Source organism: Lactuca serriola, chromosome 2 (assembly GCF_051521515.1).
Source record: "Lactuca serriola cultivar US96UC23 chromosome 2, Lser_US96UC23_V15, whole genome shotgun sequence".
NCBI classification, from domain to species: domain Eukaryota; kingdom Viridiplantae; phylum Streptophyta; class Magnoliopsida; order Asterales; family Asteraceae; genus Lactuca; species Lactuca serriola.
Genome location: NC_136409.1, coordinates 208,106,363 through 208,178,451, shown reverse-complemented (window position 1 = coordinate 208,178,451; position 72,089 = coordinate 208,106,363). Strand labels below are relative to the sequence as shown.

At 31.7% G+C, this 72,089-nt stretch overlaps 3 protein-coding genes, 2 long non-coding RNA genes and 1 other non-coding gene across 14 annotated transcripts; 3 read left to right on the top strand and 3 right to left on the bottom strand.

Moving 5' to 3' along the window:
- Window positions 1-17,712: 17,712 nt before the first annotated feature.
- Window positions 17,713-19,098, bottom strand: LOC145090768 (uncharacterized). 2 transcript variants are annotated; one of them, XR_013701752.1, is made up of 3 exons: window positions 18,892-19,098; window positions 18,224-18,803; window positions 17,713-17,976 (listed from the first exon to the last, which is right to left on the bottom strand). It is a non-coding gene; the product is annotated as an uncharacterized LOC145090768 (long non-coding RNA). The 2 variants fall into 2 exon arrangements; XR_013701753.1 differs by having other exon boundaries at window positions 17,713-17,940.
- A 4,908-nt stretch (window positions 19,099-24,006) lies between these two features.
- Window positions 24,007-24,092, top strand: TRNAY-GUA (transfer RNA tyrosine (anticodon GUA)). Its single transcript is given in 2 exon segments — window positions 24,007-24,043; window positions 24,057-24,092. It is a non-coding gene; the product is annotated as a tRNA-Tyr (tRNA).
- A 669-nt stretch (window positions 24,093-24,761) lies between these two features.
- On the bottom strand, window positions 24,762-27,312 carry LOC145088304 (uncharacterized). Of its 2 annotated transcripts, none has more exons than XR_013701052.1 (4): window positions 26,424-27,312; window positions 26,012-26,111; window positions 25,536-25,934; window positions 24,762-25,377 (listed from the first exon to the last, which is right to left on the bottom strand). It is a non-coding gene; the product is annotated as an uncharacterized LOC145088304 (long non-coding RNA). The 2 variants fall into 2 exon arrangements; XR_013701053.1 differs by having other exon boundaries at window positions 25,536-25,764; window positions 26,424-27,311.
- An 8,260-nt stretch (window positions 27,313-35,572) lies between these two features.
- On the bottom strand, window positions 35,573-38,663 carry LOC145088303 (ACT domain-containing protein ACR6-like). Of its 4 annotated transcripts, none has more exons than XM_079026568.1 (7): window positions 37,225-38,663; window positions 36,934-37,001; window positions 36,656-36,818; window positions 36,454-36,521; window positions 36,107-36,372; window positions 35,921-36,032; window positions 35,573-35,754 (listed from the first exon to the last, which is right to left on the bottom strand). In XM_079026568.1, exons 3-7 carry the CDS (start codon window positions 36,801-36,803, stop codon window positions 35,752-35,754), a joined length of 597 nt encoding a protein of 198 aa, XP_078882694.1. In that variant the 5' UTR covers window positions 36,804-36,818; window positions 36,934-37,001; window positions 37,225-38,663; the 3' UTR covers window positions 35,573-35,751. The 4 variants fall into 4 exon arrangements, with proteins under 4 accessions (XP_078882694.1, XP_078882692.1, XP_078882695.1 ...); XM_079026566.1 differs by having other exon boundaries at window positions 36,656-37,001; window positions 37,225-37,436; window positions 37,529-38,663; XM_079026569.1 differs by lacking the exon at window positions 37,225-38,663 and having other exon boundaries at window positions 36,934-37,195.
- A 9,368-nt stretch (window positions 38,664-48,031) lies between these two features.
- On the top strand, window positions 48,032-51,995 carry ATRZ-1C (RNA-binding (RRM/RBD/RNP motifs) family protein with retrovirus zinc finger-like domain-containing protein). 3 transcript variants are annotated; one of them, XM_079026563.1, is made up of 4 exons: window positions 48,032-48,180; window positions 48,336-48,470; window positions 50,972-51,456; window positions 51,551-51,995. In XM_079026563.1, the coding sequence occupies exons 2-4, from the start codon at window positions 48,357-48,359 to the stop codon at window positions 51,819-51,821; spliced, it is 870 nt and encodes a 289-aa protein (XP_078882689.1). In that variant the 5' UTR covers window positions 48,032-48,180; window positions 48,336-48,356; the 3' UTR covers window positions 51,822-51,995. The 3 variants fall into 3 exon arrangements, with proteins under 3 accessions (XP_078882689.1, XP_078882691.1, XP_078882690.1); XM_079026565.1 differs by lacking the exon at window positions 48,032-48,180 and adding an exon at window positions 49,091-50,751 and having other exon boundaries at window positions 48,338-48,470; XM_079026564.1 differs by lacking the exon at window positions 48,032-48,180 and adding an exon at window positions 49,007-50,751 and having other exon boundaries at window positions 48,338-48,470.
- A 3,385-nt stretch (window positions 51,996-55,380) lies between these two features.
- Window positions 55,381-57,774, top strand: LOC145088300 (uncharacterized). 2 transcript variants are annotated; one of them, XM_079026562.1, is made up of 7 exons: window positions 55,381-55,647; window positions 55,891-56,028; window positions 56,165-56,244; window positions 56,432-56,515; window positions 56,667-56,734; window positions 56,828-57,115; window positions 57,206-57,774. In XM_079026562.1, the coding sequence occupies exons 1-7, from the start codon at window positions 55,515-55,517 to the stop codon at window positions 57,540-57,542; spliced, it is 1,128 nt and encodes a 375-aa protein (XP_078882688.1). In that variant the 5' UTR covers window positions 55,381-55,514; the 3' UTR covers window positions 57,543-57,774. The 2 variants fall into 2 exon arrangements, with proteins under 2 accessions (XP_078882688.1, XP_078882687.1); XM_079026561.1 differs by having other exon boundaries at window positions 55,383-55,647; window positions 56,819-57,115.
- The last annotated feature ends 14,315 nt before the right edge of the window (window positions 57,775-72,089 follow it).

Below are 72,089 nucleotides of genomic sequence, written 5' to 3'. Positions count from 1 at the left end.
CATGGATTGAAGCATCTACCCAACAAAAAGCAATGTCATCCAAGTACAAACTAATTTTAAACATATTGTATGAATGACATAACGAAGCATATAAACAAAAGATGTCAATCTGATTCATTATGGGACCAAATTAAAATACAAACAATGTGCACCTATTATAAAAGTAACTGCATCAACTCAAAAAGTTTCAGTAACATAATAAGAATAAAAACAACATGAACTTTTAAAGCTTTTTGAGCTTAAAGAGAAACAATGCCCTTATTAAAAGGTAATCGTGGAGAGCAATGAATTTTTAAGGGCTTCAGATAAACACATCCAAGAAAACCCTTAGAAATTGACTTTTTTGCTCTTTATGAGCTTTTTCATCATCTCCATCTTCACATCGGATCAATGATATATTAATACCAACTTATCAGCCTTTCAATCATTATGTCCCTTCATCTTATTTTGCCTGTTTGAAGAGTATACACACGAAGTCATATCAGATCTACATTTAAACAAAACATATGACATATCATCAGATCTACAATCCAATGTACACACACTTAGTCATTTTATATCAGATCTACAAACAATTAAACATCCTAAGTTAAACTAGTAATTTAAATCAAAATTAAAAATAATAAAATTGGGTGTTAGATAATACAATCGGGACGAGTAGGCTTTTTCTAGAAGAGGTGAGTAAGAAAACATAGGGTCTTTCATTATTTTGGCTTGGGTTGCGCCTTTCTATATATAACAATGATTTTTAATTTATACTAAGGGTTTCTTTTATAGTTGTTGAGTGACTCTAACTGGGTTAGAAGTCTAAATGACTCTTATTAAACCATATTGTTTGATTACGTCTCTGAGTGATTGTGTTAAATGTTGAACTAGGTTATAACCCGTGGAAAACCACAGGTAAAGGATTTATAATAGAAACGTAACAAAAATAAATGAACACAAGACAATAAATTAAATTACAACGGTTAAGATTAGTTAGTAGTTAAGTTAGATGTTCGAGTTGACACAAGCAGCTGTATTGTTCGTGTATGTATCTATATAAGTCAAACTCATGTCTATGTATAATGTATGATTTTATGTGAAAAGTTAATAAAATTTGAAGTATATGCTTTTGATTATCCCTACACTTAATTCTTCATTACTATCCTTCTATGATTACCCCATACCAAACAGGCAAATATTTGTGTATTTTTGTATTTTGCCATGCCATAGAATCCAATAATCAAGAAAGATGTTTTATTCAAGAGATCAAAATAGTATAATTCTTTAATCACTACAGAAAAAAGTTAAGTGTAAATTTTTAATAAAATGGTGAAAACACAAATACATATATATATATATATATATATATATATATATATATATATATATATCTATATATATATATATATTGCCCCTTTCACTAGGGAAAAACCTTCTTTTTCCCCAAATGGCAAACTATGATATAAAAAATATAGTAAAAGATTAAATAACATCAATCATGGATTGAAGCATCTACCCAACAAAAAGCAATGTCATCCAAGTACAAACTAATTTTAAACATATTGTATGAATGACATAACGAAGCATATAAACAAAAGATGTCAATCTGATTCATTATGGGACCAAATTAAAATACAAACAATATGCACCTATTATAAAAGTAACTGCATCAACTCAAAAAGTTTCAGTAACATAATAAGAATAAAAACAACATGAACTTTTAAAGCTTTTTGAGCTTAAAGAGAAACAATGCCCTTATTAAAAGGTAATCGTGGAGAGCAATGAATTTTTAAGGGCTTCAGATAAACACATCCAAGAAAACCCTTAGAAATTGACTTTTTTGCTCTTTATGAGCTTTTTCATCATCTCCATCTTCACATCGGATCAATGATATATTAATACCAACTTATCAGCCTTTCAATCATTATGTCCCTTCATCTTATTTTGCCTGTTTGAAGAGTATACACACGAAGTCATATCAGATCTACATTTAAACAAAACATATGACATATCATCAGATCTACAATCCAATGTACACACACTTAGTCATTTTATATCAGATCTACAAACAATTAAACATCCTAAGTTAAACTAGTAATTTAAATCAAAATTAAAAATAATAAAATTGGGTGTTAGATAATACAATCGGGACGAGTAGGCTTTTTCTAGAAGAGGTGAGTAAGAAAACATAGGGTCTTTCATTATTTTGGCTTGGGTTGCGCCTTTCTATATATAACAATGATTTTTAATTTATACTAAGGGTTTCTTTTATAGTTGTTGAGTGACTCTAACTGGGTTAGAAGTCTAAATGACTCTTATTAAACCATATTGTTTGATTACGTCTCTGAGTGATTGTGTTAAATGTTGAACTAGGTTATAACCCGTGGAAAACCACAGGTAAAGGATTTATAATAGAAACGTAACAAAAATAAATGAACACAAGACAATAAATTAAATTACAACGGTTAAGATTAGTTAGTAGTTAAGTTAGATGTTCGAGTTGACACAAGCAGCTGTATTGTTCGTGTATGTATCTATATAAGTCAAACTCATGTCTATGTATAATGTATGATTTTATGTGAAAAGTTAATAAAATTTGAAGTATATGCTTTTGATTATCCCTACACTTAATTCTTCATTACTTTCCTTCTATGATTACCCCATACCAAACAGGCAAATATTTGTGTATTTTTGTATTTTGCCCTGCCATAGAATCCAATAATCAAGAAAGATGTTTTATTCAAGAGATCAAAATAGTATAATTCTTTAATCACTACAGAAAAAAGTTAAGTGTAAATTTTTAATAAAATGGTGAAAACACAAATACATATATATATATATATTGCCCCTTTCGCTAGGGAAAAACCTTCTTTTTCCCCAAATAGCAAACTATGATATAAAAAATATAGTAAAATATTAAATAACATCAATCATGGATTGAAGCATCTACCCAACAAAAAGCAATGTCATCCAAGTACAAACTAATTTTAAACATATTGTATGAATGACATAACGAAGCATATAAACAAAAGATGTCAATCTGATTCATTATGGGACCAAATTAAAATACAAACAATATGCACCTATTATAAAAGTAACTGCATCAACTCAAAAAGTTTCAGTAACATAATAAGAATAAAAACAACATGAACTTTTAAAGCTTTTTGAGCTTAAAGAGAAACAATGCCCTTATTAAAAGGTAATCGTGGAGAGCAATGAATTTTTAAGGGCTTCAGATAAACACATCCAAGAAAACCCTTAGAAATTGACTTTTTTGCTCTTTAAGAGCTTTTTCATCATCTCCATCTTCACATCGGATCAATGATATATTAATACCAACTTATCAGCCTTTCAATCATTATGTCCCTTCATCTTATTTTGCCTGTTTGAAGAGTATACACACGAAGTCATATCAGATCTACATTTAAACAAAACATATGACATATCATCAGATCTACAATCCAATGTACACACACTTAGTCATTTTATATCAGATCTACAAACAATTAAACATCCTAAGTTAAACTAGTAATTTAAATCAAAATTAAAAATAATAAAATTGGGTGTTAGATAATACAATCGGGACGAGTAGGCTTTTTCTAGAAGAGGTGAGTAAGAAAACATAGGGTCTTTCATTATTTTGGCTTGGGTTGCGCCTTTCTATATATAACAATGATTTTTAATTTATACTAAGGGTTTCTTTTATAGTTGTTGAGTGACTCTAACTGGGTTAGAGGTCTAAATGACTCTTATTAAACCATATTGTTTGATTACGTCTCTGACTGATTGTGTTAAATGTTGAACTAGGTTATAACCCGTGGAAAACCACAGGTAAAAGACTTATAACAGAAACGTAACAAAAATAAATGAACACAAGACAATAAATTAAATTACAACGGTTAAGATTAGTTAGTAGTTAAGTTAGATGTTCCAGTTGACACAAGCAGCTGTATTGTTCGTGTATGTATCTATATAAGTCAAACTCATGTCTATGTATAATGTATGATTTTATGTGAAAAGTTAATAAAATTTGAAGTATATGCTTTTGATTATCCCTACACTTAATTCTTCATTACTTTCCTTCTATGATTACCCCATACCAAACAGGCAAATATTTGTGTATTTTTGTATTTTGCCATGCCATAGAATCCAATAATCAAGAAAGATGTTTTATTCAAGAGATCAAAATAGTATAATTCTTTAATCACTACAGAAAAAAGTTAAGTGTAAATTTTTAATAAAATGGTGAAAACACAAATACATATATATATATATATATATATATATATATATATATATATATATATATATATATATATATTGCCCCTTTCACTAGGGAAAAACCTTCTTTTTCCCCAAATGGCAAACTATGATATAAAAAATATAGTAAAAGATTAAATAACATCAGTCATGGATTGAAGCATCTACCCAACAAAAAGCAATGTCATCCAAGTACAAACTAATTTTAAACATATTGTATGAATGACATAACGAAGCATATAAACAAAAGATGTCAATCTGATTCATTATGGGACCAAATTAAAATACAAACAATATGCACCTATTATAAAAGTAACTTCATCAACTCAAAAAGTTTCAGTAACATAATAAGAATAAAAACAACATGAACTTTTAAAGCTTTTTGAGCTTAAAGAGAAACAATGCCCTTATTAAAAGGTAATCGTGGAGAGCAATGAATTTTTAAGGGCTTCAGATAAACACATCCAAGAAAACCCTTAGAAATTGACTTTTTTGCTCTTTATGAGATTTTTCATCATCTCCATCTTCACATCGGATCAATGATATATTAATACCAACTTATCAGCCTTTCAATCATTATGTCCCTTCATCTTATTTTGCCTGTTTGAAGAGTATACACACGAAGTCATATCAGATCTACATTTAAACAAAACATATGACATATCATCAGATCTACAATCCAATGTACACACACTTAGTCATTTTATATCAGATCTACAAACAATTAAACATCCTAAGTTAAACTAGTAATTTAAATCAAAATTAAAAATAATAAAATTGGGTGTTAGATAATACAATCGGGACGAGTAGGCTTTTTCTAGAAGAGGTGAGTAAGAAAACATAGGGTCTTTCATTATTTTGGCTTGGGTTGCGCCTTTCTATATATAACAATGATTTTTAATTTATACTAAGGGTTTCTTTTATAGTTGTTGAGTGACTCTAACTGGGTTAGAAGTCTAAATGACTCTTATTAAACCATATTGTTTGATTACGTCTCTGACTGATTGTGTTAAATGTTGAACTAGGTTATAACCCGTGGAAAACCACAGGTAAAAGACTTAAACAGAAACGTTACAAAAATAAATGAACACAAGACAATAAATTAAATTACAACGGTTAAGATTAGTTAGTAGTTAAGTTAGATGTTCCAGTTGACACAAGCAGCTGTATTGTTCGTGTATGTATCTATATAAGTCAAACTCATGTCTATGTATAATGTATGATTTTATGTGAAAAGTTAATAAAATTTGAAGTATATGCTTTTGATTATCCCTACACTTAATTCTTCATTACTTTCCTTCTATGATTACCCCATACCAAACAGGCAAATATTTGTGTATTTTTGTATTTTGCCATGCCATAGAATCCAATAATCAAGAAAGATGTTTTATTCAAGAGATCAAAATAGTATAATTCTTTAATCACTACAGAAAAAAGTTAAGTGTAAATTTTTAATAAAATGGTGAAAACACAAATACATATATATATATATATATATATATATATATATATATATTGCCCCTTTCACTAGGGAAAAACCTTCTTTTTCCCCAAATGGCAAACTATGATATAAAAAATATAGTAAAAGATTAAATAACATCAATCATGGATTGAAGCATCTACCCAACAAAAAGCAATGTCATCCAAGTACAAACTAATTTTAAACATATTGTATGAATGACATAACGAAGCATATAAACAAAAGATGTCAATCTGATTCATTATGGGACCAAATTAAAATACAAACAATATGCACCTATTATAAAAGTAACTGCATCAACTCAAAAAGTTTCAGTAACATAATAAGAATAAAAACAACATGAACTTTTAAAGCTTTTTGAGCTTAAAGAGAAACAATTCCCTTATTAAAAGGTAATCGTGGAGAGCAATGAATTTTTAAGGGCTTCAGATAAACACATCCAAGAAAACCCTTAGAAATTGACTTTTTTGCTCTTTAAGAGCTTTTTCATCATCTCCATCTTCACATCGGATCAATGATATATTAATACCAACTTATCAGCCTTTCAATCATTATGTCCCTTCATCTTATTTTGCCTGTTTGAAGAGTATACACACGAAGTCATATCAGATCTACATTTAAACAAAACATATGACATATCATCAGATCTACAATCCAATGTACACACACTTAGTCATTTTATATCAGATCTACAAACAATTAAACATCCTAAGTTAAACTAGTAATTTAAATCAAAATTAAAAATAATAAAATTGGGTGTTAGATAATACAATCGGGACGAGTAGGCTTTTTCTAGAAGAGGTGAGTAAGAAAACATAGGGTCTTTCATTATTTTGGCTTGGGTTGCGCCTTTCTATATATAACAATGATTTTTAATTTATACTAAGGGTTTCTTTTATAGTTGTTGAGTGACTCTAACTGGGTTAGAAGTCTAAATGACTCTTATTAAACCATATTGTTTGATTACGTCTCTGAGTGATTGTGTTAAATGTTGAACTAGGTTATAACCCGTGGAAAACAACAGGTAAAGGATTTATAATAGAAACGTAACAAAAATAAATGAACACAAGACAATAAATTAAATTACAACGGTTAAGATTAGTTAGTAGTTAAGTTAGATGTTCGAGTTGACACAAGCAGCTGTATTGTTCGTGTATGTATCTATATAAGTCAAACTCATGTCTATGTATAATGTATGATTTTATGTGAAAAGTTAATAAAATTTGAAGTATATGCTTTTGATTATCCCTACACTTAATTCTTCATTACTTTCCTTCTATGATTACCCCATACCAAACAGGCAAATATTTGTGTATTTTTGTATTTTGCCCTGCCATAGAATCCAATAATCAAGAAAGATGTTTTATTCAAGAGATCAAAATAGTATAATTCTTTAATCACTACAGAAAAAAGTTAAGTGTAAATTTTTAATAAAATGGTGAAAACACAAATACATATATATATATATATATATATATATATATATATATATATATATATATATATATATATATATATATATATATTGCCCCTTTCGCTAGGGAAAAACCTTCTTTTTCCCCAAATGGCAAACTATGATATAAAAAATATAGTAAAATATTAAATAACATCAATCATGGATTGAAGCATCTACCCAACAAAAAGCAATGTCATCCAAGTACAAACTAATTTTAAACATATTGTATGAATGACATAACGAAGCATATAAACAAAAGATGTCAATCTGATTCATTATGGGACCAAATTAAAATACAAACAATATGCACCTATTATAAAAGTAACTTCATCAACTCAAAAAGTTTCAGTAACATAATAAGAATAAAAACAACATGAACTTTTAAAGCTTTTTGAGCTTAAAGAGAAACAATGCCCTTATTAAAAGGTAATCGTGGAGAGCAATGAATTTTTAAGGGCTTCAGATAAACACATCCAAGAAAACCCTTAGAAATTGACTTTTTTGCTCTTTAAGAGCTTTTTCATCATCTCCATCTTCACATCGGATCAATGATATATTAATACCAACTTATCAGCCTTTCAATCATTATGTCCCTTCATCTTATTTTGCCTGTTTGAAGAGTATACACACGAAGTCATATCAGATCTACATTTAAACAAAACATATGACATATCATCAGATCTACAATCCAATGTACACACACTTAGTCATTTTATATCACATCTACAAACAATTAAACATCCTAAGTTAAACTAGTAATTTAAATCAAAATTAAAAATAATAAAATTGGGTGTTAGATAATACAATCGGGACGAGTAGGCTTTTTCTAGAAGAGGTGAGTAAGAAAACATAGGGTCTTTCATTATTTTGGCTTGGGTTGCGCCTTTCTATATATAACAATGATTTTTAATTTATACTAAGGGTTTCTTTTATAGTTGTTGAGTGACTCTAACTGGGTTAGAGGTCTAAATGACTCTTATTAAACCATATTTTTTGATTACGTCTCTGACTGATTGTGTTAAATGTTGAACTAGGTTATAACCCGTGGAAAACCACAGGTAAAAGATCTATAATAGAAACGTAACAAAAATAAATGAACACAAGACAATAAATTAAATTACAACGGTTAAGATTAGTTAGTAGTTAAGTTAGATGTTCCAGTTGACACAAGCAGCTGTATTGTTCGTGTATGTATCTATATAAGTCAAACTCATGTCTATGTATAATGTATGATTTTATGTGAAAAGTTAATAAAATTTGAAGTATATGCTTTTGATTATCCCTACACTTAATTCTTCATTACTTTCCTTCTATGATTACCCCATACCAAACAGGCAAATATTTGTGTATTTTTGTATTTTGCCCTGCCATAGAATCCAATAATCAAGAAAGATGTTTTATTCAAGAGATCAAAATAGTATAATTCTTTAATCACTACAGAAAAAAGTTAAGTGTAAATTTTTAATAAAATGGTGAAAACACAAATACATATATATATATATATATATATATATATATATATATATATATATATTTATTTTGCCCCTTTCGCTAGAGAAAAACCTTCTTTTTCCCCAAATGGCAAACTATGATATAAAAAATATAGTAAAAGATTAAATAACATCAATCATGGATTGAAGCATCTACCCAACAAAAAGCAATGTCATCCAAGTACAAACTAATTTTAAACATATTGTATGAATGACATAACGAAGCATATAAACCAAAGATGTCAATCTGATTCATTATGGGACCAAATTAAAATACAAACAATATGCACCTATTATAAAAGTAACTGCATCAACTCAAAAAGTTTCAGTAACATAATAAGAATAAAAACAACATGAACTTTTAAAGCTTTTTGAGCTTAAAGAGAAACAATGCCCTTATTAAAAGGTAATCGTGGAGAGCAATGAATTTTTAAGGGCTTCAGATAAACACATCCAAGAAAACCCTTAGAAATTGACTTTTTTGCGCTTTAAGAGCTTTTTCATCATCTCCATCTTCACATCGGATCAATGATATATTAATACCAACTTATCATCCTTTCAATCATTATGTCCCTTCATCTTTTTTTGCCTGTTTGAAGAGTATACACACGAAGTCATATCAGATCTACATTTAAACAAAACATATGATATATCATCAGATCTACAATCCATTGTACACACACTTAGTCATTTTATATCAGATCTACAAACAATTAAACATCCTAAGTTAAACTAGTAATTTAAATCAAAATTAAAAATAATAAAATTGGGTGTTAGATAATACAATCGGGACGAGTAGGCTTTTTCTAGAAGAGGTGAGTAAGAAAACATAGGGTCTTTCATTATTTTGGCTTGGGTTGCGCCTTTCTATATATAACAATGATTTTTAATTTATACTAAGGGTTTCTTTTATAGTTGTTGAGTGACTCTAACTGGGTTAGAGGTCTAAATGACTCTTATTAAACCATGTTGTTTGATTACGTCTCTGACTGATTGTGTTAAATGTTGAACTAGGTTATAACCCGTGGAAAACCACGGGTAAAAGATTTATAATAGAAACGTAACAAAAATAAATGAACACAAGACAATAAATTAAATTACAACGGTTAAGATTAGTTAGTAGTTAAGTTAGATGTTCTAGTTGACACAAGCAGCTATATTGTTCGTGTATGTATCTATATAAGTCAAACTCATGTCTATGTATAATGTATGATTTTATGTGAAAAGTTAATAAAATTTGAAGTATATGCTTTTGATTATCCCTACACTTAATTCTTCATTCCTTTCCTTCTATGATTACCCCATACCAAACAGGCAAATATGTGTGTATTTTTGTATTTTCGCCTGCCATAGAATCCAATAATCAATAAAGATGTTTTATTCAAGATATCAAAATAGTATAATTCTTTAATCACTACAGAAAAAAGTTAAGTGTAAATTTTTAATAAAATGGTGAAAACACAAATACATATATATATATATATATATATATATATATATATATATATTTATTTTGCCCCTTTTGCTAGGGAAAAACCTTCTTTTTCCCCAAATGGCAAACTACGATATAAAAAATATAGTAAAAGATTAAATAACATCAATCATGGATTGAAGCATCTACCCAACAAAAAGCAATGTCATCCAAGTACAAACTAATTTTAAACATATTGTATGAATGACATAACGAAGCATATAAACCAAAGATGTCAATCTGATTCATTATGGGACCAAATTAAAATACAAACAATATGCACCTATTATAAAAGTAACTGCATCAACTCAAAACGTTTCGGTAACATAATAAGAATAAAAACAACATGAACTTTTAAAGCTTTTTGAGCTTAAAGAGAAACAATGCCCTTATTAAAAGGTAATCGTGGAGAGCAATGAATTTTTAAGGGCTTCAGATAGACACATCCTAGAAAACCCTTAGAAATTGACTTTTTTGCTCTTTAAGAGCTTTTTCATCATCTCCATCTTCACATCGGATCAATGATATATTAATACCAACTTATCAGCCTTTCAATCATTATGTACCTTCATCTTATTTTGCCTGTTTGAAGAGTATACACACGAAGTCATATCAGATCTACATTTAAACAAAACATATGACATATCATCAGATCTACAATCCATTGTACACACACTTAGTCATTTTATATCAGATCTACAAACAATTAAACATCCTAAGTTAAACTAGTAATTTAAATCAAAATTAAAAATAATAAAACTGGGTGTTAGATAATACAATCGGGACGAGTAGGCTTTTTCTAGAAGAGGTGAGTAAGAAAACATAGGGTCTTTCATTATTTTGGCTTGGGTTGCGCCTTTCTATATATAACAATGATTTTTAATTTATACTAAGGGTTTCTTTTATAGTTGTTGAGTGACTCTAACTGGGTTAGAGGTCTAAATGACTCTTATTAAACCATGTTGTTTGATTACGTCTCTCACTGATTGTGTTAAATGTTGAACTAGGTTATAACCCGTGGAAAACCACGGGTAAAAGATTTATAATAGAAACGTAACAAAAATAAATGAACACTAGACAATAAATTAAATTACAACGGTTAAGATTAGTTAGTAGTTAAGTTAGATGTTCCAGTTGACACAAGCAGCTATATTGTTCGTGTATGTATCTATATAAGTCAAACTCATGTCTATGTATAATGTATGATTTTATGTGAAAAGTTAATAAAATTTGAAGTATATGCTTTTGATTATCCCTACACTTAATTCTTCATTCCTTTCCTTCTATGATTACCCCATACCAAACAGGCAAGTATGTGTGTATTTTTGTATTTTGCCCTGCCATAGAATCCAATAATCAAGAAAGATGTTTTATTCAAGAGATCAAAATAGTATAATTCTTTAATCACTACAGAAAAAAGTTAAGTGTAAATTTTTAATAAAATGGTGAAAACACAAATACATATATACATTTATTTTGCCCCTTTCGCTAGGGAAAAACCTTCTTTTTCCCCAAATGGCAAACTACGATATAAAAAATATAGTAAAAGATTAAATAACATCAATCATGGATTGAAGCATCTACCCAACAAAAAGCAATGTCATCCAAGTACAAACTAATTTTAAACATATTGTATGAATGACATAACGAAGCATATAAACCAAAGATGTCAATCTGATTCATTATGGGACCAAATTAAAATACAAACAATATGCACCTATTATAAAAGTAACTGCATCAACTCAAAACGTTTCGGTAACATAATAAGAATAAAAACAACATGAACTTTTAAAGCTTTTTGAGCTTAAAGAGAAACAATGCCCTTATTAAAAGGTAATCGTGGAGAGCAATGAATTTTTAAGGGCTTCAGATAGACACATCCTAGAAAACCCTTAGAAATTGACTTTTTTGCTCTTTAAGAGCTTTTTCATCATCTCCATCTTCACATCGGATCAATGATATATTAATACCAACTTATCAGCCTTTCAATCATTATGTCCCTTCATCTTATTTTGCCTGTTTGAAGAGTATACACACGAAGTCATATCAGATCTACATTTAAACAAAACATATGACATATCATCAGATCTACAATCCATTGTACACACACTTAGTCATTTTATATCAGATCTACAAAAAATTAAACATCCTAAGTTAAACTAGTAATTTAAATCAAAATTAAAAATAATAAAATTGGGTGTTAGATAATACAATCGGGACGAGTAGGCTTTTTCTAGAAGAGGTGAGTAAGAAAACATAGGGTCTTTCATTATTTTGGCTTGGGTTGCGCCTTTCTATATATAACAATGATTTTTAATTTATACTAAGGGTTTCTTTTATAGTTGTTGAGTGACTCTAACTAGGTTAGAGGTCTAAATGACTCTTATTAAACCATGTTGTTTGATTACGTCTCTGACTGATTGTGTTAAATGTTGAACTAGGTTATAACCCGTGGAAAACCACGGGTAAAAGATTTATAATAGAAACGTAACAAAAATAAATGAACACAAGACAATAAATTAAATTACAACGGTTAAGATTAGTTAGTAGTTAAGTTAGATGTTCCAGTTGACACAAGCAGCTATATTGTTCGTGTATGTATCTATATAAGTCAAACTCATGTCTATGTATAATGTATGATTTTATGTGAAATGTTAATAAAATTTGAAGTATATGCTTTTGATTATCCCTACACTTAATTCTTCATTCCTTTCCTTCTATGATTACCCCATACCAAACAGGCAAATATGTGTGTATTTTTGTATTTTGCCCTGCCATAGAATCCAATAATCAAGAAAGATGTTTTATTCAAGAGATCAAAATAGTATAATTCTTTAATCACTATAGAAAAAAGTTAAGTGTAAATTTTTAATAAAATGGTGAAAACACAAATACATATATATATATTTATTTTGCCCCTTTCGCTAGGGAAAAACCTTCTTTTTCCCCAAATGGCAAACTACGATATAAAAAATATAGTAAAAGATTAAATAACATCAATCATGGATTGAAGCATCTACCCAACAAAAAGCAATGTCATCCAAGTACAAACTAATTTTAAACATATTGTATGAATGACATAACGAAGCATATAAACCAAAGATGTCAATCTGATTCATTATGGGACCAAATTAAAATACAAACAATATGCACCTATTATAAAAGTAACTGCATCAACTCAAAAAGTTTCAGTAACATAATAAGAATAAAAACAACATGAACTTTTAAAGCTTTTTGAGCTTAAAGAGAAACAATGCCCTTATTAAAAGGTAATCGTGGAGAGCAATGAATTTTTAAGGGCTTCAGATAGACACATCCAAGAAAACCCTTAGAAATTGACTTTTTTGCTCTTTAAGAGCTTTTTCATCATCTCCATCTTCACATCGGATCAATGATATATTAATACCAACTTATCAGCCTTTCAATCATTATGTCTCTTCATCTTATTTTGCCTGTTTGAAGAGTATACACACGAAGTCATATCAGATCTACATTTAAACAAAACATATGACATATCATCAGATCTACAATCCATTGTACACACACTTAGTCATTTTATATCAGATCTACAAACAATTAAACATCCTAAGTTAAACTAGTAATTTAAATCAAAATTAAAAATAATAAAATTGGGTGTTAGATAATACAATCGGGACGAGTAGGCTTTTTCTAGAAGAGGTGAGTAAGAAAACATAGGGTCTTTCATTATTTTGGCTTGGGTTGCGCCTTTCTATATATAACAATGATTTTTAATTTATACTAAGGGTTTCTTTTATAGTTGTTGAGTGACTCTAACTGGGTTAGAGGTCTAAATGACTCTTATTAAACCATGTTGTTTGATTACGTCTCTGACTGATTGTGTTAAATGTTGAACTAGGTTATAACCCATGGAAAACCACGGGTAAAAGATTTATAATAGAAACGTAACAAAAATAAATGAACACAAGACAATAAATTAAATTACAACGGTTAAGATTAGTTAGTAGTTAAGTTAGATGTTCCAGTTGACACAAGCAGCTATATTGTTCGTGTATGTATCTATATAAGTCAAACTCATGTCTATATATAATGTATGATTTTATGTGAAAAGTTAATAAAATTTGAAGTATATGCTTTTGATTATCCCTACACTTAATTCTTCATTCCTTTCCTTCTATGATTACCCCATACCAAACAGGCAAATATGTGTGTATTTTTGTATTTTGCCCTGCCATAGAATCCAATAATCAAGAAAGATGTTTTATTCAAGAGATCAAAATAGTATAATTCTTTAATCACTACAGAAAAAAGTTAAGTGTAAATTTTTAATAAAATGGTGAAAACACAAATACATATATACATTTATTTTGCCCCTTTCGCTAAGGAAAAACCTTCTTTTTCCCCAAATGGCAAACTATGATATAAAAAATATAGGAAAAGATTAAATAACATCAATCATGGATTGAAGCATCTACCCAACAAAAAGCAATGTCATCCAAGTACAAACTAATTTTAAACATATTGTATGAATGACATAACGAAGCATATAAACCAAAGATGTCAATCTGATTCATTATGGGACCAAATTAAAATACAAACAATATGCACCTATTATAAAAGTAACTGCATCAACTCAAAAAGTTTCAGTAACATAATAAGAATAAAAACAACATGAACTTTTAAAGCTTTTTGAGCTTAAAGAGAAACAATGCCCTTATTAAAAGGTAATCGTGGAGAGCAATGAATTTTTAAGGGCTTCAGATAGACACATCCAAGAAAACCCTTAGAAATTGACTTTTTTGCTCTTTAAGAGCTTTTTCATCATCTCCATCTTCACATCGGATCAATGATATATTAATACCAACTTATCAGCCTTTCAATCATTATGTCCCTTCATCTTATTTTGCCTGTTTGAAGAGTATACACACGAAGTCATATCAGATCTACATTTAAACAAAACATATGACATATCATCAGATCTACAATCCATTGTACACACACTTAGTCATTTTATATCAGATCTACAAACAATTAAACATCCTAAGTTAAACTAGTAATTTAAATCAAAATTAAAAATAATAAAATTGGGTGTTAGATAATACAATCGGGACGAGTAGGCTTTTTCTAGAAGAGGTGAGTAAGAAAACATAGGGTCTTTCATTATTTTGGCTTGGGTTGCGCCTTTCTATATATAACAATGATTTTTAATTTATACTAAGGGTTTCTTTTATAGTTGTTGAGTGACTCTAACTGGGTTAGAGGTCTAAATGACTCTTATTAAACCATGTTGTTTGATTACGTCTCTGACTGATTGTGTTAAATGTTGAACTAGGTTATAACCCGTGGAAAACCACGGGTAAAAGATTTATAATAGAAACGTAACAAAAATAAATGAACACAAGACAATAAATTAAATTACAACGGTTAAGATTAGTTAGTAGTTAAGTTAGATGTTCCAGTTGACACAAGCAGCTATATTGTTCGTGTATGTATCTATATAAGTCAAACTCATGTCTATGTATAATGTATGATTTTATGTGAAAAGTTAATAAAATTTGAAGTATATGCTTTTGATTATCCCTACACTTAATTCTTCATTCCTTTCCTTCTATGATTACCCCATACCAAACAGGCAAATATGTGTGTATTTTTGTATTTTCCCCTGCCATAGAATCCAATAATCAATAAAGATGTTTTATTCAAGAGATCAAAATAGTATAATTCTTTAATCACTACAGAAAAAAGTTAAGTGTAAATTTTTAATAAAATGGTGAAAACACAAATACATATATATATATATATATATATATATATATATATATATATATTTTGCCCCTTTTGCTAGGGAAAAACCTTCTTTTTCCCCAAATGGCAAACTACGATATAAAAAATATAGTAAAAGATTAAATAACATCAATCATGGATTGAAGCATCTACCCAACAAAAAGCAATGTCATCCAAGTAGAAACTAATTTTAAACATATTGTATGAATGACATAACGAAGCATATAAACCAAAGATGTCAATCTGATTCATTATGGGACCAAATTAAAATACAAACAATATGCACCTATTATAAAAGTAACTGCATCAACTCAAAACGTTTCGGTAACATAATAAGAATAAAAACAACATGAACTTTTAAAGCTTTTTGAGCTTAAAGAGAAACAATGCCCTTATTAAAAGGTAATCGTGGAGAGCAATGAATTTTTAAGGGCTTCAGATAGACACATCCTAGAAAACCCTTAGAAATTGACTTTTTTGCTCTTTAAGAGCTTTTTCATCATCTCCATCTTCACATCGGATCAATGATATATTAATACCAACTTATCAGCCTTTCAATCATTATGTCCCTTCATCTTATTTTGCCTGTTTGAAGAGTATACACACGAAGTCATATCAGATCTACATTTAAACAAAACATATGACATATCATCAGATCTACAATCCATTGTACACACACTTAGTCATTTTATATCAGATCTACAAACAATTAAACATCCTAAGTTAAACTAGTAATTTAAATCAAAATTAAAAATAATAAAATTGGGTGTTAGATAATACAATCGGGACGAGTAGGCTTTTTCTAGAAGAGGTGAGTAAGAAAACATAGGGTCTTTCATTATTTTGGCTTGGGTTGCGCCTTTCTATATATAACAATGATTTTTAATTTATACTAAGGGTTTCTTTTATAGTTGTTGAGTGACTCTAACTAGGTTAGAGGTCTAAATGACTCTTATTAAACCATGTTGTTTGATTACGTCTCTGACTGATTGTGTTAAATGTTGAACTAGGTTATAACCCGTGGAAAACCACGGGTAAAAGATTTATAATAGAAACGTAACAAAAATAAATGAACACAAGACAATAAATTAAATTACAACGGTTAAGATTAGTTAGTAGTTAAGTTAGATGTTCCAGTTGACACAAGCAGCTATATTGTTCGTGTATGTATCTATATAAGTCAAACTCATGTCTATGTATAATGTATGATTTTATGTGAAATGTTAATAAAATTTGAAGTATATGCTTTTGATTATCCCTACACTTAATTCTTCATTCCTTTCCTTCTATGATTACCCCATACCAAACAGGCAAATATGTGTGTATTTTTGTATTTTGCCCTGCCATAGAATCCAATAATCAAGAAAGATGTTTTATTCAAGAGATCAAAATAGTATAATTCTTTAATCACTACAGAAAAAAGTTAAGTGTAAATTTTTAATAAAATGGTGAAAACACAAATACATATATATATATATATATATATATATATATTTTGCCCCTTTCGCTAGGGAAAAACCTTCTTTTTCCCCAAATTGCAAACTATGATATAAAAAATATAGTAAAAGATTAAATAACATCAATCATGGATTGAAGCATCTACCCAACAAAAAGCAATGTCATCCAAGTACAAACTAATTTTAAACATATTGTATGAATGACATAACGAAGCATATAAACCAAAGATGTCAATCTGATTCATTGTGGGACTAAATTAAAATACAAACAATATGCACCTATTATAAAAGTAACTGCATCAACTCAAAAAGTTTCAGTAACATAATAAGAATAAAAACAACATGAACTTTTAAAGCTTTTTGAGCTTAAAGAGAAACAATGCCCTTATTAAAAGGTAATCGTGGAGAGCAATGAATTTTTAAGGGCTTCAGATAGACACATCCAAGAAAACCCTTAGAAATTGACTTTTTTGCTCTTTAAGAGCTTTTTCATCATCTCCATCTTCACATCGGATCAATGATATATTAATACCAACTTATCAGCCTTTCAATCATTATGTCCCTTCATCTTTTTTTGCCTGTTTGAAGAGTATACACACGAAGTCATATCAAATCTACATTTAAACAAAACATATGACATATCATCAGATCTACAATCCATTGTACACACACTTAGTCATTTTATATCAGATCTACAAACAATTAAACATCCTAAGGAAAGGCCATGAGAAAATTCCAAAATATTTAAGAAGTTATGATTAAGTTGAATTTGATATTACGTGAATGAATTTCAAAGTCCAAAAATATTTTGATCATGCTATTTTTGAGATCAATCATATAATGTAAATACAAAATAGTTACCTGCAAGAAAATTCAAGTACAAATCCTTTAAGCATGGTTCTTTAGGCTTCAAATAAACCAATAAAATCTATCAGAAATATAGAATATCTACCCATATTCAAATAAAGCTACCTGATCTCCATAATTTTCTGATTTTTAAGCTTTTTGGATTCCGGATTAACTAATACCAGATGAACCCAAAAAAAAAAAGCAAATATATCAGCATCCACAACTCTTTCCTTATATAAAGGGGGAGTTTCTTCATACATATACAATAACAAAACTTTGTTTAAATATCAAGATCAGATGACCCGAAACTTTCTCATTTTGATTCCGAATAAAAAAGACTTCAATCCATCAACAAAAAAAACAACAACAGCAATTCGAAAAGTCAGCAGTCAAAGAAACAAACATGAGGAATCATGAAAAAAAAGGAGAAACGTCAGAATTATAAGACCCACAGAACAAAAAACACAAAAATTGAAAAACACAAACATGAATTTAACTTTGTTCTTTCTGCTCTTCAAAGTAGTAGCAGCAACAATCGTTATGGGTTGAATTTACCCAGCTCAATCTGTCTTCGTTGTGATCTTTTTAGCCTCTAAAAACATGTTGGAAATTGATAAATGTAAACCCGGTAAACCTCAAATCAAACTTAAAAAACTTGATATAAAACATATTAAACCTACCTAAATCGAGAGATCAAAAGCATGGTGTACCATCGATGTTGGAAATTTGGTTTCTGATTTCTCATAATCAATCGGTGGGTTATATTGATTTTACAACTAAAAGGATAGAATTAGGGATTTTGAAATTCAAATCAAAGCAAATTAAAGGACCAAGATTTGAGGTTGATTGAAGATTTAGAAGAATACCTTAAATTTGAGGCTGTTATGATTGTATCCTAAATTAAATAGATTTTTTTTAAATTAAAGGAAGGAAAGTCAAAAGGTAAATTTATTTTGATGAAATACGAAATTAGAAGGTTAAACAAAGGGCAAATTTGATATTTAACTTTGGACGAAACGAGTGTTTTGGAATGGACAGCTGGTAAAATAGTTTTGTTTATTAGATAGGTAGAGGTAGATATAACAATTTTACTTTTTTATTTTTTTGTGCTTAGTAAAATGTTTCAGTTGATAAATTATCTGAATATAACCGCAAAATAATTATGTAAATAAAAATATAAAATCCAAATTCCAGTCCAACATTATGCAACCAAATTCAATTATTATACTAATATCGGTAGAAACTACTAAATTCTTTGTTTTTTTGATAAAAAAAACGTCAAAGTTGCAGTAGAGGTAAAATCATTATATGACTAACAAATTAAACAAACATGTGTTTGACTACATCAATATAAACATAGCATATCTCGCTATTCTAATCTACCCTAATAAATAAGAATAATTTTGTCACATGTCCTTCTATCATTCAATTTGCCACATGTCATTTTGTCATAATTTATAAACCACTTGTCATTTATTTCATTTTCCATTTCTAATATATTATTAATTAGTTTCCATAAATTAAACCTACCATAATGATATTAATTTTAAATTTTAAATTTTAAATTTCAATTTCAAATAAATTTACAGTTTAAACCTTTGTGTTTAACATTTTGTTATAATTAACCTGTTTAGTATACGGGTCTGATAACTAAACAATAATTTTAATTTATTTATTTTTTGCATGTTTTTTTTCTCATAATTTTTATTTATTTCAATTTTCAAATTCAAATAAACTTCTTATTTAATCGTTTCTATTTAACATTTTGATTTAATCAACCCGTATAATATACGGGTTTCACAACTAGTGTTGTATACAAAATAGGGATGTTATAATAAATAAAAATACATTGCTATTTTTACATGTAGTTCACTCTTACATATTATAAACATAATCAATTACATCATCGACTACTAAATACAATTGCACCGAATAACTTTTGTTAGTTTATGTTGTTTTTATCTTTTTGTATAGTGTAGTGAGCCTATTATACCTATTATAACATTGATATATATATATATATATATATATATATATATATATATATATATATATATATATATATATATATTACTTACTAAATGAAGGGTTTTTTTGCAAAATATTATTCTCTTATGAGTTTTGACATTTGTTATTTTGTAGTATTTTTGAAATAAAATTATCCACTTGTCAACTTTTGGTTTGTTTTAATTTTTAAAATTAAAGTCATATACTTATATATGTAAAATATTAAATATCATATATATGATATTAAATTGCAATAAATATATTTTTCCTTTCTTATTTTAAAGTTGTACATTAAAAAATATTTTTTGTTTACACTTTAATGTTTAATCTTTTTTAAATCAACCTGTATAATATACAGGTCTCACACCTACTATGTATGTATATATATATATCTTAACCTAATAAATAAAGATAACTTTGCCAAATGTCAACTTCTTATTGAATTTGACACATGACATTTTATTAGAATTTTAAAATTATTTTTTTTCCACTTGTCATTTTTGTATTATTTTTTATTTTTATTCATCTTCCACCTAATAAATGTCACCTCATAATAATTAATGTGAATTAATGTATATAATATACTTTCCATTTGTGAATTTTTATTTCTATTAATATATTAATCAATCCCATTTATGAATTTATATTAATTAGTTTTATTAGTATATAGATTAATTAAGACAAATTACATAAATGGTCCTTGTGGTTTATTCTATTTATTGTTTTTATTTCGAAAGCTTACTTCAAAAAATACCTAATTTTTTATGTTAATATCAAACATGATTATTTAAAACATGATAATAATTTTTTATTAGTATAGATTGAATTATTCATCATTTCATTTATATTTATTTACAAATTTTACTTTAGAAAATAGTTAATATCTACCCCTTATATTTATTTTTTTTAATCAACCCGTATAATATACGGGTCACACACCTAGTAAAAGAATAAGTTTAACCTCATATTGACAAGTGGCATACAATTAGAACTTTTCATTAATGTTATATATCACTTATCATGCCACTTGTCAACTCATTAATTATTCATTTCAAATTTCAAATTTTAAATTTTAAATTTCTACTTTAATTACATTAAATTAATAATTGATTATCCATTTCAAGTTTTAATTTTTAAATTTCTCATTTTAATTACATTAAATAGATAATTGATTAATCATTTTAAATTTTCTCACTCTAATTATATTAAATTCATAACATTATATTGAAATATAAAAGAAAATTAATACAGATTATAGGATGATATAACTTCATGTATTTATTTAAATCAACGATTATAATTTTATATAACTAAAAAAAATCTCTTAAGTAATAATTTATTTAAAATAATTGATTAATAATTTTGATTTTTTAATATGAAATTTAATTAATTTTATAACCGTGGTTTTCACGGGTTATAAACTAGTTCTCTCTAATAAATGAAAGTTTTTTTTGTCACTTGTCAAATTCTCAAGAGTTTTGCCATATGTAATTTTGTGGGAATTTAGAATTATTATTTTCCACTTGTCATTTTTTGAGAATTTTCATTTTTTAAAATAAAATTTCATAAAATTCTAACGAATTTTATAAGGAAAGAAAATCATTCTATTAATTTGATAAAATAAAGTCTCATAAATATTCTAAAGAATATTTGATTTCTTTTATAAATGTCTCAAAAGATTACATTATTTTATGTAAAAGTGTTATTTTATAAAATATTTAATGTTTAAATATTGATATAAGATTTTTATTTTTAATAACTCGTGTAGTACACGGGTCTCATATATAGTGGTTGATATATGATGGAAAATGTTAACCAAACAAAAACATCATTGAGCATTTTTTTTTCCTTGATCACCTTAATCCGTCTCAGATTGAAGATCCAAAATATTTCCTCTTTTGATCAATGTAGTAAATGTAAAAACTATAAGAATTATTAATTATACGACATTATCACCATCATCATACAAGCATAAAAAGGAGACACAAGATTTTGTTTGGTGGTTTGGTTTGAATCATAATTTTAGTTTTCTTTTGGCTATTGATTCTTTGGTTAGCCGGAGTTGACACAACGCCTTTTGAATTGGGTTAAAGCCATAACAGGTGTCATCGGCCCCTAGAGCAATAGCAAAATAGAGATACACAGGGCAGATGTGGCAATGATATGTAAGTTATAGCTTACGGTTCTTTTGGCTAAATAATTTCAATTTTAATTGATGAATGCTTACAGTTGTCAATATCTACTACCACCCTGTTTAAGGACACATTTGACCAATGTTTCCTAACTTCTAAAACCTAGATTATCATTGTTTTTATATATGGTTTATTGTTTTTAGTGCCCATCAACTCTTTAAAACTCAATTTTCTTTCTTTCTTTCGGTGGTGATTATTATGGAACTGTATAAACAACATTACACTTTGTGACAACAAGTTTATATGGACAAAATGTGCCAAGTGTGGCAATGTTTATAATATTTATAAATTTGCTTACAAGCAGGAATTTGAGTCCAATGGAGATTTTCTTTGTATCTATCATATTTGGGTCATAAAATACATAAGAAATACCATATAGTTTCAACATACATAGAATCTATATCGATTTCAAAAAAAAAACAAATGAATGAATGATTACTTACTAGAGTTACAAGAAGAAGGCGGTGGCGGAGGAATGCGTTGGCGGAGGAGTAGCGAAAGAAGGTGTTGGAGATGTAAAAAGTGGTAGAGGAAGGCAGTTATTGGTCTAGTTTGATTGACTGAAAGATGGAGGTAGAGGCGTGATTTTTACACTCCGTTCTCGACTTCATTAAAGGAAAGAAAAGAAAAGAAAAGAAAAGAAAGGAATTGGTCTTCTTTTCCTTTCTCTCTAGTTCCTTCTAATTTGGGAGAATAGTTTATAGAAAAAATTAACTTGAATCTTTTTTTCCTTTTTCTTCATTTCTCTCCTTAAATGAAACTCGGGAGCAAAGATATTTCCAAATCTTCCCACTTCATTTCCTTTCTCTTGTTAAATGAAACTCGAGAGCGAAGTGTTAGGGACGTCATAGGAAGGAATATGCAAGCTATTTTCTAGCCAACTATATTTTTTGGAGGACTCGGTAAGAGGGCAATAATGGACCGGATAAGAGGCTAAAGTTTGTTGTATCAAACACCCTTACTAGACTAAGTAAGAGGATAACTTGTTACCGGACCCGATAAGAATTCTTACTGGACCCAGTAAGAAGTAAATCAAACAGGCCTTAACTATCATATTGGTATTAGTCAAGGTTGTTAAAAATTTTGATTTTGATCGTAGGATTCTATAGTTATACTTAGGTAAATCGATCATTGATAATATATGAATCTTTTTTTTATTGTAAACTTTTTACTATTTATTCAAATTTGTATTTTGAAAACTAAAATCAATTAGAATTCATTTGATATTATTTATTCAAACGAAAACTTTTAATTAAACCCAATGAAACCCTTAAATATACTTTCCTCTCGAAGCATGCTACCAACGATGGTCGATCTTAATTTTTGTTTGCAATTTAACAAAATATAAACATGTTATCGATTCTGAAATAAGTTTAGTATCTCTTTTGTTTTTTCAAAATAAATGTAACAATTGTTTTCAATGATAAAGGTACAAGATATTCGCTATTGCTAACGTTAAACTTTATTAAGAAGTTTATTTTATATTGTACTAGTTTTTTTAAGAAATTCGATTAACAATGATACTCAGAAAAGAAAAACTGAATTGTGCTATAGGATAATATTAATAAATATTTTAATCCTGACATTAAGCACAAGCCGACCTTAGCTCAGTTGGTAGAGCGGAGGACTGTAGTGTGTTCATAGCTATCCTTAGGTCGCTGGTTCGAATCCGGCAGGTCGGATTTTTTACTAATATTTTGTAAATAACAACAATATAAAACGTCGATGTATGATTGTATTCGATATTATCTCTTTAAATATTTAACTAGACTAGAAGTTTTGTAAATAATATATTTAAATATTAGAAATAGAAAAATGATACGTCAAAGAAATTGAGAAAACGGTAAAATTTTATTGCGCTACATTGAGCACGATTCAAAACCTCTTATAACAAAAGAGAAAAGTTATGTTGGTACTTAACACCTTAATTGACAGCAGTCAACGCTACCTACTTGCATATTTCTCATAAAACCAACGTATTGAAGAGATGTAAGCATGCTGGCTATAAGGAGGTACATATTGCGATTATCACTAAAAATGTAAGTACAATGCGATAATGCCTTCAGTTCACTATGTGTGCAATGTAACACCAAATATAATCATTAATTGCAACAACCAAAATACCTATACTTTCATAAAGAAAGATAAAAATGATTACATATTTGGATGAGTATAGCAACCAATATAGAAATCATGATTGCAAGAATCGATATCATCCATGTAAAATACTACTTCTAAATCTTCCATACATGCAAAGAAAAAGACACTGAATGGTATAATTTATGCGCTTGTCCTGAAACTTAGGTTATAAAGCACAGGTACAATTGAGAGACAGAAGAGCATTCCTGCTATTTTCTACAATTAGTTGTGTACATAGCATAATGACCAATAAAATACTACTTCTGAATCTTTGAAGTAGGTATTCACCTAAAACTTTGATGAATTACATCAAGAACGGTTACATTTGTGATGAATTGCACCAATAATTAAAATTACACCAAGTAACAAAAAAACTGAGGAGGTACCGTAGCAAAAAAATTTGAGCACAGAAGACAATATGCTTCAAGTAGTAAAGATTTCTAGAACACTAAAAATATAATCATCTTACAGCAAGGTTAAAAGCTGGTGGAGTACCCAACAACCCTAGAAGTTGCAGATACATTGATATCAACATTAGAGCCATATTGACTACATTTTCAAAATTGTGATTACTGGTTTAAGTATACTATGAAATGTAAACTTAAGCTCCTAAAAAACTTTTACTTATAGTAGTTTGTTACAAGAAATTCTACACCCATCATATTAGACTGTATCAATATCTTATTCCAATCGCTTTAAATTTTTTTTTAAAAAACAAAAAAGATAATGTATGATGTTTTACCTGAGTAAAAATAACATCGAAAAAAAGGGGTTTTTTATTCCATCCGTTAGTGCAGCATCTCCTTGTAATTCTTCTCAACAAACGAACTGTCACAATTAACAAAATTAAGTTCAGTAAAATGGATGTGGATAGATGTACGTGAAAAACAGATAAGAGGTTATAAGGGAAAATTTGTCCAAATCATTCATAAGGGCAATAGCGTCTTTTTTTTTTAAATAGTACACGGGTAAAGTGAAAAAACTACCTTCATCTTGTTTGATGCTTCAAATCTATCCAACTGAAGAACAGATAGATTGAGCTGTTGCTGTTGATTTTGAGAATTTTCGGCGCCAGAGCAGCTTATTTTGGATGTTTTTCTTGTGTTAGTGAGAATATTGGAAGTGCTGAGGTCATTGAATTTGAATTTGGAGGAAAATTTGGAGAAAATAGTGGAGGGGGTAAGGAACAGGGTACAGCTATGCAGCTAACCATATCTGAAATTTTCAAAACAACAAAAAGCTGAAAATATTGTTTACAGTGAAATAAACTTATCTGAATATTGAATCCAATGCTCCTCAAAAATTGTATGTATATCCAAATTTTTTTTTTACTTTCTTCCATTTGCTTTGTCTCCAATATCTCAACACTACTGAATCATTACTTGCTGCAAATTCAATCAAAAATGACTGCATTTTCAATGCTGTATTTAGATCCTTATGAAAATACTAAGTAATGTTTTACCAGAATATAGTAATTTGTGGCTCCAACAATGAATGACAAGTGATTTCAAGATGTTATGCCATTGATAAGCTGATTGTACCCAAGAGATGATGTTGCACTCCTACGTAGAGTATACAGAAAATCACAGATGATTAGCGGCATTTAAGAGATACGAAAGCAACTTTGAGTGCCTTAAAGCCCTTTAATACAAACTAATATGTTTTTTTTTACTCTACTCTGTATACATTTCACTACCTGTGGATAATTTTTGTACACGTTTCAAGGAATGTGCCTACCCACAACAGAAAAATATGATTTTTATATTTTGTGTGCAAATTCAACTGTTTTATGAAGTGGGTTTGGGGCAAAATTGAAGAATTGTTAAAATATAGGTCATCAAGAACAGTAAATTTGAAGAAAAAAGAGGCCGTACCAGAGAATTGAGTCTCTTGAAGGATGACGATGAGGCCAGCATCAAGAACTGTTAAGATTTTTCCAAAATTTTAATTATTCTGTGTATGTTTGGAAGTAATATTGTAGCGTATAGAGAGAGAAAGTAGGAGAATTTGGCCCTAATATAATAAAACTTCAAGGGTTCTTCCATTTTTTTCTCCTCCTTTTCTTTCTCTCTGTCTGTCGGTAGATAAGATTTTGCATAGACCCTCAATCGGAACTGCAGAAGCTTAGGCACCATCATTGCTGCTGTAATTGAAGATTGGGAGCAAAATGATTCCATCATCGTGCTTTGCTCTGTTAATCAACAGGAAAAGAGTCGATATACCCAAATAAAAAGAAATAGTGAAGCAAATATAATTAATTAACTTGCCTGTATTTGTCAGAAGAATTTTGATAAACGATTCGAATTTCCCATTGTGAAATATGAAATAATGAAATTAGGGTACCATGGTGGTAAGGTGCGCCGGTGGAATCAACATTCTTGAAGATTTAGGGCTGATAATTGAAAATTTCTAGTACCATCGACTCCTACCGAGAGTTGTGAGAAAAAATGGAATCAAAGATAGAAAAGAGGGACCCAGATGAGTGGCAAACACCATCGACAAACGCCACCTTGCCACCTTCCTCCGACCAACACCATCGAAAAACCCCATCACCACCTGCTTCCTTCGTGTTTCTTTTTGAGCAGTCAAGGATCGAAGGAACCCACCTCCATTTTTCTTTCCCGATCAGTAACAGATGGGAGCCCTCAAACTTTGATTTAAAGAGTCGGTGAGGAACAGTGGGAGAGATAGAAAATAGGTGTGCGAAGAGTTGTGCAGACGATGTAAAGCATAGTAAAGCAAGGAGGCAGTGGAGAATAACTGAGAGGCAGTACACGTAGAAGGAGAAGTACGGATAAAAGAACACGTATGGGGAATGAACAGTAACGGAACCGACCCATTATGATGGAAAAATACAGATTACAAAAAAGAAAACCCAAAAAAAAAATCCAGCCAATCATAGAGAAGAACTGTTAAAATTATTAAACTAACCAAAAATACTAATTAACTATTATTTTTAGCCAAAAATTAGAAATTATCCATTAATTAGCCACTAAAGCTTGAAGGTTTGTTAATTTGGCTACTTTTTCGGGTTGAAACTTACTCTTTCGGTTTTAGTATAAAAAAAATCATTTTTTAAATCAAAATAATAGGTTTTACGATAGCCAAAAACAATAATTACCTATTTAGTTTTAGCCAAAAATTAGAAGTTCTTCATTTTTAGCCACTAAAATCGTAGGTTTGTTAATTCAACTAGTCTTTCGGGTTGAAGCCTACTATTTCGGTTATAGTATAAAAAAATCATTTTTGAAATCAAAACCGTAGGTTTTAAGATATCTAAGGTTTGCTCATAACAACATACGATTTTCCAAAGAATATTTTACCTGAAACCTACTCTTTCGGTATGAAACATACGGTGTACAAGTTGTCAATGCATAAATTGAGCATTAACTAATTGTACATTCCTAGGTTCTTATTAAACCTACGGTTTTTTTTAATAAAAAAAAATCAAAATATATCTATCATAATACAATTACATGCAAGGCAGAAGCAAAAAATCGAAAAAAAAGTAGGTTAATACGATACCTACGGTGTACAAGCATTCGATGTATAATTTGTGCATTGTTTAGCTGTACACCATAGGTTTCATATAAAGTTTACGGTTTCATAAAAAAAAATCGGTTTAAAAGAAACTATAGGTATAAACTCTAGTCAAATTTAGAATGCGCAAAAACTACAACAAAAATCGAAACATAACTATTTGTTTCTTGAAGGTTCCATTGAGAAAAAATAGTAGTCTAATTGCTTGAAAAGAGTAGACAAAATGACCTAAATTAAAAACTAACACTTTATATATATTATCGATTGACGGACCCTTAAAGAGTAAATGAGCCTCGAAATAGTAGTTAATTTTTTTTTTGTTTTGACCAAAGTCAACTACGTTCAATTGTAGGTTCTCTAAGAAACCTACAATTTTAGTGGCTAATATGGGGTAATTCGTATTTTTTGACTAAAAATGGATAAATAATTAGTGTTTTTGGCTAGTTTACTAATTTTCTCTTGGAAATATACCTTTTGCATATTTTTTATTTCCGTAATTAGCTAGATTAACTCAACATAAATCAAAATAAGAGGTTGTTTGTTTGGTAGAAATGGAATGGAATTTGAATGGAATCGAATTCAATTCCCTCAAATTCATGTGTTTGGTTTAGCTTTAAGGAAAGAAAAAAGAATTCTGAATGAAATATTTTTTTTCTTCAAATGAAGGAAGTCCATTCCTTCACCATCTCAAGGGAATTAATTTCTTTTTAACATGGAAAGTAGCAATTACGATTTTTCCCTCACTAAACATCGTCATACCCTTCATTAATAAACCGAACATCATATTCTTCTCACTCTCGTTCAACCGACAACCCTCTTATGCACGTCTTCTCCACTTCGTTACAAGGGTTGTCCAACGACCTTCATCGCATGTGATTTCTCTTTCTCTCTCTCTCTCTCTCTCTCTCTCTATATATATATATATATATATATATATATATATATATATATATAGAGAGAGAGAGAGAGAGAGAGAGCTAGGTTCAAATGTGGATTGACATCTATTGTACGGACGTGTGGACGGTACTATTATGTGAGAATGACAAAGAAAAGATGTTGTTGGATAATATGAATACGTTCAATCTTACATAACTATTATCATTATCACACATTCTTACTAATTAAATCGTCTATAAGGTTATTATAGACTTTTTATTGTTATTCTCATTCTGTCAGAATATTATCAGAATGTTTATTGAGTCGTATTCTGTCAGAATGAAAATGAGTGAAAAACGATGTGTGAGAACAAAAATAAATAAGAATTAGTGAGAATGCATAAAAATGACGATATTTTTATAAGGTTGAACGTATTCGCATTACGAAACAATTTATTATCTAAGTAATTCTCATAAAATAGCATTGCCCACACGTCCGCACGATAATTGTCCATCCACATTATAATATATATATATATATATATATATATATATATATATATATATATATATATATATATATATATATATATATCGCCCCTCCCTCCCTCTCCATCTCCCTTTCTCTCTAGCTTCAATCGAATGTTACATTCGAACCAAACAACACACACACACACACACACACACACATATATATATATATATATATATATATATATATAGCCCCTCCCTCCCTCTCCATCTCCCTTTCTCTTTAGCTTCAATCGAATGTTACATTCGAACCAAACAACCCCCTCTGAAGGTGACCCCAAACAGGGTTGTTGTGACATCACTGCTATGAGAATTTTAAATAAAATCTCTTTCTTTCTCTTCAATCGATGCTAATAACATTTTTCTAAAATCGTTGCTATTAATATTACTTTGAAATCATTTACATAAGAAGAATGTGAGAAGAAAAAAAACATGTGGTTTCTTGCTCAATCGATAGAACAGAAACCTGTTGTGGTAAACGTTTTCCATTTTGCTTATGTAAAAATAACTTGTTGAACATTATGGAAGTATATTTCAGAAATGTGTTGTATTCAAATTATACCATATTGTCGTTGAAATCAAACCAAACAGTCTGTTATATATATATATATATATATATATATATATATATATATATATATATATATATATATATATATATAAGAAGGCACGTTCGAAAATACATATGTTTTTCGAAAACGAAAAAAACCTATAATAATTTGACACATTAACATCTTCTATCCTAGTAAATGAGTACCCAAATTGCTACTTGACAATTATTGAGCCCCTCCCAACGAATTTTCCCGCTCAAAGTTTCTATGTGAAGTTCCAAAAATGATTTTATCCCTTTAAAACCCAATCAACCTTCATTCTTGCTCTTACATTGGAAACAATTAAGAGTTTCCAACTTGTATGCTACAAATCAGCTCCCAATAAATCTCAAGCATTCATCCATTCCTAGAAATCAACAATCACCAAGATTTTCTGATCTTGATTACCAAGATCGGAACCAATTTCATAGAAATCCGCTATTTCCACCTCCTTAACCTGTTTGTGCAGGATTTCTCATATTTACTTAACTTTCATTGTCCAAGTATTCATTCTTTATTTTTTTTATTCTTCTTGGTTATTGAAATCGATTGCTTAAAGTGGGATTTGTAGGTTTGAAATTTCTGGAACCATAATACCCTATTTGTTCTCACGTATGCTCTTTCAGGATCAAAAAGATAAAACCAATCATATTTGGAATATTACCCAAGAGTCTATATTTGTAGCATGTAGTTTTGTTTTTATTCATTGTTGCTATTATATGATAAATAATCCAAGGATGGATGATAGCATCAAGTCTATGAAAAGTAGGAAAAAAATCCTTATTACAATTCATCTCACTCTTGCATATGGTTCTCAAAGTCTTTCAAGATTGGTTGTTGAGGTTAAGTGGAAAGGGTCAAATAGGTCGAACAATCCACTTACTTTTAAGTGGGGAATTGTGAGGAGGAATGTTACAAAGAAATGATCTTTGAAGGATGATGGAGTTTTCGAATGGAACAGAGAATTTGTTGTTGTTTGCAATTGACTGGGTTTCAAAGATGGGTGTTTTCATCAGTAGGAAGTTGCATTCATGGTGTGTTCGATATAAGTCCTTATCCAATGAACATAATCATATATTTTGTCAAGTTTTACTTTATGATTATATTATCCTCTGGGTCTATTCATGTAGTATGATTTTGAAGATTTGTTCTGACTTTATTAGGGAAGCTTTTTATAGATGTCAATTTTTGTCATAAATATAATTTTCCAAAATTTTATCCTTATATAAATTATATTTGATTAACAGATCACTTTTCTGTAACTAAAAGTCATATGCTGGATCAATAATGATTTCATACCAGCATATGCTCCAAGCCACCCCCCCCCCCCCCAAAAAAAAAAAAAGAGCCTCGGTTTATAGGATAAAATAATCATAAATATGTACAAAAATTAAAATATGGAAGATAATAAAGGCCATGCATTATATTATCTGATATTACATGCATTATATGATCACTTGATGATCAATTATCAATCTATATTAATCCGGATAAATATTGATATGTGTATTACTCTTAGTGGTTCGTTTTGGTTAAAGAAGAAAACGTTATACTTTGAGCTTTCCGATATTGAACGTATGCCAATAAAAGGGAAAGAGGGTAGCCTTTTTAGTATTTTACCAATTGTAGCCTATAGTTGGCATTTAATTATTCATATCCATCTTTTATCGTGTCCTTCATACAGATCCACATGAACAAGGATGACGAAGAACATATCTTTAGATTAAATCAAGCAAAAGGAGCATAAGGGTATAATAGGAATTATGTTGGTTAGTAAGTATGTATTCTTTGTTTCATCTAATTATGCCCTATAGTTAGCTATGGAACGACTATCACCTTATCTCTCCTTGGTGTTGTGATGGTGATGGAAAGCTGGTTTTAGGGCAGTCCATTGATGAAGGTAATGAAAAAGGAATACGAATACAAGCATAGATGTCTGTCGATGTCCACCAGGCATGTTGCCAATCTAAATATTAAAAATTATCGTGTTCTGGCTTTTTTTCCAATTTAACTTCTTGCTAAAATGAATATATATATATATATATATATATATATATATATATATATATATATATATATATATATATATATATATATATATATATTGCTTAGACTTTCATGTAGCTATAGATCTGAGTTATTTCAGTTTCTGTACAAGTGTAGGAAATATGAATTAGGAGTAAAAAATATATCAATTTTTGTTGGCTGCTATATCAAAATAAAAAATGCATTTTATTTTGACAAGGAAGAGCACAAGGTGATTGACTAGGAAGTTTATATAAGACACATGACATATAGAAGAAAAAGATATGAAAACCAGGTGGGTTTTTGTAAGACTATATTGTTAGTTTGTGATAAGTGTATCATATGAAGTATGCCCTTCTATGTTGTGAATTTTGCAAACTTTTGATTTTTTTTTCATGTTTATCTTCGTTAATACATGGAATTTTTTTTGGTTTCTCGTTGCTATTAATGGGTAAAGGTTTTAATTTAGAGTACCATTTTAGAAAATAATGAAAGTAGGTTGCTATAACGGACGGAACAATTAAAGTACATTACTATTTATTGCCTTTAACCATTTGGTAAGAACCTTCCACTACTAGAAAAACAGCCTTTTACGACGCGCAATGCGTGTCGTAAAACGCTCAGACGACGCGCAAATGCGTGTCAAGGAAGGTCATGTCATAACGAGAGACAAAGCGCTTTTGCGCGTCCTCTATAGACGACGCGCATTTACGACACGCAATGCGTATCAAGGAAGGCCCTGTCATAAAGGAAGACAACACGCATTTGCGTGTCGTAACCTTACGACGCGCATTTATAACTCGCATTGCGTATCATTAAAGCCCCTGTCAACAAAGGTCATGTCATAAATGAAGATGACACACATTTTTGCGTATCGTAATTTTATATCTTTAAAAGAAATATTATTATAGATTTACTAATTTTCAAATTAAATTTGCATTTAATGTCTCATAATAAATAAAATATCATATACAAAAATACAATTCATTGCATAAAATTTAATGTCATACAAATAGTTGTTCCATGGAAAGATAGAACTAATCAATAAAAGTTGTAACAGAAATTTACAAACTAACTAGATACAAGAAATATGAAAAACTTGAAATACCTAAGATTAATAGTTCTAACAAAAGCTTCACGTGAGATACATACAATTGAACCAGTAAGCAAGGATCCACAATAGCAGCACAAGAACACGTACACGATATCTTCTGCAAGAAGGTGCATGTCCAAAACTACTGTTGAAGGTTGCCATGATAGCTGTTAAGATTTAAGCATAACAAGAAACCAATTAGTGACTATAATAAGCTAGAAAACAAGCAACTAATAAACAAAATAAGCAACTAATTAAGTCAAACTATGACTATGTATTGTTCATACAAGAAAAAGAAGGAAAAAAATGTTGATTTATTGTTGTTCATACAACACTCTCCAAACAACACTTAATTGAAGAAAAGAATAAGTCTAAACTTACAAGAAAAATAAGGAAAAAACTAGTTTTGAGTGTAAATTTCAAGATAAAGTCACTTGCACCCCAGTATAAATTTCAACAAACAGCTTTTGAATGACAAAGATCAGGTACCTCTTGATTAGCACGTGCATGGTCTCACAATTGAAATAATAACAAATTCACTGCTCCACCCATAAACACCAACAACTTGAACATTTTTCAGTTGCAACTCTACTCCCTGAAAATAATGTAATAAAAATGACTCTTAATTTATGTTGGATAAGAATAAAGTTGAAGTTCACCCCATTTAATGAAAGAATATGCATACAAATTGGCAGCAGTAAATAAATGAAAAAAGTTACCTTCCATTGAAATAGATTAACAAGTTCAACATATTTCCCATGGCCTAAAGCAGGTAAGTCAACATGAGAAGGAATGTAGTCAAAACGAACAACAACAGGTGTTATGCTTTACATTGTGCATATCGATACGAGTTCTTTCCACCAAAGAAATTGATTAACAATTCAAGTTGTAGAAAGAAACCAAGTGATAAAGATACTTTACCTTGTGCATATCGTGACAGAGAGCTCATAGCAACATCTTCATGGAGGCTTGATTTAAAAGTAGAAGTATATGTGAGCATGGACATGGATGGTGCTTGCAAGTTCAGGGTGGCCTTGTCTTGTCCAGATATCTATTCAACTTCATCTATCAATCATCATATGAATATGAAGAAAAAAAATGTATGAAATTCACTCATTGAGTTTAAAGAGGAAAGTAAGATATGTTACCCCAAATCTCAAGGTTTTGTTGTAAAGGGTGACAAGCCCAGTGAAAAGCCTGACAGCATAATCAGCAATCTCCTCTGTTTCATATTCTGCAAACGCAAAGCCTTTTGTTTTATCAGTTTCTTTATCTCGAGGAATGTGCAAATCAACTACACGACCAGCTTGAATACACGTTTCACATAAAGACGAATATTTTTTGTTTTGGGATTTACTACATCTTCATTGTTCATTGGAGCCATTCCAGGAATGTAAATCACACTTCTAAACTCTACTTCACCCTACAAAAATAAATATATAGATTTAAATTTAATAAATCAATCTATAAAATGTAAGAAAAAGGTAGAACAAGTACCTCTATGGTGAAATGAGTGTATGCAAGAGGATCAAGAAACTCATTGAATGTCTTCTTGTAAAACTCAATATATTGATCTTTTTCAATTTCTTTAGGATTCCTCATCTACATTTCAGTTATATAATTAACAAATTGTTAAGCAAACAAGCGGCTCAAAATGTTTAAAAAAAATCACTCTTTTAACTTACCCATATTGGTTTTGTCTCATTGGCCAATTCCCAAGCCCATTATTTTTCAGTTTTTGTTTTCTTCTTCTTCTCACCCTAGAAAACAAGATTACTTTTTTATAAATAAATCATATAAAAGCAACAAAATTTCATTTAAGCTGAATTAGACACTTTAGTTTTTAGTTTTTACCTCTGATGGTGTTTCTTCACCCTCTTTTGGTTCTTTCTCTACCTGAAAACAAATTTCAAACCATATTTCATCAGCTACTTTTTCAGTTTGTGGGTCCCAAATCATAACACAAAAACAGTAAAAAAAATTACCTCAACTGTTCTGGATTTCTCTTGCCATGTGGAAATCGGAAAAGAAACAAACTGTGAGTATATACATCTTCAACATGCTTTTTAAAAGATAACCATCTATAATTCCAACAATCATTATTCTTAGTAATAAGTATATAAATATACAAGTCCTTTAGAAAATCCTAAATTTAAGGTTAAAAGGAGGGTTAATATTGCAATTTTCCTTTGAGTGTATATTCAGTCTTCTATTCTTGATTTGGCCCTAGACCCACAAATAACCAGACAATCAAAATGACAAATCATTTTTACCCAAACACTAAACTTAAAATCGCTCTAATCATTCTTTTGTGCAAATTAAGTAAAATAACATTAAAAAGCACACCATGCAAAACGAATCATACCATATGATGACAAGTATGAAGTAGATAAATTTCTTTATTTCAAACATCAAGTCATCCGTTCAATTCTACACTAGCTTTTTCACAGGAAAAAAATGCAAGAAAAGGACATATTTGCCATTGAAACAAACTCAGGTGGAAACTGTTGCCACCAACGCCATATGCTCTATCAGGTCCAACACTAGATTACTGCATATAATCAGATAAACCCTAATCAGTCAAACACAAACACAATACAACATGTTCCATGTTTTCTATGTTTTGTGTAACAAACAATGAGAAAGAGACAAGATATGTTTTTATGTACCTGTAACAAACTATTATTATCTTAAATATTTACATATATTTAAAGTACCATGTCATTTTTGAATTCCCCATTACATTGGGCTGAGTAACATAGCCAGGGAACGCCATGCCAACAGCAGGAACTCCAAGCCCACCAGGATGCTGCCCCACAAATTGCACAACTGCAAATTTAATAACAGATTAGACACCATAAAAATTTAAAATTTTTTAATGACCAAATAGCCCTTGGGTTTACCTGGCAAAAAGGGTGGAGCACCAGGGAACAACTGCATTTCTTGTTTTCTCATCTGTGACATGTACAACAGTTGTAGCTCTTACATTATGAGTCCAGATTTCAGCATTGACTACATTACATCCAAGATTTGTGAGAACTGCAGATACTTTTGATAATAGTCCAGGTCTGTCTATTCCAGCTAGTTCTATTACTGTGTAATCTTCTGAAGGCTTTAATCCAACTGAACCAGTTAATGAAGGGACATAAAAAGCATCACTTTTAAGCACCTGTAATGAAAGAAACATTACATAGTGAGCTTTTATTCCAAGATAGGCTTTAGAAGGGGTAGAAGTAGAAATGATGCGTACCTTTTTTATGTAATTGACAACACCTTCATCTTTAATTTTGCTTCTGTCAGGGTTAATAACATTGAAAACTATGGATTGTCAAAATCAAAGAAATAGGATCAGATATTGTAGGGAGAAAGAGAATCCAGATGGAAATGGCGTAAAAAGTTATTCAAATTCTTATTTGATGCAGTGACGTGAAGAAGAATAAAGAATAACATACCATCCATGAACCATCCTCCATCTGATGAGATTGAACACAAATCTCCACAGGGACATGTTCCCTTTACACATTCTATATTCAGCATCCTATTAAGACATTCATCCCGACATCCCATACGCCCATCTAATGAAGGTTTACATGTGTCCATCCATATCCACCGGACCTGCAACAATCCCCAAGCCACCCAATCATCTTTTACAAAAAAAAAAAAAAAAAAAAGGCTGAGTGGAGAGTTTTGACTAAAAAATGTAACATATAGAAAGGTAAGTACTAGGTACCTAAATATTTCAAAATAACAGTACATGCTGCAGATTGTTCAGCTTTCTTCTTGGTGAGACAGTTATCTCTAGTAAAAGAAGCATCATAAAAAAAAAACCACAGAAGAATGAAAAACTGGAACTGATGAGCACACTAGAGTTGTTTGATAAATGGGTCTCTGTATATCCATCCTCACAGCATATTCCACAAGAATAGCCTTGCAAAAACTTTTATCTTGAACATATATATAATGCCCCACAATGTAAAGGGAAATTGTATACTCAAAAGCAAGAATCAGTGTATGCACAAACCTCAAGAACATGATGTAATGCTTTGATTTTTAGCTTCTGCATTATAGCAAAAAGTGAGACTTTAGAAGCATCTTCCTCAGCCACCCTACATATATCTTCAGAATCAACACTAAAAATCCCAAACCACCCAATCTTAACAACAATCTTCAGCTACCACTCATAGGGTCATCCTCCAAATCAAAAAATTGATCAAGTAGCCCCATTCCATGCATCTCAATACATCCAAAAAAGAAACCCCATCATTGTTGATTATCATAACACCCATAAGAAAAGAAGAAGAAGAAAACAGGATCAAGACAGTTACCGGCAGGAGATACAGGAACCCAGTAAAACTGACCCCAACAGTTTCTAACCTTCGACACCCAATCACATCTAAAAACCTTCAGAAACCCTCTTATATCGCCAATTACATTAAATAAAAATAACCAAATAATCCATCCAAAATCGATTATCTCATCTAAATTTTTTATTTCCCGAAAATGACAAAAATACCCTTTGGGCCAAAACTTTAAAATTCGATCTTTGATAACCGCAATCCCCATAATCCATAGATCGATCTTAATACAAACGCCTTTATTATATTTTATTAAATCCTTATCAATTGAATTCCAAAACGTCATCACTTTTTTATTCTCTAAATCGAAAACAGAGAACAAAAAAATCCGATACTTAATTCTCCCATGCCTGCGAACCTGACGAATGGTACTCCAATCCAAAAGAAAATCAAAATTGACTTCCATGATCACAAAAAATGTTTTTAACAGGGACATTCCATTCCCTACAAATCTCCTCATGAATTGATAAAATGAATTTCGGAAAATCAAAATTGTATGAAACATTGAATTATGTTAAAGCTTACCAAAAAAAACGAAATTCATACCATAGGTGTATTGGTGGTGCAATCGGTGTCGTCGTCTGGTAAACATCAAATATGATCCAAATCGACCTGCTGATAATTACAATTAGGTTCTAGAAACGGGAATTTCTTGCGATTAAAGAGGGTAGAGTGAAGGTAATCTCTTGCCTGGTCACGAACAACCATATTACGTAGAAGAAGAAGCCCTTAAACGGAGAATGTTCACTGATAGAATCTACCTCAGTGAGTAGATTAGGGCATCGGTGTTGATTTTGATGATATGTTTGTCGGGTTTCATAACCCGTTTAAGGATGGAGTAGTGAGGCGGTGGTGTAGAGGAAGGTTTTAGGGTTCAATTTCAACTCAATTAGTAAAGAGTCCAAAACGATTAAAACTCACTCAATAATTGAAACCATAGAAATTCTTGAGTTTTGTATGAACTTTTCTCACGAATAATGTTCACGTTGCCGACTCAATCGTATACGTTTGCTGTTTACAAATATGTTGTTGAACCCTGAAGAATCGATCTAGGTATTCCCACTGCTGAAGATGAAGATGAAGTCCCTAGGGCTTTTTCTTGCTAAGTCGAAGAGGCGGGGTGGTTTAATTTTTGGGATCCAATAGGCGGGGGTAATTTTCGTCAATTTCATTTCCCGCCTAAAACGCGTGTTTCACTTAAAAATTATAAAGCGACACATTTACATGACGCACATTTTATGAAAGGCGCCCTCCGCATTTCTTTTTTTTTTCTTTTCTGACACTAATTTTAGGGCACGCAAAATTATGTGTCTTTTATCCTTAAAATTTTGGAAAACTGACATTAGTTTTTAGGGCACGCACAAGTTCGTGTCCTCTATCACTGTGTGTCATTGTTTGCGCGTCATTAAAGGGCTGTTTTCTAGTAGTGTTATGGTCACACTGAGTTTTTATTTGAAGGAAATATGTGTTTTTTATTCCAATAGAAATAAGTTAAGTGGTTGTATTTGGGAACTTGATAGTGCACCATTTTGTTATGCTTCATATTACATGTTGAAATATAGGTAGAGACTACAAGAGTATATATAAACACAAGTTTAAAGTTCAAGTTGTTGACTATATTGTGATAGTTAACAAATTTGCTACTTTTTCTGCAATCATTTCATTAAAAAGCTTAATGGTTATTAGGCTCTTGACTTTGTCTTTCTTTTGGAAATTTTCTAGAAGCAAGGGAAAAGAGCTCGATGATTAAGGAACTAAAATGATTAGACAGAAGGTTGATTACATAAAAATGATCAAACTATGAGATAGCGAATTGATTTAGCTTTAATATGGTTTAAATCGGCACAAACCTCAAAGTAGAAAATTCAATTAAAAAGTTATCTGCATGCAGAATTTCAGTTTCATTCATCTTATTTGTTGTTGGAACTCATTACAAAGTATATTGTTATCGGGTGTAACTAATTTTATTACTATTTATTGAGAATTATCTTCAGGGTTTGTTGTCTTTTTCCTCCTATACATTGTGTTAATCCAAAGGGCTTTTGAAAATTGGTGTTACTAGGAACTTGTACTAGATAATGTACCGGGCATAAATGTTTTTTTTAACCGAAAGATAAAAATAAAGGAATAGTCGATCTATGATATTTCACGTGATGTTTCTATCAAAGATTTCTTGGTTCAAGAATTAAAATGCACTATATATTTATATCATCAATCATATACAACTTTCAACAAGCATCTAATTTCATTCTATTTTTATTCAGGTTTTAAAATCAATCTTTTACTTCATGACTTTTATTTGTTTGTTAGATTATCTATGTTTGTTAAAAGGTATTTAACCGAATTTTTTTATAAAAATTTAAAACCACATCGTCAAATAATGTTCTCAATGTTTAGACTTATTTTTAATTAACTGGAATTTATAAATTGTATGTAATATCAAATAATGAACTTTTATCAGACAATATATATCAACACATATTCCGACTTAGAAATAATTGTTTTTTAACAATACATATTTTTGTTGTTTTTAGTGGTTTTAAACATTTTTAAAGATATTCGACTTAAGTTGATTCTGTTGAAAGTTGGGTTTTTGGGGTTTGATGAAGAAAATGGCGAAATTCCCATTGAAAAGGATTAGGTTTAATTTTTTAATTGATTGTCAAAATTTCCATATTTTGGTTGTTTTTAGGATTTATTGGTGCTTCTGGTTATTTAATTGAAGATAAAGAGGAAATGAATGTCAAAAATCAACGTGGCATGACCTGGTGTGATAAAAATAATAAAGGTCAAATCGGTCTTTTTTTATTCATAAGTAAAATTGGATGTTCTACTCGTGTTTGTATAAATTTGGGTTGGTCTTGCTGGAAAAATAAAGTTAAAAGGAGAAGCAAAGGGCATAAAATCTTTTTATGGTGAAAAATTAAAACAACAGACTTAAGAATACTAGAGATTGGATGCTCTCGTGCAAAAAATAAGATTAAAGGTCAAAATGGTCTTTTGGGATATGTGGATTTTATCTGGTTTTTTTCATCTGCTTCAAAAACCGTAACCATGGTTGTAGCAAGAATAGGAAGGAATAGTTTGATTTTAAATATTGGTGCAATTAAATTATAAAAATGGTATTTCGGTCCTTTTATGAATTTTGATGGATCAAAACATTGGTGAAAAAAATAATAATCTTATCTGTGTCACTTTTGATATTGACTCCAAATTGGTATAATAAAATTTCTAATCCTATTATTTTAATATTTTTAGGCTTTGTTTTATATGAAATGTTTTGTATACTGTCTTTCACTGCGTAAAAACCATTTTTAGTTTAGATAACAAGAACTTAATTTTCTTTAGCTACTATTTCCTTTTAACTGGGTTAGGTAAGTATGATATGGATCTCTTCTCCTCATTGATGCTCCTATAGTTTGAAGATGTTTACATAACCAAACAAGGTACCAATGATAAACCAAAGGGTCCAATGCAATTCATGTTTCTACTCATGTTCATAACCGATCCTCATTTCTCTTTATCATACTTGAACAAACTCTATGAATAAATGAGATTTAGCAATGTGCTTTGGGGAGAGAAATTTGTTTTGGAGACCATTGTCATCATTATCCATATCCATGGAAACTTTAGAATTATATCATTCAAACACTTTTGCTTCACTTGTGCTATTAAGCATTTATACTTCAACAACAATCAAAATATGTGCCAAATCAATTAGGGCCACGTCGAGGTCGCTCATATAAAAGTTCTCAATGAACTGACAATATGAATTAGGAAGCGAAAATAGAACCAAATCAATGCATGTTCCATTGGGAAAACGACACCCAATCTATCCAATTTTGTCAATGTACGATTTCATTTTCAGAACATGCGTACACACATAATTTCCATCCTCATGTTTACATGCCAATAAGGCTTGAGTAATTTTGTATCTTTCGACTCGAGGGAATCGTGATGTGGAGAGAGAGTCATTGGAGGAGGAGGAGGAAGAGTTGGAGAAGCATGATATCCATTTCCACCGTTGCTCGAAGAAGGAACCATATTTCACCTTGATCAGAATATGAAAGATCATCTTTAGAAAAGAGAGGAAAACCATTTCCAAAAGAATTAGGAAGACCATTGTTGTCTTGAATAAACATCTATAATAAGAGAAAAGACAATTCAACTTAGTTGATTTTAATTCTTAATTATTAACCCATAAATTTTAAGTTAAGGCTACGATCCATATTTTCGATTCGAACTTTGAAGAGGGATGTCGTAATCAAATTTGAATCTATTTTAGGTAGGTAAAGATTTTACCAGTTTCAATCTTATGAAACTCCTAGATCTTTTGAGATTCATTGAATCTAATCAATGATATATTTGATATCGATTATGCTCTCACTTTTGTTATTGGGATGCCGATGATCACAAATGAGATGTGAATAACATGTAAATTACCTTGGTACTCTCGATGTCATTTATCATCTCGTTTTAATGTGACGGTTAGCCACACGCCCCCCATTAATCAACGATAATTTTCGAGACACCCATTACCACCCTTTATTAGTTCCCCATTAGTGTGTCGGTTAACCACACACGCTCCACTAATAACTCATAAAGTGTAATGTGCAGTTTCATTGATCAACATACAGATTCACATTTTTCCTAAAGTAACTAAGAGTGAGATTTTAGAAAATAGTTTAGTTACTTTATATCATTATACTTTTAATGAGGTTACGTCCTATCAAATCCGTTCGACTAACGACCCTCCACCATACAAGAGAGCGGTGGGTAAAAGTGTATACCCAATGACGACCATTTTATAGGCCGCTTCCTTAAACCTCCTTTATAGTATGACTTTGTGATGAGGCATACTAGCGATTTGACTGACTATTCTTATACATATAATATATACCAAACTTTTAATTATATATACATAGTATAAGGTGTATTCCAAAATATTTTAAAATAACAAGGGTTTAATCATTTAATAATTTAAACTTTTAATTTAATCAAATTTAAAGCATATTATGGATTTACTATTTATCTTTTAATTAATTATTTAATTAAATTAATAATAAGATCCATATGGATGTAATTTAAACTTTTCAAAATGCCAAATATTATTTGACATTAATTATTAAGCTCAACTAATATCTAGATTTATTATTTATACAATTAAAAATCAATCATATGAATCACAAAACAATTAATCAAGTCAAGTACTAATCTCATAACATCCGGGCTTTCATATTATCATCATAGATACACCAAAATCGGATTTGGGAATAAACATAGCAAGTATATATCACATAAAAGTTGTTAAGGCAGATTAGGCATAAAATCCCGTCTAGATTGAGCTCACGTTGTGAGCCTCATAACTCACGTCGTGAGACCTGATTTTCAGCAAATAGAATCAGATCTGATTGAGCTCACATCGTGAGCCTCTTTGGTCACGTCACGAGTTGCGAAAAATGCAAACCAGGTTTCTTTTTGATTCACCAATGTACAAATACATGAAAGTAAACCCTAGGCTCTGGTACCACTGATGGGTTATTACGGTTACAACTACAATGCTCTAAGTGGAAAAACAATCAAACAATTCAATTGATTAAGACATATGCAACCTAATAAGGATCTATGTCTTTCACATATAGGCATCCAAGACACCTTTAGATCCAATAGAAACCCTAGAAGGCTTCTAGATTTCATTCCCCCCCCCCCCCCCCCCCTTTATGGGAGGTTCTAGAATCGCTCAATGCTCAACTATTGAAATTGTCACCTTTAGTCCTCCTACTTATAATTAATCCAATTAATCCCAAAAATAACTCCAATGAATTTTTGATTAATTATTCATTAAATAATACTATTTTCAATTAATATATCATCTTCATAATACATTAACAAATCATTTATTTTGATTTCTAATTAATTTATTAACCATATAATAAATTAATAAATCAATCTTCTCTCTCTAAAAGTCTTCTTATTCAATTGTCAGGTTTAAGGGCAACCAAAAAGGATTGTGCTACCATTAATTCAAGTTTATACCAATTATAGGTATGGTCTCAAACACCTAATCCAATATATATATATATATATATATATATATATATATATATATATATATATATATGTGTGTGTGTGTGGGGGGGGGGGGGGGGGGAGGGGGGTTCAATTAAGAAAAAAAAGGTTGAGAACGAGGGAATGAATCTAGGCTACTCATTTCGAATATGTCGCTTAAGCGCTCTAGCGTATCGGGTCGACGAAATAGACCATATTCATTTATGAATACGTATGAATAAGTGTATTCATATATGAATACATATTTTCATATATGAATAAGTATTGCGGAAGTGGTTATTCATATATGAATATGGCGGCGGTGGGTGGTGGTGGTTGGTTGTGGAGGTGGTGGTGGTGTCGGAGGTAGCGGTGGTGGTTGGTGGCGACGACGGTGATGGTTGGTGGCAGAGGGGAGGTGGTGTGTTCATATATGAATACACTTATATTTTTATTCATATATGAATATTACTCATCATCTGTCGGCCCGGTGCGTCAGAGCGTTTTGCGACAAAAATAAATGATTGACTGAGAATTATTCTCCCATTCTCAACATTTTTTATTTTCTCAATTGAGCTTACATCTCTCTCTCTCTCTGTATATATATATATATATATATATATATATATATATATATCGCTATCTGATAAACGAATATGGTTAATCTCATTCTGCCATGTGTCAAACTATTAAATCAATAACACGCCACGTGTCATTGTTTTGGTTTTCCAATTTAAATTTCATTTTACAACTCATACTCATAAATAGTCATAAATTCTTATATGGCAACAAAAAATGTCAAAATATGTCAATATTACCCACCACACATATCCCCGATTAAGGGATATTCCAATTTTGTTACACTTATTATGTTTACATTTTCAAGAAAGTCAAGAAATATTAATGTTAGTAGATTTTGAGATTTTTCAACGTCACCAGAGATATATTAGACCCGCATATGTATTAAAATATTCATGCTTTATTATTATTTTTTTAAGAATTTATATGTTTTTTAATTATAAGAATTTTTCTTTTGTCATATGAAAAAAAAAAACTTTATAAGTTCAAAAACATATTTTCCCGCTTATTTACTATGTGTATCCATATCAAATCCTTGAAATTTCTGAAAATTAGCAAAATTTCAAAGAATTTAAAGATATATCAAAATTATTTCTCAAATTCCATTTAATGGTTTATGATATTTGATTTACAAGCTCCGTCGAGAAATTTTTGCCACTAATCATCGATTAGTTTCTCGAAATTAGTTTAACTCGCAAATTAATAAACATCATTGACCAAATCAATATAATTTATCATTCAAAAATCTAAAATACAGTAATGATACGCTAATTTTGATATGTATTAAATACCTTCCATATAACAAATGTACAACACATGAATGATTTCAATACTTTTTGTTTTACAATGACAAATGACAGTACCCAAAGACAATCATTATCTAAGGTTGGTTTGTATTTGAAAGATCCGATTTTTACACATGGTCAATTATATATTGCCCTATCTAGAGTTCAAAGTAGAGAATGATTAAAATTGTTAATTTTAGATAAAGATGGTAGATTTACAAATAAAACTTATAATGTTGTTTATAAAGAAGTTTTTAGAAATTTGTAAATTGCTTGTAAAATATTATTTCTCATAACATGTTTTATTATTATTGTTAATAAGACTTTGTTAAATTTTCTTTTATAATTCCTTACTTTTTAATAATATATGTTTATTTTAACAACTTAATTTTCTTAATTTTCTGATTTATATACCAATTTTAATTTTTTAACAGTGATTTTCCAATTTCTTTCTAATAATAACTATTAAATTGGTTAGTGATGTTAAATTGATGCAATGATTTTTTTATCTACAACTTTATGTCATTATTCAAGAATGAATAGTCAAATGTTAAAAGTAAAATTAGAATATACTACAAAAATGCGCATACATAAATTTATAATATAATAATAACATTCTAATGAATATATGAATAATCAAACGTTAATATTCATATTAGAATTACTTCAACAATACACATATACAACATTCATTACATAATAATAACATAAACATAATGTTTTTACGTTGTCATACTATTTACTATTTTTATTTGAACTTATATATATATATATATATATATATATATATATATATATATATATATATATATAGGGTTACGTTCATTTGAGACCACCTATATTTTGTGAGACCGTGAGACGCATTTTTTTTATTTATTTTTATTTTTTTTAGTTAATTCAAGTTCCGAAAATAATATTTGAAAAAAGAATTATTGGATTTTTCCATTTATTTTGCATTTTAAAATTATTTTTTACAATATGTACAGTGTAATATTCTATTAGAATATTTCATGTATTTAAAAAAAATGGATTTTATTTTTATTTATTTTTATTTTTTTTAGTTAATTCAAGTTCCGAAAATAATATTTAAAAAAAGAATTTTTAGATTTTTCCATTTATTCTGCATTTTAAAATTATTTTTTAGAATATGTCAGTGTAATATTCCATTAGAATATTTCACGTATTTTAAAAAAAAAATGGAATTTATTTTTAAATTTTTTTATTTTTTTTAGTTAATTCAAGTTTCGAAAATAATATTTAAAAAAAGAATTTTTAGATTTTTCCATTTATTCTGCATTTTAAAATTATTTTTTAGAATATGTCAGTGTAATATTCTATTAGAATATTTCACGTATTAAAAAAAAACAGTATTTTTTTATATTTATTTTTTTTAGTTAATTCAAGTTCCGAAAATAATATTTAAAAAAAGAATTTTTGGATTTTTCCATTTATTTTGCATTTTAAAATTATTTTTAGATTTGGTCTCACGGTCTCACAAAATTAGAATGGTCTCAAATGAACCTGAACATATATATATATATATATATATATATATATATATATATATATATATATCCATATCCATATCTAATAAAAGAATAATTTTATTCTCCTTTTGACACGTGTCATCTTATTAAGCCTCCTAATTAATGCATATTTTATTCTCATTGTGCCATGTGTCATCATATTATATCTCCTAATTAATACATGACATTTGAAAACCTATTAATTCTCCATTTCAAATTTCAAAATTTAAATTTCTCACTCTAATTATATTAAATTAATAACATTAGAATAAAAATTAAAATAAACTTAATACACATTATAAAGTGATATAATTTCACATATTTATTTAAATCAATGATTAAAATTTATATAACTAAAAAATCTCTTCATTAATAATTTATTTAAAAATAATTGATTAATAATTTTTAGTTTTATTTTAAAAGTTTAATTAATTGTATAACCGTGGTTCTCACGGGTTATAAACTAATATATATATATATATATATATATATATATCCTTATACTAATAAAAGAGTAGTCATTTTGCCATGTGTCACTATATTAGGCCTCTTAATTAATATGATGCCACTTGTCAATCTATTAGTTCTTCATTTTAAATTTATTAGACCTCCTAATTAATGTGATGTTATTTGTCAATATATTTATTTTCCATTTTAAATTTTAAATTTTATATTATTGTTTTCATTAATTCACAAATAAAAAATATCTAATGTATATTAAAAATTAATTATATATATTTATTTGAATCAACGATTATAATTTCACAAAACTAATAAAAATATGTCGTAATTAATAATTTATTTAAAATAATTAATTATTAATTTTGAGGTTCTACTATAAAATTTCAATTTATTTTATAATCGTGGTTTCCACGGGTTATATCTAATAAAAGAATAGTTTTATTCTCCTTTTGATATTTGTCATCTTATTAGCCCCCTAATTAAATGCATATTTTATTCTCATTTTGCCATGTATCACCATATTAAATTTATTAATTAATGCATGTCATTTGTAAACCTATTTATTCTCCATTTCAAATTTCAAATTTTAAATTTCCAACTCTAATTACATTAAATTAATAACATTAAAATAAAAATTAAAATAAATTTACTACAAATAATAAAGTCATATAATTTCACATATTTATTTAAATCAATGATTAAAATTTATATAACTAAAAAAATCTCTTAATTAATAATTTATTTAAAATAATTTATTAATAGTTTTTAGTTTTTATTTTAAAAGTTTAATTAATTGTATAACTGTGGTTCCCACAGGTTATAAACTAATATATATATATATATATATATATATATATATATATATATATATATATATATATATATATATATATAAATAAAAGTTTATACAAAAACATAAATATTTTACAAAAATACAAAAATCGTTTAGTAACATGGACATGACTCTAATTTACTCGAAAACGAATATTGGTTTAGCAACACCTAATAGTCCTAACTAAATTTAAAAAGAGGACTGAGACGGTAAGAGTTTAATAATGGAGGGTGTAATTTATTAATACTAAACACCCACATACTTGATTGCATTCATATTCAATCCCCTCTACTAGGGTTTCTATTTTAGCCCTAAAACCCATTCACGTTATTCTACTCTATTATTCTGGAAAAAAGGCGATTCATCAAAGAAAAAGCAGTCGCAATCTAGGTAAATTTCTGTTTATGTCGCACGACGACGCCTACCATGGGTAGTTTGTCTTTGTTTTGTGTGAATGTTTTTAGCCGATCGGATGATTCGGTTTTGAATATGACGCAGGGTTTCTGTATATTATGTTGCTATTTGTTTAAATTAAATTTTTGTAGGCATTTTGATTGTTAAACTCGATGGCTGGAAAAGACTCGGACTACCGTATATTTGTCGGAGGGCTATCATGGGACGTTACTGAGCGCCAACTGGAAGGCGCCTTTGGTCGTTTCGGAAAAATTATCGACTCTCAGGTTCCTTGCTTTTCTTATCTTTTATGATTTGTTGATTAATTGGTAAATTTACATCTACGTTAACATTAATTTCTGAGAAAGTACGTGGAAGAACAGATTTACGATTTTTAAGGTCCTAATTTTGATATCATTATGTTCTTTCAATAATCCTGAGGGTTCGTAATTTGGTGTAAATTTGAGTGGGTCTTTTGGATTTTGTAAGGAGGGTGTAGGGTTGCAAGTATTTTCTGATCATAAGGTGGTTTAGCTGTTAACCTTACTTATTTGGCATTGCTACGGGTTTGCTTAGCCATCAGGAAACTTAGTTAGACATGAGTCTTATTTGAATTTGTTTATTGATTTATGCAACCCTGTAGATGCTAGAGAAACAAATTTATGTTAACCATGATTGTTAGTTCATTTTTTTTTCTCCTTAAAAAGTTGATCTTAAATATTATTATTGTAAGTCAATGATTTTCCTTTGGTGCTTCTGTTATTAATAATCTGTTTGTTTGTTTTCTTGCTGGAATGCTGGTTCTGATCTTTGGTTGCTTAAGATGGATTTGTTTACAAGAAACTGTGGGTTCTGTTGGGTTGAACTGCTGAAGCTCACTTTCGTTTTTATGCTTTGCTTTGTTCAGTTGGTTGTTTTGAAATAGAACATCTGTATGTCAACATGTTGCACAATCTTATTAAAAGAAGCTTGTATCAGATATGCCCGTTTAAGTAAGCTTGTGATCTGCTTTGAGAAAGTACGTGGTTTGAGACACACATGGATATCTATCAGCAATTTTGGACTTGTCATATGTATTATTACCATGCGGCTGAACCTCTGAAAAGTCAAAAAGATTTAGCAAAATTCACGAAGCTAGTAGCTTTTACTAAAGCCAATCATTTTTTCATTCGTTGTTGACACTTGTTGATTAGGATTTGAAGTCGAATTATCCATATATAATACCAAAAGTTTTGGGGATTGATTAAAGAACATATTCTTGAATGCACACTGCATCTGTGATAGAGAAAAGACTTTGGACCAGTAACTTGGAAGGTGTACTCAAGGAGGAAGCCCAAAGCCAAAGAAGGACAGGTGTAGGGTGGTAAGATAGGACACGCATATGGTGAGATTCTAGTAAGTCGTCATGCATGTGGGGGAATTAGCCAATTGGGAGAGCAGTAGTTTCTGAGAAGTTCATGTGTGGTTGTGCTTCGATATGATTACTTTTGATTAGATTAATGCACCTTTCGTTCAACTGCCTCCATATACTTTTTTGAGCTTTTTAGAACTTGAGCATTCAGATTAACACCAGAGTTGCTAGGATTAAGGTGCCCATGCTCTGTTTTGTCAGTTATGCCATCTGTTTTGAGCAGTTTTCATTAAATAATATGTACACTGAAAGTCAGATTGGTGGACTTCATCATTTAGCAGAAGATTAGGGTACATAGTATTCTTTTGTGGAGGATTCTCAATGACTGAAGCTATCTTTGTGCTCGATTTTGCATCCTGTTCTGCTGGAGTTTCATTTATCTTAGCACTTGTTTCAAGTAGATTTCTTATATGACAAAGTCCATGATGGTTAGTTATAGTGTAAGTAAAACATAGAGCCTCCTAGGCTCAACCCTCAGAAGCACTCGCCTTCATTTTCAATATCCTGATTTGCAGTGTTGTAGAGCACCGTTTGTGAAAACAATTACTACTACCAGGGCTTTTAGTTTTCCATGCTGATTCATGTACAATGTAGCAACTGTTGGTAAATGGGACAATGTGATCCGGATTGACACTTTTTGGTGAAGGTTTCCAAGATTTCAAGCTAAAGCTGCTATCTTTATCCCAATGATTTTTAGCTATATAGAGCTTCTTCTTGCTGTTTAGTGTCTTATGTTCAAGAAACTATCTGGCACTGATATAATTTATGACACCAAAAATATGATGAAGTGGCAATAGTGATGTATGTTTCCCTGAAAGATGAGATAGTAAAAGATCCCTTAAGTTGTCCAAAGTGGGGAAGAAAGAAGAAACTGATGACCTTGTTATGTTATAAAATCTTAGAAATTAAGCTAAAACAACAAAAGTAATCGTATCATCAGCTGAACTTCTGTGGTTAAGTCATCCCAAGTGCTGTAATTTATGTTATGCGGGCTAAGAAAATTCCAGTTAAAGATCTGTTATTAGTAACAGTAGTAAGTAATCAGTGAGAAAGAACAGAAGAAATTGATAAGTGATTTGGTGCAGAGTGCCCTGAATATGATCTACTATTATAAATCCTAACAAATTAAGTTCTTTATCGGCCAAATTGATATAGAGGTAACATCTTAAACCATGTCATATTTCATCTTTTAGTATTCTTTTATCGTGTAACAACATAAGCAAAAGTTTCTTCTCTCTTTATTGAATGCCTGTTATAATATATAATATGTTAATTAGCCATACTTATAGGTTATCATGTTTCAAGAGTTGATTGTTAGTTTCTTGTGTTATAAGTTGAAACCTGTATAACTTGGTATTAAGCATGATCTTGATGTAGATAATGCTTGAAAGAGACACGGGGCGTCCACGTGGATTCGGGTTCATAACATTTTCAGACCGTAGAGGCATGGAAGATGCAATCAGGGAAATGCATGGAAGTGATCTTGGGGAACGAGTCATCTCCGTCAACAAGGCTCAGCCTAAAATGGGCGGTGATGAGGCGGCGGATCACGGTTACGGTGGAGGCTATCCGTCTTCTGGCGGTAGAGGTGGTGACAGATCTATGGGACAGGACGAGTGCTTCAAGTGTGGCCGCTCAGGACACTGGGCTCGTGACTGCCCTTCAGCAGGCGGTGGTGGTGGTAGAGGTGGCGGCCGGTTCTCTTCCCGCCCCAGGTTTGGTGGCGGCAGGGGAGACCGCTATGCTGACCGTGAACGTTATGTGGATGATAGATACGATGGAGGGCGTTTTGGGGATAGAGACCGCTATGATAGTCGAGATAGCAAGTATGTTGGAAGCCGCAGTCGCTATTCAAGTGATAGGTAATCTATCCTTGAGTTGAGATGTTTTGAAATGACTGTTTTACCCTTTAAACAATAAATATTTATGTATTTTGGCGTTTGTTTGATTTAATAGGTACTCACCAAGTGGAGGTGGAGATCGGTTTGGAGGCGATAGATATGGAGTCCCGGAACGTTACCCACCACCGCCGCCGCCGCCACAGAGCGGGTATGGCAGGGAGAGAGAGTATGATCGGGAAGTTGGCCCGAGGAGGAGCAGTGACAGATATGGTGGTGGTGGTGGTGGTGGACCTGCACGTTATGAAGGAAGAAACTATAGGGATAGAGCTGGTCCATATGACCGGCCCAGAAGGGGAGGTGGCCGGCCATCATCCTTTGACTACTGAAAAGTTTTCTTGTTACCTGATATGCTCAACGATGAAACCTTTTTTTTATCCATCCGCTTTCTAGATTTGGTTAGTTAGTGTGTGAATCATTCTCATCTCAGTTGAGGTGGTTAATAAAACCTTGTGCCACTTTTTCTTCTACTAATTTATTTTCAGTCGGCTCCTAAAAGTAAATTATTATTTCATGTATGCCTTCTACTTTATCCAAACAGTTTTTTGTCAACAAGTCTATATTTTGAAATTCGTCAACAATACATCCATACACTTAAATAAAATTTGATTTTTCTAATTGCCTACTGGAGGTGTTGGTTCTTGCTTCCTCACTTTTTTACATTTCAGATGTTATTAGCATTTAGCAAGACTTATTACATGATCTTGGCGATGTGTTTAGCTACTTCATGTCATGACTCTTTTATGCGGGACCGGTCCAAAAATTATATGGGGTCTGGGGCGAAAAGAAAAAGTGGCGCTCTTAAAGACAAGGGGTTATGGTGAACACAGACAACAAGTTCGATGGTATATTAAGTACAAAAAAAAGAAAAGAGACCAAATGAGAACAAACGCAACAGTTGGTTATCCTCCTGATTTATTTTCCCTTTACTCATTTACAACAAATCCCACATCATTTCCTACTGATATTAATGACTTTTATGAGATTCATTCTTGCTTCTCTTCAAAACATAACCTACGAAAGGACATTATTCATACATGTACAACTTTGTAATGCACTTGAATATTTATTAGGGGAATCTTGACTAAGCAGACGCATTTCATGACTACATTTACATTTCCAATCAAATGATTTATCGTATCATGGATTCTAGACAAGTCTACAAACGAGTGGAATCACAAGTGCTATGATTTTTGAGTTTACTTAGCTTTAAGTTCGAACTCATGGGATAAGATACAACATCAGTATTGTAAATACTGATGTTGTATCTTATCCCATGAGTTCGAACTTAAAGCTAAGTAAACTCAAAAATCATAGCACTTGTGATTCCACTCGTTTGTAGACTTGTCTAGAATCCATGATACGATAAATCATTTGATTGGAAATGTAAATGTAGTCATGAAATGCGTCTGCTTAGTCAAGATTCCCCTAATAAATATTCAAGTGCATTACAAAGTTGTACATGTATGAATAATGTCCTTTCGTAGGTTATGTTTTGAAGAGAAGCAAGAATGAATCTCATAAAAGTCATTAATATCAGTAGGAAATGATGTGGGATTTGTTGTAAATGAGTAAAGGGAAAATGAATCAGGAGGGTAACCAACTGTTGCGTTTGTTCTCATTTGGTCCCTTTTCTTTTTTTTGTACTCAATATACCATCGAACTTGTTATCTGTGTTCACCATAACCCTTTAACCGGCTATCACAGGTCAAAAGTCGGTCAAAAGGGCTATGGTAAACACCACCAACAAGTTCGATGGTATATTGAATACAAAAAAAAAAAAAGGGACCAAATGAGTACAAACGCAAAAGTTAATTATCCTCAAGAGTCATTTTCCCTAAAGACAAATATCATAAAGATTAAAAAAAATATATTATTTATTCTTCACTATAAACAAGTACAATTAGCAATAAGTAAGTCAAATTATTTATCTTTTGAGCTAGTTTGAGTTTGAACCAATTTTAGACCCTAAAAATCATTTAGGTATTAATTTTTATATATATATATACATTACATAGCCTAGAAATTTTGGGCCCCCTGAAGACCTGGCCCTAGGCGGTCGCTTGGGTTGCCCACTGTCTGGACCGGCCCTGATGATATGACTGTATTTTTATTGCGTTCTTGTTCTTGTTCTTAGTAATGTCAAATAATCATTTGAAACTATCTACTATCGACACTTAACATTTAAAAATGGGTAAAGTAGAAACACATGTAAAAATGTTAGGCAATATTCTAAAATATTTTATTGTTTTTTTCTCGATCTTGCCATGATATTCATATTACTTTACCTTTACCATGCTTGAGATGGGCCTGAAAACCTGATCCCAAACCTTATTGTAATTGTAAATTGTAATGTATAATAAAGTTGGTAGAAATTTATTGGACTTGAAAAACTGGAACTAGCTTATCCTTAAACCGAGCCTTATAATAATCATTCTAAAGTCGGTTACTGATTTTGATGTACATCTCTAAGTAAGGGCGTTCACAAATCACTAACACTGTACTAGACCGTATCTTATAACACAGTTTAGTTATAAAAGATTAAATCCTAAAACTAAGATATCAATTTATAGAGTATCTTCAAGGAATGGAAACATATCAAAAAACTTCTTGTTGTATTCGTCAATAGTCAAGTTGTCTAGTGAAAAAAAAAAGATCACTTTCTAGTCCCATGCTTATGCCTATATATATGCTAAACAAAACTTTGTCGTTGATCTTTCCACAAATTCTTCCCAAGTGAAGGAAGACACAACATTATATTGTAGAGTTCGGTGGAGTGTATTTCACCAAGTAAGGGAATCATCTTTAACATTTGGGAAGCGTATCCCACCTTTCGGTAATTTTCACGTTGACACGTACAAATAATTTGCTCCATTTATGCTATCCAACGAATGGTCACTTTTGGATCAAGCACACCATTAAATTCTTTAGGCCTACAAGATAAAAGCTTTAAAAATACATCCCTTGGGTGCATCTTTGGATGGGGGAGGAGACCTTCCTGAGTGTTAGACTTTAAGTAACACCCTTGAGAGTTCTTACTTAGTGTAATTTTCCGAGTGAGTTCGAGAATGGGTTCCCAAACTTCATAAAGTAAGTGGTGCATCTTATATTGGTTATATTCTTGTACATGATGAAGAGAAATGGTGGAGAGTGTGGGCCTTTTCTAAAATTCAAATAACTAATATGATTAAATAAAAAATAAGTCAAATGGATAAAACAATCTTTTCAAGTTTGATCGGACAAAACCCAGCCAAATTAAATTTAAAAAAAAAAAAAAGCCAAATAAGTAGTTTTTAAACTCATATTGATTTTTTTTTGTAATTTTCTCTAATAAATGCAGATAAAATGACAAAAACACCTAACTTTTCTACTTTTTTTTTTCGAAACAACCAAAAAATTGACAAATAACGATACCGAGTATCGAACCAAATTAATATTACCGGTACCTGTGTATCAAGAATGATACATGTTTTTGGTACTAGCATTGATACTAATAATACCGAATCCTAAATCTCGTGATTTTTGAATACTGAGTACCGTCATATATGTTTAAATTCGATATGGTAACAATGAAGCCTACGGTGGTGTACAAACAATTAATGCATGTTTTGCATTAACTGCTTGTACATCATAGGTTTCTTATGAAGCCTACGGTTTTGTTTGTTTTTTTCAAAAAAAAAAAAAAAAAAAAGACACTGTATCTATTATATCTCCTCCCAAACAAGAAAAACCAAAAAAAATCGAAGATTCAAAGACAAACCTGATTATCAGACTCGTTGAAAATGTTTTCTTCCCTTCAAACACAAAAAAATAAATAAATAAATAAATGAAAACTACAACTTTATATCGTAAAAAAGTAAATGGTCCACTCACCATTGTCACGAAAGACGAAAAGAGTAGTTAACTGATCGTAGTCAACCATACGTCGACCGTAGGTATTGTTAATTATTGGCTATTAAATCTCTCTGCTATCAGGGGAAACCCCCCCAAAATTTGTCTACAGATTACAGGTGAAAGAAAAAATGGCAGGTAAGGGAAAAGGAACAGCAGCAGATTATTTATCGGGGAAACGGACGCGTGACGGAGGCCCGAAGACAGTATTTCGGAGTGACTATCTGTTCAGTTCTCGTGACGTGGAAGATTCTAGAAATGGCGGTATAAATATTAACATTAATCTGCCAATCATCGTCACTTGTTGGAATGGAATGTATCTAGCTTTTAGGGTTTCATGGAAAATTTATTTTGTTGTTTGAAAATATATATCCTTCTACTTTTACCATTTCTGATCATCATCAATAACATGAAGTAACTTAAAAACTGTGGTTTGTTTCTCATTTATGGCCTACATATACGTGTTTACTTGTCACTCATTTAGTTTTTGTTCCTTTTCTGATGCAGTGTTTCTTAAAAATTACTTTGGTCAAGATCTCGGAGCCCAGGCTGGACCAAAGGCTCCTAGCATTCCCGTTTTTCCCAAAAACGAAGAGAGATATGAAGAGAATCAAGACAAGTTTCTTGAAGAGCATTATAGACAATGCATGTTCTAATTTTGTTAAATACTCTTCTTTCATTTTAGTTTTAATTTTTTATTTTATCAAAATTAAGGGTTTATTTTTAACAAGGTTGATTTTAATTCCAAGTCGGGTTTCTGAAGTTCCACATTTGTTTACAGTTCGCAGCAAGTATGGTGGGGTATCCGTGGGCAGCTGGGCTCGTGTGAAAAGAGGGAAATACATGGGAGATCTAGCACAGGTACATTTCTATATATCTCACCCACATACATAGAGCTCTTGCTATAAAGACGTATTTGCCCTTTTGCCCTTTTACCCTTTGCCTGGCTGGCATTTAGGGCCAAGGTTATTTTGGGCATTTTTATTTTCTAGTTTCTAGCTATATATAGATTGTTTTTTCATTGTTTTAGTTATATGAATGAATGCAGGTTGTGAATGTGAATGAGTTTCAGAGGAAAGCCACTGTTAAGCTTCTACCGAGAATAGATCTACAAGCCATGGCTATAAAATATGTAACGAATTATTACAGTTGCAAGTTTTCTATTGTCATTATCATATTATTTTCTTATTTCTAAGTTTTACGTAACTTGTAACATTGAATAAAATTAAATTTGTGATGTTTGGGAGTATATATTTATATATTCTTCACTTTTTTGTTGACAGAGTGGCGGAGATACTGGGTACCAATATACATCTCCAGCTCCTAGACTTATCACATCCAGTGAACTAAAGTACCACACTTCCTTTTTCTTTCTGAAATCTGTTACATTTTTTGGGTCGGGTTTTTTCATCCATCTATCTCACATTTTGTGTAGCGCATATAGGCTACGAGTTAGGCATAGCCTTGACCCTGAAACAGGAGATTTATATGAGGTATTTGATGGAATGAAACTGAAGGATGGTTATGTCTTCAAAAAACTCTCCTTGGATTCGTTGAATTTCTCTAGCAAACCTTCTGAAGCAGAGCTTAAAAACTTTAGTCCTGGCAAGGAACAAGAAGAATCCAATGATGTAAATAAAAAACAAACTACAAATAACAATCAAGTACAAGAGGGTTTGTCGAGCTCTGACATGGAGAATACTTTTGAAATTCCTGATCTTGTGAACCTCGGGTGTGTATAATACTGTATATGATCAAGATCAACAACACTTTTTAATTATTATTATTATTTATGTTTTCTGGTTTGTAATTTGGTTCACAGTGGCAAGGCATTTGGAAGAGAGAACGATGCCTCTGAAGCTAGGTTTGTGGAGAAACTAAGGAGTGGAGCAAAAGAGTTGAGTGATCTGATGGAGGAAGCGGCTACCAGATGTTTGGGGAGGGCGTCTGTTGAGGATCAGCTTCGATGTGCTATTGAGGAGTTGCAGTCATGCAAGGAGAGGGTTTCTGCTGCAGAGGCGGAGCGTGATACCTTACGTGATCGTCTTAAGCTTGATAGGAAGAAGATATTGGCTATCTTCAGGAGAATTTTGGATACAAACTTTGACTTGTTCCCCCGTCTCAAAGAAGATGTTCGTATTTGGTGTGCAAACATTTAGTTGGATTGATGAATGAAAGCTCTAGTTTTTTCATTGTGTTATTGGTATGTAAGATGTCTCCTCCCTAGTTTCTTTTGACATTGGCTATCTATCTGCTCATCTGCATTCTGCTCGTTGTGATGTGTGGGTGGTTTTTTGTTTGTGGTTCTCCGTTTGGTAGCTTTCATTACGGCTTGTTTCTATGATATATATATATATATATATATATATATGACTAGTGTATCCTTTTGTCTTTTGATGTGTTGGTTTCTTACTTTCCAAAAATCTGTGCTTTCGGCTCCTGTTTAAATTAGAAAGGTATATGCGATTAATAGTGTAAATGATCTGAATTTGAGCATGTAAGAGAGATATTGAAATTTTCATAAAGTAAAAATACAAGTTTTGATATGATTCTAATGAACATGGCATGTTAAATAAATAGCAAAATGTGATTCTTTTCTTTTATATTGTGGAACTGTAGAATTTTATGAAACTCATAAAGGTGTTGGAAAAAGCAACAGTTTACAACGTGTAAATGGTTATATACATTGGGGTTATGTTTTCAATTGAGATTTTTTTTTCCGGTTGCTAATCCAAAAGTACAATTGAGAGACCTACTTATTGAAGAGTTCGCATTTTAGACTTAACCGTTTCTAAAACCACATTACCGCATTATTTTGATTTTTCCAAAGAACCAGAATACATGTGACAATAACTACCTTTGAAAATACATTTAGGTCAACTTTATCCGGCCACAAAATCATATCTATCTTTCGTAAAAGTATTAAGAGAAGGGTTAACAAAATGTCACCGACTAACAATCAAACTCTAGATAAAACTTGGCAACTTTTCTAATCAATAAAAAATGATCAGTGATCTCGGTCTCAAAAGAAGAATCAACACCAGGAATAGGGTTGAGTCAACATCAAACCTTTTGTCAACTAGGTTTACATGTGTGGGCACCCGCTTTAAGTGTAGCTTCCACATCAAAACCTTGTGAGCTTTATAAGGTGACAATTTGTGACACGACACGACAAAAATACATGACACGAAACGAAAGGTGACAATCGTGTAAAAAAACACGATGTCGTGTCGTGTTCGTGTTCAAAATTCGATACAAATTTGACACGTTTTAGCAATTCTTAATCGTGTTTTTTGCTTTTGTCGTGTTATATTTGATAAAATATTCATTAAATAAACTAGTTTTTAGTATATGTTATATTTGTCGTGTCGTGTTGTGTTTATCGTTTTTTATTCGTTCGTTTTCGTGTTAGTTAAAATACATATGAATACAAATAAATAATAGCAAACATCTATCACTTTTTAACTTTGAATATAAAAACAAACCAAAAATAAAAAGTAAAGTTATTAATCTTGAGATTGTATATGAAAATGATCAAATAGATCAACGTTGGTCTCTTTTTTCAAAGAGAAAAGTTATGACTTTTAATGTATTTTTCTAAATATAATCGAATTTTAAGTTGTAAGTTGTATTTAAAACGTATAATTGTGAATAAAAATAGTCTATTGAGCATTGCAACCACACAATCAAACCGTTTATTTATTTATTTTGTCTTTTGTTGGAATGTTTCCTCAATCATCATGAATAGAAATAGTATGTTGAACATTGAAAACATACAATCAATCCCTTGCTTGCTATGTTTGACAGATAACTAACTGAAAAGATAACTAGTTTTTCGTTTTTTTATTGTCATGTTTAACTTTAACAATCATGTTAACATGAAAGGTAAATATAAAAGAAATCAAACTTTGGAGCATATTTACCAAAAAAATCTAAACTTAGACTTGCAAATTTGGATGTAGCATATAGACCATCTTTACCGTTTATTCAAATATGAATTGCGTTATCTTCATCAATTTTTTATAGAATTAAATGTAACTAATAAATGCTTGTAAACACAATGGAGAAAAAAACAAATTGACAAGAATGAAATTAACAAAAATAAAAGTAACTATTAATATGATATCTTGATATTTGTGATATATAAGTATTTGATTACAAAATATTTCTAGTAAATTATGTATTTAGAACATTCACAACTGAATAATATTTTTCACAAATGATTCTAATGCAATGTCATACCTAAAACCCAATAAACTTAACAAATCTTCATCGTTTGACAAGCTTTCTTCATCTAAATAACACATACATACACACATAATATATATATATATATATATATATATATATATATATATATATATATATATATATATATATATATATATATATAGACATCCCCAAATTCACGGTCATTTTAAATTTTTATTTATACTTATTAAAAAATCAGAATATCCATTTTAAAGAAATATGTTGCGGAATTTGTTCCCAAAAACATGATAAATATATTATCAAAGCATTTATGAAGAAATGTATTTTTTTTAACTTTGGGATGTCATTGTCAATACATAAACATAAGCATAAACAGACCTTACATTCATTTACACTAATGATTTACATCTCCTTTAATCTCTCAGTGTAATGTGTCTTCGTATCGATACATGTGATACAAATAAACTTAGCGGGTCAGGTTGGGAAACCTGGTGAGTACATAGGATTTCAATCCCACAATGTTATATTATATATATATATATATATATATATATATATATATATGTGTGTGTGTGTGTGTGTGTATTTTAGAACTCACGATATATACAATTTCACCTGATATAAACAATTTTACCCCACCCCGTCGATCTTCACAACGACACAATCTATACTCTCGGATCTAAAATTAACCTATTTACCTAATCCATACTCCCGGATCATGTATGTCTAATCCATGCTCTCGGATCAGTAACTATGCTCATTCTATACTCTCGGACTACGGACAATTGACTATGTCTAATCCAAGCTCCCGGATTAATGACAAATAACTATGTCTTCTCCATACTCTCGGACTAAGGACAAATGACTATGTCTATTCCATGCTCTAAATTAATGACAAATCTTAGAGTTCGACCTTCCGTGTATATTTCACCCACACTCATAAGGAGGTACTACCCGACATCCATCTCAAATAATTTAGGTTTGTTTTGTATCATAAATCATCATATATTATCAGATATGCTCTTAACACGTATTTCATGCAATAACAAATATTTCACATGCAAACATATATTTAATATTTTAATCAATATTTGTATTAAAATCATGTTCATGAAAGGGGCTATGCACTCACTTGTTAAAGTGACGATTCGTAATTTTGACAACACTTTGCTTCTAACAACTTTATTTCCCTTTGACGAAACCTAGTATCATTATTACTATATTTTAGTCTAATATTTATGGTGAGTAATTAACTTAATGTTTACGAGCGATATTGTTTTGTAAGTATTAAACAATACTTTTCAACTACTATGTACAGACAAGGGCCATACATGAAACACTGAAGGGCATGACCATTTTGAAATTTAAGCAGTTCTGAAATCCAACAACCCTATGCAACCCTGCAAACCAGATTCCTCGTACCGCGAGCGGTTAAAAGGTATTATGATAACACTTTTTTATAATTTATATTTAGCACATGTATTGCTTATAGGTTCATAATAACGATAATGAACTTAAATATAAGTTATACTTAAATAATGGTAAACATAACTCACTTACAATTGAGTTTAGCGAAGAACCGGGCTCTGCGCGAGCAGAACTTCTGAGCCGAAAGCTCTTCTTCTTGGAGCCTTATGGCGCTCCAGGACTCGCCTCTTAGCACCTGGGAAGTACTAGGGATTGGGAGGGGTTTAGAAAGATGTTTGAGAGAGAAAGAAAGGCTTAAGTGTGACAAATATGGGAAAACCTCGCATCTATTTATAAGCTGGGAGGTTGCGCATACGCGGGGCGTACCTTCGGTGTACGTTGCACGTCTGTAGCGCTACGCTGCACGTATGAGGGCCAACTGTCGAGATCCGAATACGAGACCGTAGGGAGAAAGCAAGGGTCGAGATTAAGCCACATGTCTCCCTTCACATCAGTCTATTCCCGACTTCTTAATTCCGTAACTTTCGCATACGAACTCTGTTTTTGACCTTCTTTATATCCACGCGTAGGTGGCGATGTAATCTACGACATTCGTTTAGACTCCGTCAGCTAATTTTGTGTTTATTTTTATGTTACGCAGTGTCATGTCGGTTAAGCCGTAAAACTTCGACGGGTCATAACTTTTTTCGTTATAGCTCGATTTCAAAGTTCTTTATATGTACGTAACCCTTGTGACATATACTATAACCTAGTTAAGATTATTTATTCTAAATAATTTTCTATCAAAAAGTCATTTCACGCTTATTGTCTCTAAATTGACTATATATATATATATATACGTCACCCCTTTTGCAGCAGTACCCTTCCGACTTCTAAATTACACACACACACATCGGATGGTGACAAGTGGCACCAACTGGACAAGTTAGATGCTCAAACTCGAAGAGTTTTGCCATTTTCTAGCCTATAAATAGGATGCGAGAGTACCCCATTTTCCTCACACCATAACCCTTTTCTTTCTTTCTCTCTCTCTCTCTCTCTCTCTCTCTCTCTCTCTCTCTCTCTTTTTCTAACTTCTCTCTATACCCCTACCAAAGCCCTAGTAACTCCTAATTGCTAGAGGAAATCCCTAGAGTGCTAGAAGGCTCCAAAAAGAAGAGCTTTCAGCTCAGAAGTTCTGCCACCGCAGAGTCTGGTTCCTCGCTAAACCCCCTGTAAGTTGAGTTATGTTTACCGTACTTTAAATATAATTTATGTTTAACTTCATTATCATTATTATGAACCTATAAACAATATTTATTAGTGATTCCAAGTCATTATGAACCTATTAACATTAGTTTAAGTGAACTACGAATTTGTATGATTTCTAGACTTAAACTTAGAATGTTAAGCGATGATTATGAGATGAGTGTCTGTTGTTATATTTAGGAAATATATACATGAATAGACACGCGCAATAGCTTATTTAGGGGAGATGACTAAATTGCTTTTATCTGCTAAATGATTTATGCTATAAGATGCCTTATATGCTTTATGATGCTATTATTTGATCGAACTATGGTATATTGTCGAGTGGATCTAGAAATTTTATTTGTTTAGATTTCTAAATGTTTAGTTACGGTATTAAAACCGAGGAGTATATAACTTTTCGGAGTGATAAAGAGATTTATACATCTATAGTAAATAAAGCTTTACGCACCTTACTTTTCGTCACTATACATTGAACGTCTGATTTGGCGTATAGATTGACATGGTGAGAACTCGAAGTGGATTAGGAAACGATAATCAACAACCTGAGCCATGAGTGATTGAGCGTGCACCAGAGGTAACAGCAATACCCGAGCCAGTCATGATGGCAGGAGTCCAAGCAATGATTCGAGCTATGATGGCTAAACAAAGGGAGGATATGAGACAAATGTTGCGTAATGACAGGGATGAACCTACCGTACCTGTTGTGCAACTTGAGTTGAACGAAGGATAATATGAGGAGGGAGACTACAGTCAAACTATTAGCCAAGATGAGCCAAGAGTGGTTAGAAGGAACCAACCAAATGAAGGGGACGATGGACGTGGATGCAAGCACAAGGATTTCATGGCATCCAAGCCACTAAGTCTTTCTGGAAGCCCAACACCGATGGAAGTCATGGATTGGATCTCTGATATGAAGATGATGTTTGAAAGTTGCTACTGCAGTAACAAGGAGAAGATTGTTCTCGCGGTTAGACAGTTGAAAGACTCAGGTATTAAGCTGGTGGAAGTCACTTTTGATACCATGCCGAAAGGAGAAGCTAACAAGATGTATTAGGAAGACTTTCTGGTGCAACTGAAAATGCAGTACTGTTCTGAGCAGGATCTTCTGGAGATCAACAATGAGTTTCAAAATCTGAAGAAAGGAAGGATGGTCGTCAACGAGTGCGCTGGAAGTTTTACGAAAAAAAAATGAAAGTTGTTCCCTATTTGGTTCCAACTGAACTCTTCAAGGTCAACAAGTTTGCTAATGGATTGCCAGCAGACTTTGGTCCAATAGTCAAACAAGCAACCACCTTGAAAGTCGTTATATGGCAACTAAGAATGTTGAAACCCAATTAAGAGAAAGAAGGGTCTGGAGAGAGCTGAGGTAGGAGATAAGAGGAAGTTTGAAGGGACTTCAAGACCCAACAAGAAAAATAGGCACTCGAAGTTCGACCCCAACAACAATAGGACTTGGGGTAGCAATGAAGAAAAGTGTTGTGACAAGAAAAATAGGTACCCGAAGTTGAATGACCATAACTTTCGCATACATGCTCCATTTTCGACATTCTTTATATCCTCGAAATCTCATCTACGACCTTTACAACTTTCATTAAGACACCAACCACTAATTCTCTCTCTAACTATAATTCATATTTAGATAAGTATAGATTGTTAAAGTCCGTGCGAAATTCATAACTTCTTCATACGAATTTTGTTATCGAGCGTCTTTATATCGAAAAACTCTTATTCACGAGATCTTCAATTCTCGTTTAGATTGTTTCGACTACCAATCAACTGAATTGAATTTCGATTTATGTGTTCACACTGCTACACAGAAACTTTGAAAAATCGTAACTTCTTCGTACGGAGTCAGATTCGGACGTTCTCTATATGCACACTCTCGGTTTTACAATTACTATGACTTTTCATTTAGATTGCTTTTCGTTTACAATTACCATGATGTTCTCTATATGCACGCTCTCGATTTTACAATTACTATATGTTGCTTAGGCTAATAAGCAACCTATCTAAAATTCACTTTTTATGACGCACATAGTAGTGTCGGTTAATTGCAAAACTTCGAAGATGCATAACCTTTTCATATGAAGGCGAATTTTCAAGTTCTTTATATGTACAGAATCATTGTCACGTTTACTATATCTCTTATTAAGATTATTTTTCCTAAATAATCTTATATCAAAATGTCGTTTTTGTTGTTTATTCTATTTTAATTGACTAGCCCGAATCTGCAGACGTTACAGCAACATATATGGTGTTTTTTTTTGTTTGCATATCTTTTTGGCCTCTTTGTTTATGTCGTGCAGACCACGCATAAACATTAGTCATCATAGATTGTTTCTTTTTTTAGAAGACCACAAACCTAAATTTATACATATATCTTTATTTTTTTTTATTTTTAAATTAAAACTTATATTTTATTTTTAAAAGGTATCTGTGTCATTAGAGTCTTCTATCATCTCCACACATATTCGAGCATAAAAAAATACATATATCTTTATTTTTTTATTTTTAAATTAAAACTTAGATTTATACAAATATGACTCATAGAGACGTTACACATAAACATCAATGGCTCCACACACTTCATCGATGATTGTCCGACGTAAGATGTCGTGAGAAAAACCTAAATAAATCATTCATAAGTACTCAATGAGTACAAAAACAAAAATGACTTACTTTGAAACAAAAAAATAATAAGGACTAAATGTGTACAAAAATATTAATGACTAAGTGTGTACAAATTGATAAATATATTACCATATTAAGTCATTTTTCCCGGCCAACCCAGAATAACCAGTCATAAGGACTGAATATGTATAGTTTAACAAGTTGAAGGGGTAAATGTAGACGAAAAAAAACTCAGTTATCAAATATATACAAATCGAAAAATATATTATCTTTTTAAGTCATTATCCTTTATTCAATGTTGTCCGTTTTATGGAATCAACTTCCTATATAATATGTTTTGCCGATTTGCTTTTGTATTCATTGTGTCCAAGATCATTTATCGGTTTTATTTATTTTTACTAAGATTTGATGAAAATAATGTAATTGATATTGTAGTAAATTGTAAAGGTAGTCCGAATTTGCATATTTAGTCCAAGTTTCAATTTTATTGTAAATACGTCCCTGGTTTTGATTTTTGTTACAATTTCATATTAACTATGGTGTTGTTTATTTTTTCTGAGTTAAAAGTTTTCACAACAAAAAATTTACATTTTTAAATAAGGCACAAGTCCCTAATTATAAATTCATTATTAAGAAAAAATATTTATTTCAAAATACATTTATCGAAAATCAGAGTAATATAAGAAACATGAAATCTTAAATATTGTTGACGAGTGTGTACAATCATGCCTTCGTCTTCCCACAATCAACGATAAAACCTAGGGATGAGCAATGGAAGCGGGTATCTACTTTCGGAACCGAAACCGCCTCAGAACTGCCGGTTCTGGAACTGGAATTGCCTTAGGCGGTTTCGGTTCTGGTTCCTAAAGTCTAAGAACCGCCTTAAGCGGTTCCGGTTTAAATTCTCATTTTTACGAAACCGATATCCGCTGGATAACCGCCGATCCCGATTCCAATACCGGGTACCCGGAACCGGCGGTTACCCGAACCGGTACTGACGGGTACCCACCTTTTTTTTTAAATATATATATATAATTTTTATATGTTGGTGCATTTGTTTTTAAAAAATAGGGTAAAGAACTTATACTGATTACTTAGTCCTGATTCGTTTTTAGGGTTTATGATTTTCGTTCCAAAAAAACGTCGTCTTCGTTTCTCGTCACTCTCCTCTCTCCCCTCTCAAACCCATCCTTCAGTTAATCGAAGCTTTAATCGCTCCAGACTCCAGTCATTGTTCTGTTCAATCCAAGCTTTAGTCGAAGGTTCAGTCGGCACTTCAATCTGTTCCAAGACTTGAAATTCACTCGTCTCCCTCATCTCTCTGTCTCTCAATCGACACTTCAAGGTGGACCACGTCGCTCCGATCATACCTACTTACGCTTTCCCTCGTCTTCCTCACCACTCTCATCTTCTGTAGCACCTGGGTTCTGGTACGTACTCCTTGTGATTAATATTTTAATATAGTGAATTTTTGCCTTGGACTCGGCGAGTTGAAGGACCAACTCGCCGAGTAGGAGCAGGATAAGTCGCGGGGTCTGAACTTTGGACTCGACGAGTCGGTCCCCGGACTCGGCGAGTAGACCCTGTTTGGGCAAAAACCCTAATCCAGGTGTTTGCACCCTATTTAAACGCTCTAACTTGGCCTCCCTTGTCCCTAACACTTCCAGAGAGCTGTAGAAAGAAACCCTAGCCCCCATATTGTTCTTGAGAGTGATTTTGGCTTTGTGAAGAAGGTTTGGAGCTTAGAAGAAGAAGGAAGAGGTTGAAGTGTGCAAGGGGGGGAGGTAGATCCGGAATCTACACTGTGAGAAGCTTCCATTCAGGTAGAAAAGTTCTTACCTTGATCACTAGTTCATTAGATCCCCTTTTTGTCCCAAATCAGTGGTTTTCAAGCCCTAAAACCTCAAACTCCATGTATTTATGCTTTATGTTTTGAAAGGACTTCAGATTGGGACCTTATGGACATCTTAGAAGTATAAAGTCTCGGTGGTTGGAGTTATTGAGGTCCCTATTGAGTGTGTGACCTCTCAAAGAGCTTGAATTTGCCTTCTTGAGCTTATAAGGCCATGCATGCATGTAAAGTTTGCAACTTTACGTGATAGGCATGTCCTAGGAGCATAGATCTATGGTTTAGAAGCGTTGCATGTCTCAGATTTGGTATGTATGGGAAGTGGATTGAAGGGACTCGGCGAGTCCCAAAGTGGAACTCGACGAGTTCTATGAAGATGGTCTTAGACTCGGTGAGTTGGATGAACAACTCAGCGAGTCCTATGAAGATTGCCTGGAACTCGACGAGTTGTTCTTCAAACTCGGCGAGTCATATGAACTTTCACTGAGTAAGAGGGGTTTAAGTGTTAAAGGTCCAACCCTTCGTATCTGCACGCGGAATTAGCAGTTTAACGTAGTCCCAAAACCCCAAATCCTCTTAAGGGATGCTCTGGTGAGGATTTGGAAGCGAGTAGGAGATCTGCTCGTGGGGACTCGGCGAGTTGTTCTTGGACTCGGCGAGTCGGTTCTATAGTCCCGAGTAGTGAGTTAAGGGTGACTCAGTGAGTGGGAAGAGGGACTTGGCGAGTAGGACCGGGTTAGTAGGAGAAGGACTCGGCGAGTCTGTGCCACGACTCGGCGAGTCCAGTCAACTGGAAATTGACTTTGACCAAGGAGTTGACCTTGGACCAGGGATGGGTCAGTCAATTGACCTAAGGGTATTTATGAGTGGCTAATCTATGTTTATGGATTTGTAGCCGGAGGATTACCGGTGCAGTAGCCAGACGTCTAGCAGTCAGACTTTCGGTAGCTACTTTTCGAGGTGAGTTTCCTTCTAGTAGTAACGGGTCTAAGGCACCAAGGCCGGCCCGTATAGACGATATGTTAGTGTCAGAGTGTGGGCAGAGCCCGTATCTCATGGTTGAGTTTGATTATGATATATGCCAGTATGATAGAATTGTTTATACTCGTTGTCTGTGTGATACTTGTATGTTATGGTTTAGCAGCTGAGTGTGGGCGAGGCCCGTATCTCTCTGATAGTGGAGTGTGGGCGAGGCTCGAATCTCCCAGATAGCAGAGTGTGGGCGAGGTCCATATCTCTCAGATAAGGGAGTGTGGGCGAGGCTCGTATCTCCCAGATAGCGGAGTGTGGGCGAGGCCCGTATCTCCCAGCTAGCGAAGTGTGGGCGAGGCCCATATCTTCATGAGTGTGGGTGAGGCCCGTATCTCCTAGCTGTTCATTGTATGTTTGTATGGTATGAGGTATCATGGGGGAACTCACTAAGCTTCGTGCTTACGGTTTACAGTTTTGTTTTCAGGTACCACTTCTTCAAGGGGGAAGGAGCTAGCGCGGTAGCGGCACATCATACACACACCTTGTTTTCCGCACCATGAGTCATTCTGAGATTTTGTACTCTGATAGTTGATTGTTTGCATGTTTCGGTTTTCAGACACGATGTATGTTATGAAATGGTTTGACCAAACAATGTTTTTAATTACAATCGTTTTCTAAAGTATTGATTTAAAAAGAAAATTTTTGGACGTGAAATTTGGGTCGTTACATCTTCAATGTTAGATTCTCAATCATAACTCTAATATATGATTGTATCTGTTGACTGTGAAATTAGATATATCGATTATCGATTTCTTAGGTTGTTCAACCTCCATCTGTGAATCTCGATTAGATTATTAAATTGTTAGTTTCGATTTTTTTGTTGATTTTTTTGTTAATTTGTCGATTCTTTAGGTTAAATCTCGATTTCCATCTGTTATTTTTTTTTTTTGTTTTTTTGTTAATTTCCATATGTGAATCTTGATTCACTCCTAATCGCAAATTAAATATGTTTGATGTCTTCAGGCTCTACCAAATCAACATACGGTTGATTATCCAAGTCTCCAATGCATGATGATGAAACCGGTTGGCAGGTGAATCGATCTAAGAGCAGGTGGAGGTGCACTCTCAAGGATGACATTATGTAGGTTGCTTGGAACACCAACAAACCAGTAGGTTGCTTGGTGAGATACATGTTGATATTTAGATACTAGTTAAATATATACTCATCTTTACTTGGTTTTGGATTGATAACTATTTTTTTATTTTAGTCATCGTATGGGTTTCTGCCTTTGCGGGTTGCTTTGACTGGTGTTTTATTGTCTTATTATTGTGACACTTAATGGAAGGTATTTATACATAGAAACCTCAATGATACTTTATGTTATATTATTGTTATTAGTCATTATAAAAATATATTCTATTCTTGTTATTAGTCATTACAAATTGGTTTTGACAACTTATAATTGCAGGTTTAGGCAGCTTATTAAAAGTTAACTAGGCATATGCCTGTAACCAGAATGAAGATACAACAGGTTTGTTAATATGATGCTAATCTTTAAATTATTTGGTTTACAAATTGGTTTGTTATCTGTTCTAGTGGACATATTCCATGTCTCACTAGTGATGGTATGTCAAATTGTCAATTGATTTTTGTTTTAAATATAACATTAGTTTATCTTTTTATCTAAGATGTCATGTCAGAATATCCAATTTCTATATTTTTTTGCTTTTCAAATGAACCGTTCTAATGTTCCAATCTATGAGAAATTGTAACCTCAACAAAATGATTTGTGAATCACATACTAAATATAATGTTATATCCGTTCAGTTTGAATTGATTTAACTAACAAATAGCCAAACATTTTTTAGGGTTTATATCGGTATCTGATTGATAAATCTTGAATGGATTACCATTTTCGTTAACTTCTGATGGTGTTCTTATATATACCTTTATAGGAATCTTAACAATCACATACTAAATCTTATGTTATATCCATGCAGGATACCATTCTTAATAGATGAGCTGAAAAGATCAATGGATCCAATTTAAAGATATGATGTTTTTGATGTGTTGTTTTTCCTGTTGCTGTTTTATGTTTATTGTTCGTAATTTGTCATTTTTTTCATTTCTACTTGTTAAATTTCACTTGATGGCAATTGTTTTCTATGATGTTTTTTAATTGTGATAAGTGTTTTTAAAGTTTAATAGGTGGTTATGTAAAAGATCAAGTTTTTATAATTGTTTTATTTTCATACCATTTCTAATTCGAATGTTTGTAAATGTTAATATCCATGCCATCTAATCTGTAATTTATAAATAAAAATTTTTATATTTAAGAAACCGGGTGTAACGACCCAATTTTCACGTCCAAAAATTTTGTTTTTAAAACATTACTTTAGAAGTCATTAATAATTAAAACATTGCTTAATTAAACCATTTCACATCGAAAACCGAATTTGAAATCCAATACAGTTATACAACCAAAATATCATAGTATTAATCCCAGGGTAAACTCATAAATGCGGAATCAAGGAGTGTGTGTGTGATGAGCCGCTACGCCGCCTGCTCCTTCCCCTTGGCTGAAGAGGTATCTGAAACAACAACTGGAAAACGTAAGCACAAAGCTTAGTGAGTTCCCCCATCGTACCACATACCAAGCAAACACATAACGCACATACTGCCAGGCTATTCTGGGGTGCCTGACTACCCGGTACGGCCATTCTGGGGCGCCGACTACCCGTGCGGCCATTCTGGGGTGCCGTCCTACCCGTGTCAAGCCATTATGAGGTGCTGACTACCCATGCCAAGCTATTATGGGGTGTTGACTACCCGTCGGTCCTGACAACCGATCCTCGGGGACTAGTCCCCTCCTACTACCTCTATCGCATATAACATACAAGCCAGCATGCAAACATATCATCACATACTATCAGACATTTATGGGGTGTCTGTACTACCCTCCGGTCCTAACAACCGATCTATACTTCTATCACATTGAAACATGTCATGCTAGCATATAACATATCAGGTAGTAGCAAACCTAGATGACATCACAAAGACAATCATCTAACATACGACTCCTACTGGTGGGCCGACATTGTGGCCGTAGACCCACCGCTACTGGAAGGTAACTCACCTCAAGTAGCTGCTGATCTGATCGGGAACTGACTGTCTACTGCCGCTGCTGCTGCTCCGGAAATCCTCCGGCTGCAATTCCCACAACATACTCAATCAATTACTGCTAACTGTCCTTTGGGTAAAATGATCATTTTACCCCTGATCATGTCATAAGTCACAGTCAGAGTCAACTTTCAGTTGACCCAACTCGCCGAGTCCCTATCCACTCGATTGACCCGAATCCCATCCCTACCCGTCGAGTTAGGCGTTGACTCGACGAGTTCTTCTTCCAAACTGAGGTTCAAGTCCTTCATCCTACTCGCCGAGTTGTATGAACAACTCACCGAGTTCGTCTTCATCCGAAGAACACTTATGTTGCGACGCGCCGAGTTGTATGAACAACTCGTCGAGTTCATCTTCATCCGATGAACACTTATGCTGCGACTCGCCGAGTTGTATGAACAACTCGCCGAGTCTGTTCTTGATCTAAGGAGATTGCCTCGAACTCGCCGAGTCAGGGCAATGACTCGCCGAGTTCCTTCATGGATGAGTTCGGCTTCCAACTCACTGAGTCACACCCCGTGACTCACTACTCACACTCGACACAACGAAAAAGGGACAACTCGGAGACTCGCGAGCACACTCGCCGAGTCAGATGAACGACTCGCCGAGTCGTTACCATGCAGTCTCTAAATGGTCGATTTTGCTTGAAACCAGCTTATGCTAACCACAGAACTGGGTTCCTAGAGCATGAATAACACGTAAAGTTTCCAACTTTACGTGTAGATATTCACTAATGAGAGTTTTAGGGCTCAAAATGCCTTAAAAGGGTAGATCTAGGGTCTTCATGCAATATGGGTCCATAAAGGCAACGAATCTGAGCTCTTGGAGCTCAACCATGCCTAGATCTAAAGGCCAATCAACTTATTACGAATTATATTGCACATACAAGCTTGGGGAAGGGCTCAAGAAAGACTTAATGGAGTAATAAGCATAGAAACAGAGGGAAAACGGGTTATACCTCAAAGGAATCACTGAGAGAACACTAAGATGCTTGGCTTCCTTCCCTTCCTCTTGATCTACTCCACTTCCTTCTCAAATCCTTCAAGAACACACAAAATGCATCAAACTCTCAAGGGAATAAGCTTTGAATGAGGGTTGGGGGCTTTGAGGGTGAATGGGGGCTGGCTTGGGGCGGACATGAGGCTTAAATAGGGTGCAAACCCCTGAAACCTAGGGTTTCAT

Coding starts and splice junctions, on each gene's coding strand:
- LOC145088300 (XM_079026561.1), top strand. CDS start 55,515: ATGGCAGGTAAGGGAAAAGGAACAGCAGCAGATTATTTATCGGGGAAA. Junction 55,648..55,890: donor GGAAGATTCTAGAAATGGCG/GTATAAATATTA, acceptor TTTCTGATGCAG/TGTTTCTTAAAAATTACTTT. Junction 56,029..56,164: donor TGAAGAGCATTATAGACAAT/GCATGTTCTAAT, acceptor ATTTGTTTACAG/TTCGCAGCAAGTATGGTGGG.
- LOC145088303 (XM_079026566.1), bottom strand. CDS start 36,959: ATGTACTGTTATTTTGAAATATTTAGGTACCTAGTACTTACCTTTCTA. Junction 36,373..36,453: donor TTGTCAATTACATAAAAAAG/GTACGCATCATT, acceptor CTTTCATTACAG/GTGCTTAAAAGTGATGCTTT. Junction 36,033..36,106: donor TGCTCCACCCTTTTTGCCAG/GTAAACCCAAGG, acceptor TTAAATTTGCAG/TTGTGCAATTTGTGGGGCAG.
- ATRZ-1C (XM_079026563.1), top strand. CDS start 48,357: ATGGCTGGAAAAGACTCGGACTACCGTATATTTGTCGGAGGGCTATCA. Junction 48,471..50,971: donor GAAAAATTATCGACTCTCAG/GTTCCTTGCTTT, acceptor ATCTTGATGTAG/ATAATGCTTGAAAGAGACAC. Junction 51,457..51,550: donor AGTCGCTATTCAAGTGATAG/GTAATCTATCCT, acceptor TTGATTTAATAG/GTACTCACCAAGTGGAGGTG.